This window comes from Triticum urartu, chromosome 5A, assembly GCF_056163025.1.
Source record: "Triticum urartu cultivar PI428250 chromosome 5A, HENAU_Tu73, whole genome shotgun sequence".
NCBI lineage: Eukaryota > Viridiplantae > Streptophyta > Magnoliopsida > Poales > Poaceae > Triticum > Triticum urartu.
Genome location: NC_141877.1, coordinates 159,991,857 through 160,063,945, shown reverse-complemented (window position 1 = coordinate 160,063,945; position 72,089 = coordinate 159,991,857). Strand labels below are relative to the sequence as shown.

At 46.6% G+C, this 72,089-nt stretch overlaps 2 protein-coding genes, 1 long non-coding RNA gene and 1 pseudogene across 3 annotated transcripts; 3 read left to right on the top strand and 1 right to left on the bottom strand.

Moving 5' to 3' along the window:
* Positions 1-30,806: 30,806 nt before the first annotated feature.
* On the bottom strand, positions 30,807-35,957 carry LOC125508293 (uncharacterized). The gene is made up of 2 exons (XR_007283349.2): positions 35,584-35,957; positions 30,807-31,483 (listed from the first exon to the last, which is right to left on the bottom strand). It is a non-coding gene; the product is annotated as an uncharacterized LOC125508293 (long non-coding RNA).
* LOC147970669 (uncharacterized) lies at positions 31,490-33,283 on the top strand (annotated as a pseudogene).
* Positions 33,389-35,577, top strand: LOC125508292 (uncharacterized). Its single transcript, XM_087525733.1, has 3 exons — positions 33,389-34,374; positions 34,477-34,564; positions 34,660-35,577. Exons 1-3 carry the CDS (start codon positions 34,325-34,327, stop codon positions 35,401-35,403), a joined length of 882 nt encoding a protein of 293 aa, XP_087381859.1. The 5' UTR covers positions 33,389-34,324; the 3' UTR covers positions 35,404-35,577.
* A 4,883-nt stretch (positions 35,958-40,840) lies between the features above and the next one.
* LOC147970668 (uncharacterized) lies at positions 40,841-42,062 on the top strand. The gene is made up of 4 exons (XM_087522688.1): positions 40,841-40,933; positions 41,037-41,144; positions 41,252-41,484; positions 41,834-42,062. The coding sequence occupies exons 1-4, from the start codon at positions 40,853-40,855 to the stop codon at positions 42,060-42,062; spliced, it is 651 nt and encodes a 216-aa protein (XP_087378814.1). The 5' UTR covers positions 40,841-40,852.
* Positions 42,063-72,089: the final 30,027 nt, after the last annotated feature.

Genomic DNA, 72,089 nt, shown 5'->3' with positions numbered 1-72,089 from the left:
ATGGTGGGGCCACTCCAGTGATGGCCCATGAATGACTTTAACGCACGGGGTAGAAACTGCCAATTTACTCTTATGACAGCGCGCTCTTATCCTTAGCCAGGTATGCAACATGCATCGCGCAAGGTTGGTAATGGAGGCGCGTGGCGCGGGAGAGTACCTTGGAAAGGGCCCGCCCGCCTTGAATTGGCAGAGGAGGGCGGTGATCACCCATGGATGGAGCGGCTGCCCTTCCCGCCCGGCCTATAAAAGGGAGGGGCGGAGGGGGGCAGAGCCATCCATCTTTGCTTTCTCCATCTTCTTCCTTTGTTCACCGCTGGTCATGTTAGAGAAGGAAGCCCGGGGCCAGCCCCCGGGCTCTGGTTCGGGGCATTTGTTGCCTCATGCTGGTGCTGATGCTTGGGGAGTGAGTCTGGTCCTTGGCGTAGCGAGTCTTTTGGTGTCTTCGGAGCTCGTCCGGGAGGAGGGGTCGGAGATCATTGGCAATCCCTCCACCGTCTCCCCCAGAGGTCTTGGGGCCAACGTCGATGATAGGTGCGCCTTCCTGCCTGCCAAGGTGGGGAGTAGTGCGCCTCCAACCCCTGGTCATCTTGGCCGCTTGCTGTTTCTCTGTTGCGGGCGCCAGACCGGGGCCTCGGCCTCTTCCAGGAGAAGTGTTGGCAGAGATGAAGCCTGGGGAGAAGTAGAAGACGGGAGGCATGCCATCCAGTAGGAGTACGACCATATCGACGTGTTCGTCTCGTACTAGTGACCTGCTGCCCGTCCGCCTGGCTCTTCCCCCCTTTTCTCGGCGCCATCATCACCGTTTCTTCCAGCTGCCGGGAAAAGCCTCATTCCCCTGGTACTTCTGCTTCCTTTCGGGGTCTTCTGGCCGGGCTCCGGTGCCTTCCTCTACTGGTGCCTACGCTGGAGCCCCTGGTCAGGTCCTGGAGGTGGTCACCAGGGGACTCCCGAGGTGTCGCACACGTCTTCCTCCTTTGTAGCCACGTCATTCCCCTGCTAAGGTGCTGCTCCTTCCTTCTTCTTCCCGTATCGCATTACCTGGTATAAGAGGGACATGGAGATGAATTTATGGGGAACTTATCTTTTTTCAATCTTAAACTTGTAGGCAATCGCCAAATTTCAATTCAAGTAATGTAATCTTTTCATCCATATTTGTGTTCTATAATGCTTGTACTTGTATCTGCATGTCAATGAAAGAGATAAACCTTTCCGAGAACCCATGCATTTATATGTCCATGCAGAGGTGGAGTTCCTCTTTACTGTAATTAAACGAGTCTTTCCGGTAGGCTATCCTGCCGGCACCCTTTTCGTCTGCTGGAGAACCATGTCTGTCGGGGAACAGACTGAGGTACCAGCCCCCCGCCCACTCCCTTTTTACCAAGGGCCACTGTGACCATCCATACTGAAGCAGCGTTCGAGCCAAGGATAGGAGCACCCTGGGTCCAAGAGAGCGGCGAGGTTTCGCTATGCACAAGTTATAGCTTACAGAACACTAATGGACAAGAGGTAAACTTATCTGTTTGGATTCCCGGGGATCACTGTGTCGTGCAATCTTCTTGTCCCTTGTCGGAGTCAAGTTCATGGCAAGAACCTGCAACTCCATGTAGATGAGAATGAATGCAGGATGCAATCCTATCTATATGCATATGCAAATGCTCATGAGATGCTTATGCAGTGATCTAGGTGTGCTCGTGCATGCATGCGATCTTGATCGCCTCCCCTCCACAGCGCTTCTTTATTTTCTCTTGCACGGGAACATTGCCCCGGCTCTGTACAAGGAGTTACATGCAACTGAGGCAAGGCATGTACTGCCCGGCAGGCTCGCACCTTACGGGTAGTACTTACAGAGATGCTCAATATTCCATGAGTTTTGCAACTGTGTGCCATCCCCGGTCTCCAGACGGACTGCGCCAGGTCTGGTGACTCATACCACCCAGTATGGGCCTTCCCACTTCGGTGATGATAAGTCTCCAACGTATCTATAATTTTTTATTCCTCCATGCTATGTTGTCTACTATTTTGGGCAATAATGGGCTTTATTATCCACTTTTATATTATTTTTGGGACTAACCTATTAACCGGAGGCCCAGCCCATAATTGCTGTTTTTTTGCCTATTTCAGTGTTTCGAAGAAAAGGAATATCAAACGTAGTCGAAACGGAACGAAATCAACTGGAGAATTTATTTTTGGAAGGAAAGCTACCGGATGGACTTGGACCCCACGTCAGGAGCCAAGGGAGGTGCTCACGAGGGTGGGGGCGCGCGCCCCCTAGGGCACCCCCCCTACCTCGTGGGGCCCCCGAAGCTCCACCGACGTACTTCCAACACCCATATATACTCACGTACCCTAAAACTTCCAGAACAGACAATAGAACGGGAGTTCCACCGCCAGAAGCCTCCGTAGCCACCGAAAGCCAATCTAGACCCATTCCGGCACCCTGCCGGAGGGGGCAATCCTTCTTCGGTGGCCACCTTCATCATCCCGATGCTCTCCATGACGAGGAGGGAGTAGTTCTCCTTCGGGGCTGAGGGTATGTACCAGTAGCTATGTGTTTGATCTCTCTCTTGTGTTCTTGATTTGGCACGATCTCGATGTATCGCGAGCTTTGCTATTATTGTTGGATCTTGTGTTTCTCCTCCCCCTCTACTCCCTTGTAATGGATTGAGTTTTCCCATTGAAGTAATCTTATCGGATTGAGTCTTTAAAGATTTGAGAACACTTGATGTATGTCTTGCCGTGCGTATCTGTGGTGACAATGGGATACCACGTGATTCACTTGATCTATGTTTTGGTGATCAACTTGCGGGTTCCGCCCCTGAACCTATGCATAGGGGTTGGCACACGTTTTCATCGTGATTCTCCGGTGGAAACTTTGGGGCACTCTTTGAGGTTCTATGTGTTGGTTGAATAGATGAATATGAGATTGTGTGATGCATATCATTTAATCATACCCACGGATACTTGAGGTGACATTGGAGTATCTAGGTGACATTAGGGTTTTGGTTGATTTGAGGTGTTATTCTAGTACGAGCTCTAGGGCTGTTTGTGATACTTATAGGAATAGCCCAACGGATTGATTGGAAAGAATAACTTTGAGGTGGTTTCGTACCCTACCATAATCTCTTCGTTCGTTCTCCGCTATTAGTGACTTTGGAGTGACTCTTTGTTGCATGTTGAGGGATAGTCATGTGATCCAATTATGATATTATTGTTGAGGGAACTTGCACTAGTGAAAGTATGAACCCTAGGCCTTATTTCCACACATTGCAATACTGTTTACGCTCACTTTTATCATTAGTTACCTTGCTGTTTTTATATTTTCAGATTACAAAAACCATTATCTACTACCCATATTGCACTTGTATCACCATCTCTTCGCCAAACTAGTGCACCTATACAATTTACCATTGTATTGGGTGTGTTGGGGACACAAGAGACTCTTTGTTATTTGGTTGCAGGGTTGCTTGAGAGAGACTATCTTCATCCTACGCCTCCTACAGATTGATAAACCTTAGGTCATCCACTTGAGGGAAATTTGCTACTATCCTACAAACCTCTGCACTTGTAGGCCCAACAACGTCTACAAGAAGAAGGTTGTGTAGTAGACATCAAGCTCTTTTCTAGCGCCGTTGCCGGGGAGGTGAGTGCTTGAAGGTATATCTTTAGATCTTGCAATCGAGTCTTTTAGTTTCTTGTTTTATCACTAGTTTAGTTTATAAAAGAAAACTTAAAAAATATGGAATTGAGTTTGTCTCATACGCTTCATCTTTTTAATATCTTTCGTGAGTATGATGGAAAGGATAATTGTGCTCAAGTGCTAGAAGAAGAAATCTATAAAATGTTTGGCACTAAATATTTGAATGATGAGCATGATTGCAATGTTGTTAGTATGAATTCTTTGAATATCCATGATACTAATGATGATTGCACTAGTTATGATGAAAATGTCTCCTATAAACATGTCAATTTTTGAGGAGTGCATTGGGTTTGTACGAACACACCAAATAGGGAAGATAGATATTGCAAGAGGCATAAGTACTTAGAAACTAAATTGTTGCAAGAAAGGTTAGATGAATGTGCTGAAAATTTAAATTATAGTGGCCATACTTGTGAGCTTTGTAATGAACATGATCATTTCAATACCCAATGCAAATTGTTTCATGATCGTATCGTGTCCAAAAATTGTGATGACTTGATTTCCCTTGCACATCATAATGAACTTAGTTTGCTTATGAGTTACGAAGAAATGAAACGTATAACTAATTATCTTCCAGAATTTGCCCATTATAAACTTCTTGGATTTGATCTAGAGGAAATTTATATGTATTGTGCGGTGAATTGTATTGAAAATCCTTATATTGCCAACTACATAAAGAAAAGAAAAGAAATAGAAGATGAAGAGAATACTAATGAAAGGGAAGAGACTTCCTAATATCCTCCTATTATTTGTTATGATGAATCAGGTAACGAGGAGGAGCCTCCTATTCAACCAATCTCATTAATAAGGAGCTCCAAAAAGAGGATTGAACCCACACACGATGTGGTGAAGAACAAGAAAAGAAAAAGGAAGAGAGGTAAAAAGATATCTCTCCCAAATAGTGCTGCTCCTATTACTATTGTGCCTCATGAAAATATGATTGTGGAAGATAATAATACTTCTTATGATCTTGAATATCTTTTTGGCACTTGCTTGGAAGAATATGATAATTTCTATACTATTGGTGCTATCCATACTATTAATGATGAGAGTGATTATGCCTATAATATGAAAAGGCCCAAGCTTGGGGATGCTATGTTTGATGAAGATGATGTTTTTGAGAATATATTTGCTGCAATTAATGTTTGTCCCACGCTTGGGGATGCTACGCTTAACGAAGGTGATATTTTTAGTATCCCAAGTTTTGATATGCAAATTTATAATGATAATAACATGCCTCCTACTTATAATAATTATTGTGATGATACATATGATATAAAAAGTAGTGAGGATTATATTTATAAAAATTGTCATGATTATGGTTACCCCTTTTCTGAACATTACTCTTTTAATGTGGAAACAATTTATAGTATTCGAGTCTCTTATGATACTCCCACTATTCCGAATGAGAAGAATTTTGCTTATGTGGACAGTAAAAAAAATTCTATGCTTATGCATCATGAAAATAATGCTTTAGGTGCTGGTTATATTGTTGAATTCATTCATGATTCTACTGAAAATTATTATGAGGGAGGAATATATGCTTGTAGGAATTGCAATAATATCAAGTTTCCTCTCTATGTGCTTAAAGTTTTGAAGTTATGCTTGTTTTACCTTCCTATGCAAGTTGATTCTTGTTCCCACAAGTTGTTTGCTCACAAAATCCCTATGCATAGGAAGTATGTTAGACTTAAATGTGCTAGTCATATTCTTCATGATGCTCTCTTTATGTTTCAATTCTTATCTTTTATGTGAGCATCACTGAAATCATCATGCCTAGCTAGAGGCGTTAAACGATAGCGCTTGTTGGGAGGCAACCCAACTTTATTTTTGTTCCTTTATTTTTGATCCTGCTTAGTAATAAATAATTTATCTAGCCTCTGTTTAGATGTGGTTTTATGCTTTTAATTAGTCTTTGTGCCAAGTAGAACCTTTGGGAAGACTTGGGGAAAGTCTTGTTGATCATGCTGTAAAAAAACAGAAACTTTAGCGCTCACGAGAATTGCTGCCATTTTTATTTAGAAAGTGATATTTAGTTAATTCTTTTTTAAGATGATTAATAGATAAATTCCTCAGGTCCAGAAATTTATTTTAGAACTTTATTAGTTCCAGAAGTATACGTTTGATTCAGATTACTACAGACTGTTCTGTTTTTGACAGATTCTATTTTTCGTGTATTGTTTACTTATTTTGATGAATCTATGGGTAGTAAAATAGTTTATGAACCATAGAGAAGTTGGAATACAGTAGGTATAACACCCATATAAATAAAGAATGAGTTCATTACAGTACCATGAAGTGGTCTTTTGTTTTCCTTCGCTAACGGAGCTCATGAGATTTTCTACTTTAAGTTTTGTGTTGTGAAGTTTTCCAGTTTTGGGTAAAGATTTGATGGATTATGGAACAAGGAGTGGCAAGAGCCTAAGCTTGGGGATGCCCATGGCACCCCCAATATAATCTAAGGACACCTAAAAGCCAAAGCTTGGGGATGCCCCGGAAGGCATCCCCTCTTTCGTCTACTTCTATCGGTAACTTTACTTGGAGCTATATTTTTATTTACCACATGATATGTGTTTTGCTTGGAGCGTCATTTTATTTTCTTTAGTTTTGCTTAATTTTTGAATAAAATATCAAGATATGAAAATATTAAATGTTAGAGATTCTTCACATAGTTGCATAATTATTCAACTACTCATTGATCTTCACTTATATCTTTCAGAGTACTTTGTCATTTGCTCTAGTGCTTCACTTATATCTTTTAGAGCACGGTGGTGGTTTTATTTTGTAGAAATTAATGAACTCTCATGCTTCACTTATATTATTTTGAGAGTCTTACATACCATGGTAATTTTCTTAAAATCCTAATATGCTAGGTATTCAAGATTAGTAAAATTTTCTTATGAGTGTTTTGAATACTAAGAGAAGTTTGATGCTTGATGATTGTTTTGAGATATGGAGGTAATAATATCAAAGTCGTGCTAGTTGAGTAGTTGTGAAATTGAGAAATGCTTGTGTTGAAGTTTGCAAGTCCCGTAGCATGCACGTATGGTAAACGTTATGTAACAAATTTGAAGCATGAGGTGTTATTTGATTGTCCTCCTTATGAGTGGCGGTCGGGGACGAGCAATGGTCTTTTCCTACCAATCTATCCCCCTAGGAGCATGCGCGTAGTACCGAGGTTTTTGCCAACTTGTAGAATTTTGCAGTAAGTATGTGAGTTCTTTATGACTAATGTTGAGTCCATGGATTATACGCACTCTCACCCTTCCATCCTTGCTAGCCTCTTCGGTATCGTGCATTGCCCTTTCTCACATTGAGAGTTGGCACAAACTTCGCCGGTGCATCCAAACCCCGTGATATGATACGCTCTATCACACATAAACCTCCTTATATCTTCCTCAAAACAGCCACCATACCTACCTATTATGGCATTTCCATAGCCATTCCGAGATATATTGTCATGCAACTTTCCACCATCCCGTTTATCATGACACATTCATCATTGTCATATTGCTTAGCATGATCATGTAGTTGACATAGTATTTGTGACAAAGCCACCATTCATAATTCTTTCATACATGTCACTCATGCATCATTGCACATCCTGGTACACCGCCGGAGGCATTCATATAGAGTCATATCTTGTTCTAAGTATCAAGTTGTAATTCTTGAGTTGTAAGTAAATAGAAGTGTGATGATCATCATTTTCTAGAGCATTGTCCCAAGTGAGGAATAAAAAAAAGAGAAAGGCCATAAAAAAGATAAGGCCCAAAGAAAAGAAGAGAAAGGCCAGAAAAAAAAGAGAAGGCCCAAACAAATGAAAAAAATTTAAAAAGAATGAAAATGAGAGAAAAAGAGAGAAGGGACAATGCTACTATCCTTTGCCACACTTGTGCTTCAAAGTAGCACCATAATCCTGATGATAGAGAGTCTCTCATGTTATCACTTTCATATACTAGTGGGAATTTTTCATTATAGAACTTGGCTTGTATATTCCAACAATGGGCCTCCTCAAGTGCCCTAGGTCTTCGTGAGCAAGAAAGTTGGATGCACACCCACTTAGTTTCTTTTGTTGAGCTTTCATACATTTATAGCTCTAGTGCATCTGTTGCATGGAAATCCCTACTCCTCGCATTAACATCAATCGATGGGCATCTCCATAGCCCATTGATTAGCCTCGTTGATGTGAGACTTTCTTCCTTTTTGTCTTCTCCACATAACCCCCTCATTATATTCTATCCCACCCATAGTGCTATATCCATGGTTCGCGCTCATGTATTGCGTGAAAGTTTATGAGTTTGAGATCACTAAAGTATGAAACAATTGCTTGGCTTGTCATCGGGGTTGTGCATGATGAGAGAATTCTTGTGTGATGAAAATGAAACATGACTAAACTATATGATTTTGTAGGGATGAACTTTCTTTGGCCATGTTATTTTGAGAAGACATAATTGCTTAGTTAGTATGCTTGAAGTATTATTATTTTTATGTCAATATGAACTTTTGTCTTGAATCTTTCGGATCTGAATATTCATACCACAATTAAGAAGAATTACATTAAAATTATGCCAAGTAGCACTCCGCATCAAAAGTTCTATTTTTATCATTTACCTACTCGAGGACGAGCAGGAATTAAGATTGGGGATGCTTGATACGTCTCCAACGTATCTATAATTTTTGATTGCTCCATGCTATATTATCTACTATTTTGGGCAATAATGGGCTTTATTATCCACTTTTATATTATTTTTGGGACTAACCTATTAACCGGAGGCCCAACCCAGAATTGATGTTTTTTGCTTATTTCAGTGTTTCGAAGAAAAGGAATATCAAACGGAGTCGAAACGGAACGAAATCAACTAGAGAAGTTATTTTTGGAAGGAAAGCTACCGGATGGTCTTGGAACCCACGTCAGGAGCCAAGGGAGGTGCTCACGAGGGTGGGGGCATGCCCCCTGCCTCGTGGGGCCCCCGAAGCTCCACCGACGTACTTCCTGCACCCATATATACTCAGGTACCCTAAAACTTCCAAAACAGACAATAGATCGGGAGTTCCGCTGCCAGAAGCCTCCGTAGCCACCGAAAGCACATCTAGACCCGTTTCGGCACCCTGTCGGAGGGGGCAATCCTTCTCTGGTGGCCATCTTCATCATCCCGGTGCTCTCCATGACGAGGAGGGAGTAGTTCTCCCTCCGGGCTGAGGGTATGTACCAGTAGCTATGTGTTAGATCTCTCTCTCTCTCTCTCTCGTGTTCTTGATTTGGCACGATCATGATGTATCGCGAGCTTTGCTATTATAGTTGGATCTTATGTTTCTCCTCCCCCTCTACTCCCTTGTAATGGATTGAGTTTTCCCCTTGAAGTAATCTTATTGGATTGAGTCTTTAAAGATTTGCGAACACTTGATGTATGTCTTGTCGTGCGTATCTGTGGTGACAATGGGATACCACGTGATTCACTTGATGTATGTTTTGGTGATCAACTTGCGGGTTCCGCCCATGAACCTATGCTTAGGGGTTGACACACATTTTCGTCGTGATTCTCCGGTAGAAACTTTGGGGCACTCTTTGAGGTTCTATGTGTTGGTTGAATAGATGAATCTGAGATTGTGTGATGCATATCGTATAATCATACCCACGGATACTCGAGGTGACATTGGAGTATCTAGGTGACATTAGGGTTTTGGTTGATTTGTATCTTAAGGTGTTATTCTAGTACAAACTCTAGGGCTGTTTATGACACTTATAGGAATAGCCCAACCGATTGATTGGAAAGAATAACTTTGAGGTGGTTTCGTACCATACCATAATCTCTTCGTTCGTTCTCCTCTATTAGTGACTTTGGAGTGACTCTTTGTTGCATGTTGAGGGATAGTTATGTGATCCAATTATGATATTATTGTTGAGGGAACTTGCACTAGCGAAAGTATGAACCCTAGGCCTTATTTCCACAATACCGTTTATGCTCACTTTTATCATTAGTTACCTTGCTGTTTTTATATTTTCAGATTACAAAAACCTTTATCTACTATCCATATTGCACTTGTATCACCATCTCTTCGCTGAACTACTACACCTATACAATTTACCATTGTATTGGGTGTGTTGGGGACACAAGAGACTCTTTGTTATTTGGTTGCATGGTTACTTGAGAGAGACCATCTTCATCCTACGCCTCCTACGGATTGATAAACCTTAGGTCATCCACTTGAGGGAAATTTGCTACTGTCCTACAAACCTCTGCACTTGGAGGCCCAACAACGTCTACAAGAAGAAGGTTGTGTAGTAGACATCAGGTGACAGCTTGTCTGTACCCTTGGCAGACTGAACGCGCCTAAGGACAAAGTCACCTTCCTCAAAACACCGGGCATGAACCCTGCGGCTATGATAGCGACACAGGGCTTGCTGGTAGCGTGTAGCACGCGTAGCAGCCCGGAGATGGTTCTCCTCGAGTAGCACATCATCGTCACGCCGGTGCTGATCGTGCGCTACTTAATCATGGGCAAGCACTCGAGGGGACCCATAAATGAGTTCCATGGGGATAACTGCTTCTGCTTCATAGACCAGGGAGAAGGGAGTCTGCCCGGTAGCTCGGTTAGGTGTCGTTCTGGGGGACCAGAGAACTACTGGCAGCTCCTCGATCCAGCGTCTGCCGTGCTTCTGCAGCGTATCGAAAGTTCGTGTCTTGAGTCCACAAAGCACCTCAGCGTTCTCCCTCTCAGCATTTCCATTACTTCGGGGGTGTGCCACAGAAGCGAATGAGATTTTGCATCCGAGGGCATGAACGTATTGCATGAAGGCGTGGCTCGTGAATTGGGCGCCGCTGTGAGTGATGATCCTTGCCGGAACTCCGAAACGACACACCAATCCTTTCAAGAACTTAATAGGTGACTGAGTAGTCACCTTTCTCACGACAGTCACTTCCAGCCACTTTGTAAACTTGTCGATGGTGACAAACAAGAATTCAAAGCCCCCGATTGCTCGGGGGAAGGGGCCGAGGATATCAAGCCCCCAGACCGAAAATGGCTATGATAGAGGGATTGTATGAAGAGCTTGGGCAAGTAGGTGTATTTTCTTGGAATGGAATTGACAGGCTTCACATTTCGTGACTAACTCAACCGCATCTTGGAGGGCTGTGGGCCAATAGAATCCTTGCCGGAATGCTTTCCCAACTAATGCCCATGATCCAATGTGGGATCCGCACATTCCTCTGTGAATCTCAGCCAGCAGTTCCTTTCCATCCTCCCGGAAAACACGCTTAAATTTCACACCGTTGGGCCTCCTTCTGTATAGAGTGTTATCGACAAACTGATACATACTGGTCCTCTAGGATACTCTTTCAGCTTCATCTTGGTTGCCAGGGAGTTCTCCGGTTTGGAGAAAGTGGAACGATGTGCCTTGCCCCAGTTGGAGCCTGAGGCTCGGCAACGAGGACTAGCGGCACCTCCTCTGCTGTGGGAGCACTAGCCTCGTACACGGGGTCCATAGGCCTGGCTGTATGGGGTGATCCGGCAGGCTGTGAGGAGTTGTTTCCGGCAGGGTCTCTGCCGGGACCGGATGGCTCTGCTGGGAGAAGCTTACTGTAGTCCAACTTTCTCCTCTTCCGGGCCATTGTGGCTGGTGATATGGAGGGTTGAGAGAGATGGAGAACAAAAGTTCCTGGTTCCACAGGAAGCTTCTGTGCAGCACACTTTGACAGGTGATCAGCTATGCTGTTTTCCGCACAAGGTACATGTTCTATTTGCAACCCGTCAAAGTGCTCCTCCAATCTCCTTACTTCCTCGACATATGCTTCCATTAATAGGCTTTGGTAATTGAGGGAGTCCTGGATTAGGGGGTGTTCGGGTAGCCGGACTATACCTTCAGCCGGACTCCTGGACTATGAAGATACAAGATTGAAGACTTCGTCCCGTGTCCGGATGGGACTTTCCTTGGCGTGGAAGTCAAGCTTGGCGATGCAGATATTCAAGATCTCCTACCATTGTAACCGACTCTGTGTAACCCTAACCCTATCCGGTGTCTATATAAACCGGAGGGTTGTAGTCCGTAGGCAATCAACTCCATACACAACAATCATACCATAGGCTGGCTTTTAGGGTTTAGCCTCCTTGATCTCATGGTAGATCTACTCTTGTACTACCCATATCATCAATATTAATCAAGCAGGAGTAGGGTATTACCTCCATCGAGAGGGCCGAACCTGGGTAAAACAAAGTGTCCCCTGTCTCCTGTTACCATCCGGCCTAGACGCACAGTTCGGGACCCCCTACCCGAGATCCGCCGGTTTTGACACCGACATTGGTGCTTTCATTGAGAGTTCCTCTGTGCCGTCACAATTAGGAAGGATGCCTCTTCCCGTCTTTGAAGACGGTGCCGTTGCTAAGGGAGCCTTGGCTGTTGGCCAGACCCTCCGGCTAGGTGGTTTCCTCATGACCACCTGTTCGGCTGTTGCGCCGACGGTGACCTCTCGGGTCATCAAAAGCAACCTACACATCAGCTCGAAGCTCGTCGAGCAGCTAGATCCAATGGAGCTCTCTTCCGTAAATGAGCTCTTGGATCGCATCGCCGCCCTGGGGGTCGCTACGGATTACGACCAGGTTGGGCTTAAACCCGATCTAAGAGAAATTAACTCTCCCCAAGTCACCCACCACGTTGCCGTGGTAGAGGTGCAGTGCGGCGACCCTTCATCTATTTTAAGGACTAGCTACGTCTGAATTCCCAACTCCTCCAAGCCGGATACCCGCGGAGGGGAGGATGTAACTCAAGACCTGAGCTTAGGATCAGGCAACGGGCTAGATTCGTTGGACAACATCCAAGAATCCGAACTTCAGAGTTCGGAAACTCTTCGGCCTCCGAATCTTGGATTGGGTGAGGTTTCAGATTCAACGACACCCGCCCACCCAAACATAAGCGATCTCTCCCAAATCAGGCAGAGGCCCGAGGAAATAGTACATCATTACTGGGCCAGATTCCTCCTGGTTATGAACAGGATAAAGGATTGCCGCGAGGAAGACGCAATCTCAATTTTCTGTAGTAATTGCACGGACGAGGGAATCCTTAACGCCGTAAGTCGTCGTGATATTATACGCTTCGTTGACTTGGCGTCCATAGTACAAAAATATTGTGCGATGGAAAGCGCCTGGAAAACCGATATAAAATTTTGGGATAATCCGGCCTTGAATAGTAATCCCGTCCGAACTAAGAGGGTGCATCATCATAGGACACCCGGGATAAACACCAAAAAGCCAAAACCCTCTACAGGGCATGGAACCGTACTGGAAAGGTGGCTTGATGGACCCTGTAGAATTCACAGTACAGAGGACGCCACACCAACTCACAGCCTCAGAGCATGTTGGATACTCCGGAAGGTGGCCAAAATTGGCGAGGACCTCTTAATCCTGGAGGCCGCAGAAAGCCAGCCCGAGGACACCAGTACCGTTCTCGCAGTCTTCGAGACTTTCGCATCAAACAATGTGCGAAAAAGAACACTCCGCAGCCTCGCCGAAGTCTATCAAGTTGCAACAATAAATCCATGGAGCGACACTGCTATTACCTTCAACGCAAGTGATGAACCTAAATTCCGAACAGCCCGAGCACCAGCCGCATTGGTCCTCAGTCCCATAGTGGATGGCTTTCGCCTCACCAAGGTGCTCATGGATGGTGGCAGTGGACTGAACCTCATTTATGAGGAAACCCTTCAAAAAATGGAAATAGACTGGAGCCGCGTCGAGCGAAGCAGCACAACCTTTAGAGGAATAATCCCCAGTCGGGAAGCGCGCTGCACAGGAAAAATCACACTAGATGTGGTGTTCGGCACGCCGGATAATTACAGGTCCGAAGAAGTCATGTTTCAAGTGGCCCCGTTTAAGAGCGGACATCACGCTTTACTGGGATGGGAAGCATTCACAATCTTCCAAGCAATACCCCATTACGGGTACATGAAGCTTAAGATGCCCGGGCCAAACGGAATTATCACTCTAGCTAGTGATCCGGACGTTGCACTCCGCGCCGAAAACAAGACGGCCGCATTAGCCCTTGAGGCACTATCCGAAGCCCTAGCGGCCGAGGAACTGACTGCGCTGCGCTCCATGGTTAACAGGGATGATGTGATACTCGATAAGAGATCCAAATCCACAGCCTTCAAGCCAGCTGACGAAATAGTCAAATTCCAGGTCCATCCAACGGACCCCAATAAAACAGCTTCCATCGGGGCACGACTAAGCCCTGATGTAGACGCCGCACTGCGAGAGTTCCTACAAGAGAACTGGGACATTTTCGCCTGGCACCCTTCAGACATGCCAGGGATCCCACGCAAGCTGGCCGAACATAGCTTAAATATCCTAAAAGGATTCAAACATGTCAAACAAGCCCTTCGGTGTTTTTCCGAACCCAAGAGACAGGCTATGGGAGAGGAGCTAGCGAAGCTATTGGAGGCCGGATTCATTAGAGACATAAAACATCCGGAGTGGCTAGCAAACTTGGTGATGGTACCAAAGAAGGACAAATCCTGGCGCATGTGTGTCGATTTTAAAGACCTTAACAAGGCTTGCCCAAAGGATCCCTTCCCCCTCCCCCGTATCGATCAAATTATCGATGGCACCGCAGGACACGACTCATTGTGTTTCCTCGACGCATACTCCGGTTACCATCAAATCAAGATGGCAGAATCAGACCAAGCTGCAACAGCATTCATCAGACCATACGGCCCATTCTGCTTCAACACAATGCCCTTTGGGCTGAAAAACGCCGGCGCAACATATCAGCGCATGATCCAGACATGTCTGGCAAATCAGATCGGCAAAACAGTGGAGGCGTATGTGGATGATGTGGTCGTCAAATCAAGACATGTCGAATCTCTAATAGACGACTTGAGGCTTACTTTCGATAACCTCCGAAAATACGACATCAAGCTCAAACCGGAAAAATGCGTCTTCGGCGTTCCAGCCGGAAAGCTCTTGGGCTTCATTGTATCCGGTAGAGGAATTGAAGCTAATCCAGCCAAGATCCGAGCTTTGTCACAATTGGATATCCCAAAGGACCTCAAACAAATACAAAAATTAACTGGATGCGTGGCGGCTTTAAGCCACTTCATCTCCCGCTTGGGAGAAAAGGCACTACCCCTCTATCGCCTCCTTCGGCGCACCAAACAATTCGAGTGGACGGAGGCCGCCATGGCCGGACTTGATGAAATAAAAGCCATATTGGCAACAAACCAAGTCCTGGCCGCGCCGAACACCGACGAACCAATGTTATTGCACATTGCAGCAACACATCAAGTTGTCAGCGCAGTGCTCGTTGTCGAGCGGGAAACGGACGGACACAAATTCCCCCTTCAAAGGCCGGTCTACTACATATCCATTGTCCTCACTCCATGCAAATCACGGTACCCGCATTATCAAAAGATTGCATATGCAGTATTCATGGCATCCCGGAAGCTACGACACTACTTTCAAGAGTGTTCCATAACAGTAGCCTCGGAAGTACCACTCAACGATATTATCAACAACCGTGACACAACGGGCCGGATTGCAAAATGGTCCATCGAGCTTCTCCCGTTCGATATAACCTATAAGCCACGGTGAGCTATTAAATCGCAAGTTTTGGCCGACTTCGTCACAGAATGGACGGAGGCCGAGCTCCCTAAAGAGTACGGCACATATTCAAACTGGATTATGCATTTCGACGGCTCCAAAATGTTGGCCGGACTGGGGGCTGGCGTCGTCCTGAAGTCCCCCATAGGAGACACAGTCCAATATGTGCTCCAGATCATGTACATGGATTCCTACAATGCAGCTGAATATGAGGCCCTCCTACATGGTCTCCGGATAGCAGTATCCATGGGTATCCAGCGCCTAGAGGTACGCGGGGATTCAAACCTCGCGATATCCCAAATAAATGGAGACTTCGACGCCAAGGACCCAAAAATGGCAGCTTACCGCAACGCCGTCCTAAAAATGTCAGCTCGGTTCGAAGGGCTGGAGTTTCACCATATAGCCCGAGAAAACAATCAAGCAGCGGACGTCCTTGCACGCATCGGAGCAAAACGCGATGCAGTCCCCCCCAACATCTTTTTGGAAAGATTGTTCAAGCCATCCGTAACATGGGAGGGGGAACCCGTAAATAACATCCCGGACCTAGCCGTACCACTCGACGCCGAACAATCTGACACAATTGGAGGCTCTGCCAATGAAATTACACCTTCAGCCCACGTAATAATGGCGGTCATCGCCCCATGGACAGAACCATTCCTAGACTACCTTACTAGGTAGGAACTCCCGGAGGACCAAAACGAAGCCCGCTGCATAGTGCGGCGATCTAAAGCCTATAGAGTCCATGAGGGAGAGCTTTATAAGAAAAGCACTACCAGAGTCCTTCAAAGGTGCATCTCCGAAGAGGAAGGGCGGAACCTTCTGGCTGAAATTGATGCCAGACTCAGTGGTCACCACGCCGCTGCTCGGTCCCTTGTTAGCAAGGCTTTCCGTACAGGCTTTTATTGGCCGACGGCCCGGGCAGACGTTCAGGACTTAGTCCAACGATGCGCTGGTTGCCAACTTTTTGCCAACCAAAGCCATATGCCACCCACCGCACTCCAAACTATACCCATCACCTGGCCTTTTGCGGTCTGGGGGCTTGACATGGTCGGACCCCTTAAAGGTGGGACCGATAGGAAAAAATACTTACTGGTCATGGTGGACAAATTCACCAAATGGATAGAAGCCAAGCCTGTTAAAACGGCCGAATCCGGACCTGTGATAGACTTCATATCCAGGGTGGTACACCGCTATGGCGTCCCCCACAGCATCATAACCGATAACGGTACAAACTTTACCGCCGACGAGGTAAAACTCTGGTGCAAAAACATGGGCATCAAGCTTGATTATGCTTCCATCTATCACCCACAAACCAACGACCAGGTCGAACATGCAAATGGTCTTATAATGAGCGGCATTAAACCCAGACTGGTGCGGTCCCTCAAGGAATCTAACACGCGCTGGGTAGAGGAGCTCGACTCCGTGCTATGGGGGCTGCGGACCACGCCAAATCGCACCACTGGATACACACCATTTTTATGGTGTACAGCGCAGAGGCAGTTCTGCCCTGCGACATAATTCATGACTCACCTAGAGTGCGCATGTACGAAGAAAGAGAAGTCGAGCTCGATCGGCAGGACAACTTGGACGCCCTGGAGGAGGAGCGCGGTGTGGCAAAAGCCCGTTCCGCATTTTATCAATAGTAGGCCCGAAGATATCAAAGCAGAGAAGTACGGGCCAAAAATTACAATGTTGGCGAACTAGTTCTACGCCTGCCGGATAAGAAAAAGAAAAACTCAAGCCCAAGTGGGAAGGTCCATTCATAATCGACCAAGTCCTGACTGGCGAGGTGTATCGCCTACGAGATGCGTCGGATAACCGACTCGAGCCAAACCCGTGGAACGCCACGCGTCTCCTAAGATTCTATGCCTAGCGCCGGACTCTGTGTTCGTCTCCTTCCTCTGTCCATTTTTTGCATTTTTCTGTCTTACATTTGTCTCCTTCCCCTCTTTTCTTTTATAGCCCTTAAAGGCTTATCTAGTGATGCGCCACTCGTGCTCATTAAACCTGGGGGCTTCTTTAACAGAAGCTTATTTATACGGGCTTCATGCCCAACACATGCGTCAAACTTCTGCATGTACCTTTTTCTTCACCATTATATGCATCGATATGACTTAAGTTTTGGCCAAGCTGGGTTGCCTGGCTCCTGTGCTTACCCCTACGTTCCCGATTGTTTGGCTAGGTGGTAAAGGGAGCACCTCTGCGATTGTTACTGCCGGGTCAGCCGGATGTGTACCTCAGACTGGGTGAAGCAGAAAGCTAGCGTTCTTAAGGGAATATTCGGTCGGTGAGATAAAAGATGATCTTTTTTATTTTTTTATATGTGCCCCCAGATGCTTTTTTCTGCGTCTTTTTACGCAGTCCGGACATGCACTTTAGAGAATGCCTCCCAGCAAAAGGAACCCCTAATGGAACTATTCTCTCTGGAAGATGTTTCTTACTAACCATGTAATATAACATAACTAGTTGGGCACTTGTCTGATAAAGCACTAATGAACCCTACGCCTGGTCTCCACGCATACCACAGTTCTTATATAACCGCTATGGTATTCGGACACACTCCAGACCTACAGGTCCCGAGGTCGAAGCGAAAAGGTCAGCAACGACAAACGATCTGCAATCCGGCTAGAAGGCATTACACATGTCAATTCAAAATTACATAGTCATTCTGACCGATTGTATTCCTCTTCTATACCATCTAACAGGCTGTCTAATTTACAGTCCTGCTGGGAATACTTCACGGCCAACTCTACTTGGCCGTATACTAAGCTCACAAGGATCTCCTTCCCGTCAGGCCCCACTGGTCCGACCTCGGCCATGTGGTTTGGGTCAGACTTCGTAAAACGGGTCTTCACCATGGCCCGAGCTTCCCTAGCGCCTTGTCGGCAGGCCGATATCTTCCACAACCGGAAGCACCGCCGAGCTCCCTTCAGCTTCTCCGCAAGCTCTCCAAGGCCCTCGGGCATGGAGTGGGCAGGCCATAAGGCTTGGGAAACACCTCGCATCGCCTGCCGAATTTGCTCGTGCGGTTGCATGAGTTCGGGAAGAAGGTCACCCGTAGAACCGGGCATCTCCTCTGCAGGACGACCTGTGAGCATACCTACAGACATTACTCTGTTAGTCGACTTCTTCGCCGAACTATTTTTTCAATGTTCATTCAAGCACTTACTAAAAATGCCGCGTCGAAGCCGCTGATTCTCCTTCGTGGAGTCCGACAGCTGGCCACGAACATCTTTAAGTTCGACGTCCAGCTTGGTGTTGGCATCCTGAAGATCATTCTTCTCTCGCCTCACCCTTTTCAACATACTCTCACTGGCCTTTAGCTGGCGTAAGAGTTGTTGTTTGTCCGGATCGAGTCCGGTGCCATCTGCAATATGATTTGTCAGATTTACACCCACACCACACAATACTAAACTTTCGAAGTGTATCTTACCTGAGGGGGTCTCTTTGGACTCCCCTGCTGCGGCTAGTGCGGCCTCTAGTTGGGCCTTGCACTTTTCCAGCTCCTGGGACACTACAGTATTCTTCTCTGCAAGAACCTGCATATTAAAAGATACTTAAATCAGTTGCTCTAACTGTTTCAAGTCTCAGGGGCTACTGGTATATATATATTTGACCAAAATTTTCTTACCCGTATGTCTTTTACATACTACTCTGTGGCTCTAGCTAAACCATTTTGAGCGGCATGGAGGTACGCATCTCCCGAATTAAAGGCATCTAAAGCCTCTTGGGAGAAACAAGCGTCGCGTAGAACTGTCCGGCGACGCCTGTGGTTCATGGCACTCTCCACTTCAGAATTTGTGGCAGACAGCCTGTCCTCATCCTCTGTCGGAGGAGCGTCCGGTACGCGCCTTGTGCTCACCTCCGCTTCCTGGCCAGCCGTTGGAGCCTGGCTGGTGGAGGCGCGATTGGCAACCTCTCCGGATGTAGCCCGGCAAGGTCTCTTCGTTCTGAAGATAGCACAAACGTTAATATGCCCTGACAGAATAACACCAGGGAAACAGAGGGTGCGCTATACCTTTGCGCCGGCATCTCAGTCCAGACTTCATTCCTTTTTGCCCCACGGGGCCCTGCGGCCCCTCGTTGGCTAGCCGCCGCAGGTTCGGCCTCCTGCCTTGGAAAACTCCCCTGCAAAACACGGTTGTCGTCAGAAACACCAGAATACGCGAGAGTGCAATCTCTCTCGAGGGAATGAGACTCCGGCTTCTGTCACCTGGGAGGCCGGGATTAACCCTGGGTAATCAGCCGTGATGGCTACCAATGTATTGTCCTTGCTTAGCTGATGGAACACCCCATCGATAAGCTCCACCGATATGTCCGGATCCTCTTCGGAGTCCGGATCGAGGGACCGTTCTGGGTCCTCGGGCTGTGGAGGGCGGCTGTTTATATCCTTTACCTCCTGTCGCAGTTCCTGCACTGAAGTTGTTAGACTACATATCTAACCGTGGGAGTATAGAACAAATGGGCAAGCGCAATTATTCACTTACCCAACTTGGAGGATCGTACATAGTAAATACGGCCTGCAGATTGACGCGGAGGAATTCCTCCTTTTCTCCCTTATACAAAGAGGATAAGATCTTTACTAAGGCGGCGGCTGAGTCCGGCCCCTTACGACCGTAATGTGTGGCGTCATCCTCCCCATTGAAATCCCACATGGGGTGGCCTCTATATTGAAGCGACTGCACCCCCCGCATAATGCATGCGGCCATGACTCCAATCATGGTTAGTCCGGAATGAGCCAACAGTCTTATCCGGCCCATCAGGTAAAGGACGTCTCTGTCACTTTCTCTTTGAGAGCTCCGCGGACGCCAGCTCAAGCGTTTCTTCAATGGAGCACTGTTGAACTCAGGGAGACCGACCCGGATAGGGTCCGGTAGCGGGACGTCATCTATGTAAAACCATTCCGAAGGCCAGTCCTCGGACGCCTTCTTTGGGGTTCTGGATAGGTATCCGGCCCCGGCGATGCGCCATACTTCGGCTCCGCCCACTTGATATATAGACCCCTTTTCAGAACGGGGCACCAGGCAGAATAACCTCTTCCACAACGCGAAATGAGCCTCAACGCCTAAAAATAGCTCGCAAAGGGCGACGAAACCCGCGATGTGCAATACGGAGGCGGGCGTGAGATTGTGCAGCTGGAGGCCGTAGAACTCCAGAAGCCCGCGGAGAAATGGGTGAATTGGAAATCCCAGTCCCCTTATTAGATAGGGGACGAGGCACACCCGCTCTCCTTTAGAAGGATTGGGGGTGCTCTCCGTTTGTTTTCCGCCATTATAGGTGGCGAGACCAGCTCGGACCGGGACCATGTATGCCTGAGGGAGGAATCCCTTGGCCTGAAGTGACGCTAACTTGCTATGCGGAATGGTGCAACTCTCCCAGTCCCCGGGTTTGGGACCGGAGGGGCGAGGGGAGGAGCTGCGACGGCTGGTCATGTTGGAATGGACCTTTGCTGGGAGCGCTCTGATGATAACTCGCGGAAAGGAGAAGATGTGGTTTGGACCTAAATCCCCATCCCGTTAAATAGGCGGCTCGTTTATACGGCTAGGGGTGTGGATGTAAAAACGCCCCAGCTTTTCGCATTTGTTTGAACACGTGGAAGACGGCCATTATTGGGCATGGAAGCCGAGGAGGACTACATTACAAAAATCGAACATTATTCCTACAGGTACACAAGATTTGGAGAAGAACCCGCCTTGCAATGCCAAACAAATCTGCGCGCCGGACTCGTCGTCATTGAAGCCTGGTTCGGGGGCTACTGAGGGAGTCCTGGATTAGGGGGTGTTCAGGTAGCCGGACTATACCTTCAGTCGGACTCCTGGACTATGAAGATACAAGATTGAAGACTTCGTCCCGTGTCCGGATGGGACTTTCCTTGGCGTGGAAGGCAAGCTTGGCGATGCGGATATTCAAGATCTCCTACCATTGTAACCGACTCTGTGTAACCCTAACCCTATCCGGTGTCTATATAAACCGGAGGGTTCTAGTCCGTAGGCAATCAACTCCATACACAACAATCATACCATAGGCTAGCTTCTAGGGTTTAGCCTCCTTGATCTCGTGGTAGATCTACTCTTGTACTACCCATATCATCAATATTAATCAAGCAGGAGTAGGGTATTACCTCCATCGAGAGGGCCCGAACCTGGGTAAAACAAAGTGTCCCCTGTCTCCTGTTACCATCCGGCCTAGACGCACAGTTCGGGACCCCCTACCCGAGATCCGCCGGTTTTGACACCGACAGTAATCCTTATTGACTTGTCTCACCACAAGATGTGAATCTCCTCGAATGATTAGCTTCTTAATTCCCAATTCTAACGCAATCTTGAGCATGGCAAGGAGCCCTTCACAATCAATTGTATTGTTGGTGGCTTCTTCCCAGGCAAAGTGCATCTCGACGACGTACTTCAAGTGCTCTCAAACTTCAAACCAAAGCTGGATAACTCCAAAGCGCATTCCACTGTTCTGTCAGTTGCCGCAGGGTTTCGGAGTATCCTTTGTTCAAGTGCTCACTGCTGTCCTGATCCTTCTCTAACTCTGATGTTCTCTGTTCAGTTTCCGCCTCATCCACCTCTCGCTGCGCTACCAAGGCTGCACTGACCACCTGGTTGGTTGCCGCCAACTATAACAAAAGTGGTTCTTGGGGTTTGGATGCAACCAAGGTGGGTACGGACGATAGGTAGGCTTTTAACTCTTGCAAAGCTGCATCTGCTTCCGAGGTCCACTTCATAGGCCCTGCCTTCTTCAATACTTTGAAGAACGGCAGTGCACGCTCGACAGACTTAGAGATGAATCTGCTCAGCACGGCAACGCATCCTGTCAAGCGCCTCACATCCTTAACTGTCCTTGGCACTTGGATCTGCTCAATGGCCTTGATCTTGTCGGGGTTGGCTTTGATCCCCCGATGGGACACGAAGAATCCAAGTAGCTTGCCGGAGGTAACACCAAATACACACTTCTCCGAATTAAGCTTCAGATTGATCTTGCGTATATTAGCAAATGTCTCTTCCAAATCCTGGATAAGGGTGGCCCAATCCTTGGTTTTGACCACGATATCATCCATATAGGCTTCCATATTTCTGTGTAACTGTGGCTCAAAACCGATCTGGACTGCCCTTGCGAAAGTGGACCCGACACTCTTTAGTCCGAACGGCATGCAGACAAAGCAGTATGTACCACACGGAGTGATGAACGATGTCTCCTCTTCATCTTCCTTGGACATGAAGATTTGATGATACCTAGAGTATGCATCCAGAAAGGAGAGAAAATCACATCCCAAAGTAGAATCCATGATCTAGTCGATGCGCGACATGGGAAATGGGTCCTTTGGGCAAGTCCTGTTGAGGTCTGTGAAATCAATGCAAAGCCCCCACTTCCCATTAGCCTTCCAGACCACTACTAGATTTGCTAACCATGTAGGATGCAGTACACCTCTAACCAAACCAGCTGCTTCCAATTTCTTGATCTCTTTGGCAATAAACTGTTGCCTCTCCAAGGCCTGCTTCTGTACTTTCTGCCTGACGGGTCGGGCATGTGGGAAGACAGCAAGGTGGTGCTCAGTTACCTCCCTGGGAACACTGGGGATATCAGATCGTTGCCAAGCAAACACATCGATATTAGCCTGTGGGAAGGCAACGGGCGCGCTTTCCTATTTGTCATTGAGAGTGGCGCTGATAGTGAAAGTACCAACAACGCTAGCTAGCCCTGCCAGGACCTTCTTCACTTGGGGTGCAGTAACCTTGGATGTCTTGTTGTTTGAACACTCCGACACATCGTCAATGGGTGCCGTGCACTCGAAGGGAGCACGCTTCCCGGACTCCTTGCCGGAGGTCCTACAAACCCTCTTCTTTCCTTTGCTTTCCTTGGCAAGAACTGTTGTTGCTGCTGCTTCTGCTGGAACTGCATCCCAATACATCTTGTCCACATAGATAATTGCATCCTTCTGATCAGATTGGATAGTGAGGACTCCCAGTGGCCCAGGCATTTTCAGGGTGTTGTAAGCATAGTGGGATGCTACCATAAACTTGGCCAGCGCCAGTCGTCCAAGAATCCCATTGTACGGTAGGGGGGATCAACCACATCAAATACAATCTTATCAGTCTGATAGTTCAGTTCTCCCCGAAACGTCACCGGCAACGTAATCTTCCCCTTAGGATGATTCCTGCCGGGATTAACTCCTTGAAACGTGCTGGTGGCCTCTAGCTCTTCTTCTCCTATCTAAAGCTTGCTGATAACTACAGGGAAATCAGATTCAACCCAGCCCCGCCGTCCACTAGCATCTTTGTGACCTTGAGGTTGCAAATTGTTGGGGAGACCAACAATGACAAGCACCCGACCGCAGTGGTGCGATCAGGGTGATCCTCTTCGTCAAAGATGATGGGTGTGTGGGACCATTTGAGCGGTTTTCGGGCCTCTGACGCTGGTTCCACTACATTGATCTCTCATGCCCATCACTTGAGTTGGCGATGAGAGGTGTGCAAAGACGCACCCCCATCAATGCATACGGAGTCAGTGGCCTTCTAAAATTCCTGCTCACTAGTTTCCTCTTCATCCCCTCCATCACTGGCATCATCACAAATTTCCTTCTCTTGGCCCCTGGCGGGTTTCCTTAGTTCCGAATGGGTCTACCGGGGCGATTTTCTTCACCACCCCAGCCCTTACCGCCAGCAGCATTCTGACCTTTCTCCTTATCATGCTTATCATACTCTGCCCTCTGCTTCTTGATGAGCTGCTCAACCTGATAACACTCCTAAAGGTCGTGGCGTTTGGTCCGGTGGATCTTGCAGTATGGCCCATCGCCTTTCCCAACTTTTTTGGCGGTGACGGCTTCCCGGCAGGTAGTGCATGCGCCATCTCCCTTGCTGGGGGCCTCAACCTTGGCCTTGTTGCTGGTACTAGGCGCGCCCGATCCTTTCACAGTCATTACTACCTTATCCCTTGGCTTCTTATTGCGCTTCTTGTCCTTCTTCTAGATGGCTGATTCATCCTCATCTTCTGAATCAACATTAATGCAATCTTTTTCTCCAGGCAACTTCCTTCCTTCTTCCATCCAGACACATTTGTCCACTAGTGTATATAGTTCTTTCACAGTCTTGGGCAACCGCACGTTCATTTTAGAATGAATGCGGCGGTTGCGCACATTGGACTGAAAGCTGCTATAACGGCTTCCGGATGGATATTTGGAATATTTCTATGCACTTTACTAAATCTGTGCAAGTACTTACGGAGGGTTTCTTCTTCCTTCTGCTGGAGAAGCTGCAGGTCACTAGGCCTGCCGAGCTCATGGTGGCCATCGATGAAGGCACCGATGAACCCATGGCACAGGTCTGCGCATGACGAAATGGAGTTCTCCGACAGGTGCATCAGCCAAGACCTCACATTGGACTTGAGGGCCAAAGGGAATTTGTTGGCGAACACCTTCTCATCTCTTCCCCTGGCAGCCTGAACAATGATGGTGTAGATGCTCAGGAACTCTGCCGGGTTCAGCCTCTCGTCATACTTTACAGGTATCTCTAGCTTGAACGTGCGATCGGACAGCCAACGGACTTGCTGCAGCTCTCGTGTGAAGGCAGGGTAGCCGACCTTGAAAAGTAGGTACCCGCCAACATCGAGCGCAGGCTCATCGACATTGAGGCCGTCATACCCGTCGTTCTGGTGGGGGTCGTTGCGGCGCCGTTCGGTGACGACGCGCGCGTCTCCCCGCCGCTTGTCTTCCGGGGTTCGACGATGGCTTGGACGTGGTTCATGTCTACTACACAACCTTCTTGTAGACGTTGTTGGGCCTCCAAGTGCAGAGGTTTGTAGGACAGTAGCAAATTTCCCTCAAGTGGATGACCTAAGGTTTATCAATCCATGGGAGGCATAGGATGAAGATGGTCTCTCTCAAGCAACCCTGCAACCAAATAACAAAGAATCTCTTGTGTCCCTAACACACCCAATACAATGTTAAATTGTATAGGTGCACTAGTTCGGCGAAGAGATGGTGATACAAGTGTAATATGGATGGTAGATATAGGTTTTTGTAATCTGAAAATATAGAAACAACAAGGTAACTAATGATAAAAATGAGCACAAACGGTATTGCAATGCTAGGAAACAAGGCCAAGGGTTCATACTTTCACTAGTGCAAGTCCTCTCAACAATAATAACATAATTGGATCATATAACTATCCCTCAACATGCAACAAAGAGTCACTCCAGAGTCACTAATAGCGGAGAACAAACGAAGAGATTATTGTAGGGTACGAAACTACCTCAAAGTTATTCTTTCTGATCGATCTATTCAAGAGTCTGTAGTAAAATAAGACGAAGCTATTCTTTCCATTCAATCTATCATAGAGTTCATACTAGAATAACACCTTAAGGCACAAATCAACCAAAACCCTAATGTCACCTAGATACTCCAATGTCACCTTAAGTATCCGTGGGTATGATTATACGATATGCATCACACAATCTCAGATTCATCTATTCAACAAACACAAAGAACTTCAAAGAGTGCCCCAAAGTTCACGAGGTCACGGAACTCGCAAATTGATCACCAAAACATACATCAAGTAGATCACGTGATATCCCATTGTCACCACAGATAAGCACATGCAAGACATACATCAAGTGTTCTCAAATCCTTAAAGACTCATTCCGATAAGATAACTTCGAAGGGAAAACTCAATTCATCACAAGAGAGTAGAGGGGGAGAAACATCATAAGATCCAACTATAATAGAAAGCTCGCGATACATCAAGATCGTGCCAAATCAAGAACATGAGAGAGGGAGACATCAAACACATAGCTACTGGTACATACCCTCAGCCCCGAGGGTGAACTACTCCCTCCTCGTCATGGAGAGCGCCGGGATGATGAAGATGGCCACCAGAGAGGGATTCCCCCTCTGGCAGGGTGCCAGAACGTGTCTAGATTGGTTTTCGGTGGCTACGGAGGCTTCTGGCGGCGGAACTGCCGATCTAGGTTATGTTTGGGGGTTTCCGTATATATAAGAGGTTTTGGCATCGAGAACAAGTCAGTGGGGTCTCTGGGCTGTCCACGAGGTGGGGAGGCGCGCCCAGGGGGTGGGCGCGCCCCCACCCTCGTGGGCAGCCCGTGACTCCTCCGGGCCAACTCTTTTACTCCATGGCCTTCTTCTGGTCCAAAAATAAGTTCTGTGAAGTTTCAGGTTAATTGGACTCCGTTTGATTTTCCTTTTCTATAGAACTCAAAAACAAGGAAAAACAAAAATTGGCACTGGGCTCTAGGTTAATAGGTTAGTCCCAAAAATCATATAAAATAGCATATAAATGCATATAAAACATCCAAGGTTGATAATATAATAGCATGGAACTGAAAGTGCGTTATATCGACTAGAGGGGGGTGAATAGGTGATTTTTATGAAATTATTCACTGAGGAATTTGCCGGTGAGGAAATTCCTTAGTGAAGAACTACTAGCAGCGGAATAAGTACTCAAAGGTAAACATAACAGAATACAAGCATAGTCATCATGATGAAATGAAGACAGGCACAAAGTACAGGAAGCATAATCACAGGATAACACAGGATGAAGACAAACAAACTGAAGAAATTGAACTAAGGAAATTGAGGAAGTCTTCAGTCAAGGTCTTCTAACACAGATATGAACAAACATACAGCACAGTTATGAGGAAATGAAAGAGTTGAGGAAATAGAACCAGTAAGCTTGGTGAAGACAATGATTTGGTAGACCAGTTCCAACTGTTGTCTTAGTTGTACGTCTGGTTGGATCGGCTGAGTATTTAAACTCGAGGACACACAGTCCCGGACACCCAGTCAAGGACACTTAGTCCAAGACACCCAGTCCTCACCGTATTCTCCTTGAACTAAGGTCACACAGACCTCGTCCAATCACTCGTGGTAAGTCTTCAGGCGACTTCCAAACCTTCACAAACTTGGTCACCCGGCGATCCACAATTCCTCTTGGATGCTCTAGACCATGAAGCCTAACCGTCTGGAAGAAGCACAGTCTTCAAAGGTAACAAGCATCGGATCCACTCAGGATCAATCTCTTCAGTGATGCTCAATCACTTGGGGTTTGTAGGTGTTTGGGTTTTTAGTTTTTCCTCACTTGATGATTTTCGCTCAAAGTCCTCGGATGATGGGTTGCTCTATATTGACAAGTGTCGGTTTCTTTCGGAGCAGCCTCTCTCAGCTAGTGGTTGTAGGGGGCAGCTATTTATAGCCTAGGGAGCAGCCCGACATGATAAGACATAAATGCCCTTCAATGATATGACCGTTAGGTGGATAGATATTTTGGAACAGCTGGCGCATAGCACAGTAACAGTCGGAATTTTGAGTAGGAAAATCCTCAGGGCTATCACGTTTCTCACTGTGTAGGCAATCCGCACTGGCGAATTCCTAACTCCTCAGTCAGGACAAATTCCTCAGAGAACAGAAGAACTTCGTCTCTGTCACTGAAGAAATTGACTAAACTATATGAGATTTCCAATGGCTTCACTCGAAGGGATTGGCAGGTGTAGGATTTTGAGTTGAGCATCACATGGAAATTTTTCCTTAGTATTTCCTCGACCCCCTTTAACAGTACGGTGTTTCCTATGACTCAAGAAAGAGAAAAACAAAACTATGAAAACGAAAGTCTTCAAGCTTCATATTCCTCACATGATTATCAAGTCTTCACGGACACACCAATTTCTTCACTTTCAAAGTCTTCATGAAAGTCTTCAGAAATACCAAAATCTTCAGTCGAAGATATTCATTTTTAGGGGTCGACTTTTCCTGTAAATATCAAACTCCTCATAGACTTATAGACCTGTGTACACTCACACACGCATTAGTCCCTTAACCTATAAGTCTTCAATACACCAAAATCACTAAGGGGCACTAGATGCACTTACAATCTCCCCCTTTTGGTGATTGATGACAATATAGTTTAAGTTTTCAACGGCAATAAACATATGAAGTGTAAATACTGATATTGAGGAATTTGATTGCAACATTTAGAAGAACTCCCCCTGAAGATGTGCATAGTGAGGAATTTGCTTTTGAAGCAATGCACACTTGAAGAGTTGAATCATGGAGATCTCCCCTATATCTTGTAATTCATACACGCATTTAACATATAATATGAAGAATTTGAAATGCATGATGAAATATGGTGCCTGATGAAATTCAGCATGCATACAATAATATTAACGAGGAATAAGCATGCAGAAAAGAGTATCAGAGCATAGTGCATCAAAAGTATCAGAGCACCACCATCGGGTTTAAGATTACAACTTGATCCAATAAAGTTTCAGAAGAACGAGAGTTGTAACTTAGCAAAAAAAGTTGTATATGGGCGATAAAATAGAACCGCTTGAAGACAAACTCAAATTTCTCCCCCTTTGTCATCAAATGACCAAAAGGATCGAAACTAAGGACTAACGCCCCTGAAGATAATCAAGTTGATGAAGGAGCGCTAGCGTTGTTGGGGTCGTTGGTTGATGTAGGGCCTGCCGCAGTGTCGTCTAAATCTTCATGTTCATCAGTGTCGCGCGATGACGAATATGAGCTGGCCACCAGAGAAGGAACCTTGACCTTCTTGAATTTCTTCGGTGGAGGTGCAGACCAGTCAAAATCTTCATTAAGACCCATGTTCTTCAGATCTTCTTCACCATACAGATGTGATAGGATTGCCCAGGTGCGACTGAAGACTTGATGGAGGTAGTAGTGGTTTTTCTTCACTGCATTGTGTGTGGCAGTCATGTTGTGAAGAAGTGAACCAAACTGACGCTTAACCCATTTGTGATTTCGATCCACCTTCTGGTGAAGACTAAGCAGAAGTTCACGGTCTGTCATCACGCGCGGAGCAGTGGCTTGAGGAGTGGACTTGGGAGCATTGGCAGAGTCATGTGTGGCAGAGTCATCATTGGTGGAGTAAGATGCAGCTTTGCGAAACTGACCATCCAATGGACGAATGCCTTCATCTATTACAGCTAGTGCCTTGCCCTTTCCATCAACTGAGGAATATGTCTGCTTGAGGACTTCAATTGGGGGCAAGTAGCTGAGATGATTCTGGAAATCAGCTATGTAGTTGAGTGAAGACCTTGTCCTGAGGAATCTCATGACCCAAGGTGCATAAGGCTTCAGCTCAAATGGAGACAGTGCAACATTTGCCATAGTCCTCATGAAGAAATCGTGATAGTTGACAGGAATGCCATGAACGATGTTGAATACCAGATTCTTCATGATGCCAACAATTTCCTCATCAGATGAGTCGTGCCCTTTGATAGGACTGATTGTCCTCGTAAGAATATGATAGACAGTTCTGGGCACGTACAGCAATTCCTTCATGAGGAATTTTGTTCGTGGTGCCTGACCTGGTTTCAAAGGCTTCATCAGCACTTGCATGTAATGATGTGTGAGCTCAGGTTCACTGTAGATGCAGCGAGCTTCTTCAAGGGGAGGACTGAGTGGTAGAGCACGAAGCAATTCAGAGACTGGTGCAGTGTTGTGAGTGTTTTCAGACATCCAATCTAGCACCCATGAATTCACATCTTCAGCATTTCCGGTGATGTGCAGCGTTGCATAGAATTGAAGAATCAGTTCTTCATTCCAAACGCAGATGTCAGAGCAGAAATTGAGCAGTCCAGCGTTGTGAAGAACACTGATGACTGGTGCGAAGCACGGCAGAGATTCCATATCCACGTGAGGAATATGCTCATGGTAGAAAATCTTCTCCTTGTTGAACAGCACTGAGGAATAGAAATTGGCTTGACTCACTACAACAAAATTGACATACTGTGACGAAAATCCTCATGACGATGGTAGACAACGTCACCGAAATGCCTAATGTGTGATGTTCTCGTAGGTGGCGTCACTAATTATCGCAAATCGGTGACGTTAGACGTCACTGGAATTCCTCGGCCTTTCAGCACACCTGGTTGCCAATTTCTGTGACGGTTTGTTATTTTGCATGACGAACTAGCTAGAGTCACCGAATACTACAAATGTGTGATGGTCATTTTTTGTCATGTAGCGTCTAGCAGTGGGACCCACCATAGCTAGTTCACGGGTTATTGAGAGGTAGGAGTGATGCGTCGGTTTTGGTAGTGGGACCCGCCATCATTTTTTCAATGCCTATTGAGCGTTGTAATTATTTTGTTCTATTCTAATATAAGTAGGTAGTGGCCATGGAAATATTTATGACTATTACATTCTTAAAAAGGGAAAACCTTGTTTTGTACTTTTTTAGATGGTTATTTTGTTCTTTCTAATATAAATATGTAGTGGCTCGACAAAAAAATTAATCGGGCATTAAAAAATATTCTACAGTGTCTATGCTGAAAACTTCAACTGGGAGCTCGTGAGCTAATTTTGTTTTGTTCTATCTCAAAAGTTAAAATGGAAATAGGAGAGTCGATGACATCTTACTTTTTTTTCTTATCTATAAACAGATTGGGCAAAAAAACTTGAATGGTGCGCTCGTGAGGTCATGTTGTTTGGTTCTATCTATAAAAACTTAAAATTAAAATAGGAGAGTCGATGCAAAAAGGATTGGTACAGGAGTTCGAACCGGCATTAGGAAAGAGTTCGGATGCTACACAAATCGTGCCATCATATTCTTGGACTATACGTTGCCATTAGGAAAGAGTTCGGACGCTATACAAATCCTGCTATAATATTCTTGGACTATACGCCTGGGCGTGTGTGACTATATCTGTAGGTTTTTTTTGAGGGAGACTATATATGTAGGTTAATTATTTCTTCCCAGGGCATATGTGATTCGATCTGATCGTCTTCTCGGCTCTAGTTTGCGGAGCTTCGCGGCGGGGAGAAGCAGGACGGTGATAGCCGAAGCACGACACAGATTGGTTCCGGCTGGCTGTTGCCAATTCCAAGTAAGTGCATCCACTCCCCTCTACCACCTCATGCGGATCCATCCGGCCAACATATTGTACGACGCGTTACAGCGCCGGTGCATCGCACCGGCTACCACACCGCGCCTCCGCCTCTCCCTCTTATCTTCCGCTCTTCCATCACAGGCATCGCATTTGCTCGTCGACGACGGGGACAACGTCGCTTGTCCCCAACCTGTCCCAACTGGCCACCGTCCCATCACCAACTATGCTCAGAGTTTGCAGTATATCCATCACCTGACGAAGGCGCAGAGTTTAGACTTGCCAGTGCTCCCGGCTTGGCCCCAACGCCCAAAGCATCAGTCCAGCCGACCCCTGCAAGGTAAAGGTAAATTGTGTGAACGATTGAACTGTTACTTCTGCTATTGTATTGTGTGTACGAATGTTAGATGTAGCATAGATAGATGCATGGTTTTGCAATGACAGTGAGCATATATATGTTTGTGTACAAGACATGCACAAGCCCGTGGCATTTGGAAACCAAGCATATATGTTGTACTTAGGAAAGACAATGTGAATGAGGTTTTGTTTTACTAAATTCATTGCCTGAGTAGATGTTCTCATCAATCTTGAAAGGGTTAAATTTGTGCCCGTTTTGTTGTTTCAGTTTAGTAGTGGGTTCACTAGTTGTGTTAGTAGTAGATATTGCTTCAATGCGGTGTAAGCATAATTTTGTTAATGGTAAACTATTTTGTTGTAGTGCAATGGATCGAAGCTGGATACAAGGAACGCATTTCACACCACCATACATGAAAGGTGTCGAAGAGTTTATGGGTTTTGTTCGCCAAAATTTCAGGGAAAATCAGGACATATTGAGCCCATGCAAGGACTGTCTGAATGTGGAACAACGCAGCCAGGCTGAAGTAGAGGAGCACATACTATGCAATGGTATGTCCGTTACATATACAAGGTGGGTCTTTCATGGTGAAGTGGTGAGTGATGATGAAGGTGATAATACAGAGGGTGCTGCATATCAATCAGATGATGATGATGACCGTGATGTAGCCAACGGAGGTGATGTTGCGTATATGGTAGATGATATGTTCATGTCTGGAAGGCAAGGCAAGGATAAGCCTAACCTCTTTTCCAAGCTAATGGATGAAGCGAAGAAAGATCTTTATGAAGGATGTAGTGATTTCACACGGCTGTCGTTCATTATTAAGCTCCTCCATATCAAATCATACAACCGGATTACAAATAGAGCATTTAATCAGTTTGTTGAGCTGATTAGTGTGGCGTTTCCACATGCTTATATACCTAAATCATACACTGAAGCTAAGAATGTTCTTAGTGAAGTCGGGCTGGGTTACGAGACAATTCATGTTTGCAAGTTTGATTGTGCATTGTTTTTGGGCCAACATGCCAACAAGAGCCATTGTCCTGAATGCGGGACATCAAGATGGAAAGATGAGGTGGGGAGGAAAAAGATACCTCACAAGGTACTTAGGTACTTTCCTATCATCCCAAGGCTTCAAAGATTTTTTGTGTCAAAGGAACAATCAGCAGATGCAAGGTGGCATAAGGAGAAGAGGGTTGCTGAGGCAAATGTTATGAGACACCCTGCCGATGGTGAAGCATGGAAGCACTTTGATAGTGAGTTCGGTTGGTTTGCTAAGGATGCCCGTAATATGAAGCTTGGTATTGCCACGGATGGATTCAACCCCTTTGGAAACATGACGAGTTCATATAGTATGTGGCCTGTTTTTATCATCCCCTACAACTTCCCACCCTGGATGTGCATGGACCAATCTAATTTCATGATGTCTTTGCTTATTCCTGGAAGAAAAGCACCTGGAAAGGAGTTCCATGTATTTATGCAGCCGCTGATTGCAGATATGATGAAGCTTTGGGTAACTTGTGTCGAAACATATGATGCATTGACGGGGGAACCATTTAATTTGCATGCGGCATTCTTGTGGTCGATTCATGATTACCCTGGACTGGCCACTTTATCGGGCCGTAGCACAAGAGGTTATCATGCATGTGTGCACTGTGATGTGGAGCCTTGCTCTGAGCCATTGAAAAATAAAATTGGGTTTGTTGGGCACCGAAGATTTCTGCCTACTAATCATCCTTACAGAAGAAGCAAACTTTTCAATGGGAAGACTGAGAATAGAGGGAAACCTCGGAAGTTCACAAACAAAGAAGTGGTGGACAGGTTAGAAAAACTTGTTTTCAAACCAGGCAAGTATCCATGAAATAAGAGGAAGCGCCCTGAAAAAGGTGAACCAAACTGGAGTCAAAAGGTGAGCCTGTATGATCTGCCATACTGGTCGAAACTGAAATTAGCATACAACCTTGATGTGATGCACATTGAGAAGAACATATGTGAGAATATACTTGGGGTTCTACTAGAGAGTGATGGAAAGAATAAGGATACAGTAAGTGCAAGAGTGGATCTGCAAAAACTTGGAATAAGGACAGACCTGCATATGAAACCTGATGGGAAGGGTGGATTTACAAAGCCAAAAGCAGAGTATAATCTTAAGAGGGAAAATAAGAAAAGATTCTGCGAGTAATGTGAAATTCCCAGATGGATATGCTAGTAATTTAGCAAGATGCGTGGATCTTGAATCATGTAAAGTGCATGGGTTGAAGACCCATGACTGCCACATACTTCTGCAACAAGTAATGCCAGCTGCGCTAAGAGGACTTGTCAGAAATGATATATATGAAGCCATTGCTGAATTGGGTAACTTTTTCAGGCAGTTGTGCTCAAAAACTCTTAGACTTGATGTGCTTCATCAGATGAAGGAAGATATTCCTATAATTCTATGCAAGCTTGAGAAAATTTTTCCACCTGCCTTCTTTGATGTAATGGTCCATTTAGCTGTTCACCTACCTGAATAGGCAATTCTGAGGGGGCCCGTGCATTATGGCTGAATTTATCCAGTAGAAAGAAGGCTTGGGTACCTAAAGGGAACTGTTCGTAATAGAGCAAAGCCAGAAGGGTCGATTGCAGAGGGCTATATCGTGGATGAGTGCTTAACCTTTTGCTCCAGATATTTGATTAATATTGAGACAAGGTTTAACAAGGAAGATAGGAACAAGGATGGGAAGCGGAGTGTTTCTTGTGATGAATTGGAAGTTTTTTCAGTTGCTGCAAAAGGTTTTGGGTCATCCAAACTCCATTGTTATCCAACTGAGTACGACCAAATGGTTTGGTATGTGCTTACCAATTGTCCTGAAGTAGAGGAGTACATGGAGTAAGTTCACTTGTCAAGTTGTCATCATCATTAATAGTAAAGTATGTGATGGGCTCTTAGCGAAAATTAATTATAATGATATTTTTTGCTTTATTGTTGTAGGGTTTGTCGAGAAGAAATACGAAGGAGAGGTGTCATTAACATTGAGCACACACTTAAGAAAGAATTCCCTACATGGTTCGAAAAGCATGTAAGTTATCTGTTTATGTCTTTGTTATGTCCATCTTGCATTTTTTTTATGTTAATAACTGACCATGTAACTACTGTGTGCGCATCTTGTGACAGATATATACTTTAGGAGAACAACATGTTTTGGCGGATTTGTACTCACTAGCATGTGGGCCAAACCAGCGGACAGTGGTATACTCTGCCTGCAATGTGAATGGTGTTCGGTATCACACCTTTGATCGTGAAAAGAAAAGAAAAACTCAAAATTCAGGAATCATGGTGAAGGCAATTGTCAATAATGTAGAGACTCAGTACTATGGTGTTCTCAAAGAAGTTCTGGAGTTGCGGTACCCCAAAAACAAGCATGGAGAAAGGTCGATCTTTTTGTTTCGTGGTGATTGGTTTGATCTCCGTGGCAAGGCGACCGGCATGAAAGATGATGGTTACTTCAAAAGTCTTAATGTTAAGGCGCTTCGATACAAGAAGGATCCTTTCATCTTGGCTTCTCAAGCAGAACAAGTGTTTTACATGGAAGACACAAAATATGGGAAGGACTGGAATGTGGTGCAGACTTTCAGTCATAGACATTTGTACGATGTCCCTGAACTGGAGACAGGCGAGCTCAATGCTACAAATGCATACCAGGAAGAAATGCCCTCGACAACTTCCACTATGAAGAATATTGATAAGTTGTTGGACACTTATAGCCGTGATGATGAAGAAGGCACACCTGTTCATGCTAGTATTGTTTACGATCTTCTGAAGGATGACAACAACTATGATGAAGATAGTGCTACTGACGATGATGGACAGGAAGATGGTGCATTGAGTGAGAACGAGCATTCAAGTGATGATGAGTAGATCATATAATGCCTATTTGTATTTTACCAAAGTTTATAACTCTTTTATGTTCATGTTCACGCAATACAGTACAGACCATGGTTCGGATTTGACACATATACGTGGCCAATAAATCTACTCTGTTCCACCCTACTGAAATATATACTGTAGAAACTAGGAGGCGATCGATCAAGCACTCACCCTGCAGCAATCTCGCGGGTCCCCTTTGCACGCGCCTCTTGCAGAACCACCGGGACGCGACCTTTCTCCTCTCGCGTGACCCATCGCGACTCCTCCCCTCCGCCGCGTGCATCCTCAACAGCAGAGGGGGAAGGGGCTGCCGAAGTGCTTCGGACAGCACACTGTTGCAGAGCCGCCGTCGGCAAAGCAAGCGCCTGTGCAGCGGGGCTAGGGCGCTCCCGCCCAAGCGGTGCTCGAGCCACCGGCGGCAAGGTGCGGCAGCGGGTCGTTTGGCGCTGATTTGGGGATTCTTTTTGTGGTCAACGGCACGGAGGAGACGAGGTGATAGCTAGCAGCCTAGCACAAGAGCAGAAGCAGCGAGATGAGTGTGAGCGTTTTTTTAAAGCATATACACCACAATGACATAAGCATTATATCTGTATTCACAACAGCATCTACAACCGGGCACCTCAAATCCGTCTCATACGTCCAAATAGGCCGCCCGGTCACTGACCGGTCGTGATTTTCTAACTCAGACGGCCTCCTTAAATGGGCCTCAAACGACCGGACTGACCAGCACCCCGCATATCTAGTCCAAATATGGGGCGTCCGGGCGCGCCCGGGCACGTCCGCCACGTACGACTGATGAAGAGGTCCCACGCGGACTCGCCCGGAAATCTGGCGGTCTGACGGACGCCTCCTCCGTCCGTCGTGGTGTGAACGCCGCATGACGCCGCTCTAGCTCGCCGCCGAAAGAAAATCCACCTATTTGACCATACCGGAGTACCGAAACCCTAGCCCATCCAACCCCCTCTCTTTGGGCCGCCAGTCCGAGCCCATCCACCTCCCCCCTCTCCGCGCCGCCAGAGCCGGAGTAGGAGGAGTTGCAGCCGGGGGAAGAAGAGGAGGAGGATGAGGAGCTAGCTCCGATGGAGGTGGAGGAGGCGGAGCAGCCGGAGCTGCAGCTATCGGGCTTCAACATGGTGCAGGCGGAGGCGGAGTTCACCGTCGCCCAGTACAACGAGATGGCGGAGCAGCAGGCCATCTTGGAGTCCATCCAGGATGAGGGCTATGTGAAGGCCAACCGAGCGTTCCTCAGGCAGGAGCAGGCGGCGTCCGACGCGCTCTTCACCAAACTCGACGCAGAGATAGAGACGAAGGAGGCTGGAGCGGAGCAGCCGAAGGAGGCAGAGCTGTAGCTACCACCAATGCTGCTGGAGCCGGACATGGAGGTCGTTAACATATTCGAGGATGAGTAACTAGGTGATCGACGTAGTACATAGGTTTATTTTGTTTATATGTCTTTGTATGAATTTAAGAATCAAGTATGAGATGTCCAGATACAACAAGTGAAATTTAAGGCGTGCTCGGTCACTGCCCGCGGACGCGTCTGGGCGTGTCCGCGGGCGTTTGAGGGGACATATTTGATATATCTAGATGTATATATGCTCTTAGAGCATCTACAGCCCGACCCAAATCTGCCCCAAACTTTCGGGCGGCCTTCCCGATCACTACATGGACGCATTTTTACCACCTAACTGAGCAACGCGAATCAGGCCCAAACGCCCAGACACGTCTGCGGGCGTTTGGAGGTGGATTTTGCGAGTTGTGGTCGTAGATGATCTAAGAGGTCGACATTAGGCATCTCTTGACTTGCCCAAAAATTTGGTCGGTACCCATGCTGGTGTTAAATCAAAAACACCTGTGTTGTTGGATTACGTCTTCCCTGCCTCGACCGAAACAAAGTCAACGAAAGAAAAACCACATACACCGCCATCGATTTAGTCGGTGTAAGAGTAGGACGGGTGATGACAGAGGATGAACCCTAGATCATTTACGCTGGAAGTTACCAATTTTATTTACACAAGTAGTTAAAATAATCACTCATTGCATTTTGTTTTTGCCATATCAAATACTAGGACCCCTCTGTACAGCTTTTGACATATTTATTTAGAATTCTCCTAAAAAATGGAAAACACCACATCATAATGTTCATGTAAGATTTGCTTTTTTCTTAATCATTTGCTACTTATTTCGAATTAAATGAATTACATAATATTAAGTGGATATAAAATTCTGAAAATAAACCATCTTCTCACAAAAAACTTTTTTCCCTCCACCCACGCAGTATTTTCCCTACACTTCTCTATTTTTTATCCCGCATCCACCCTGTGTCCCCACCCGTCAAAGACCCAGCCAAAGTTTATCATTTTATCTCGCCCGCGAAGAGGCACCGCTAAAAGCCACCGCCCACCCGGGCATTTTTTCCTCAGATTCAATCGACTCTCCAATCCCACAACTGCGGCGATCAGGGCCGGCAGATTGGGGGTGGCCGCCCCGCCGACAGAGCACGGATCCACCACATTGACCATCCCCACGAGCACTCCGCTCTACTCCCCCCTGATTGCGGCGACAGGCGACGGCGGATTGGAAGAGGCTGCCCGACCGGCCGAGCTTGGATCCGCTGCATCAACCGGCGACATCTGATTGGAGGAGGCCGCCCACCCGGCTCTCTTTCTCCACCGATTGGAGCGACCGGCAACGGCTCACCGTAATTTCCTCATCCCGCCCTCCTCATCCCGCAAGCTCTAGAAGTAAGGGATCACTAGGGAAGGGATTTGGGGGGACAAAGCACACACACCTGTGAGATTTCTTTACATCTCTGAATAGAACGACAGTGTAGCAAATCCAGTAACCCTGTAAGATTTAATCAGTCTTTATTCAGTTGTTGTGAGATTTATTATCATACAACGATCATGTGGCTTCCATGCTTGTGGTTCTGCTACCCCATAAATAGTTCTTTACTAGAAGTGGTTTGCGACACCAAGTAAAACTTCGACCCATCAAGGGCTTTGGTTTTCAAATCCAAGTCCCAAAATGATAGCTGCTCACGGAAAAACTTGACTTCCTAAGCATTTTCTCTTTCTTCTGATTCTGATATTTTAAACTTGAGGGCATTCATGCCGTGCTGCTCTTGCTGAACATCTAGACAACAGAATTGAATGCTTATTGAAAGCCCATTGCCTTAGTGCAAGGCTGCTAGCCGTTTCAAGTAGTTCAGAAATATTGTACTGCATCCTGAGTATTTAGAAGCTTTTTTTGGACCGCTCCAGCTACCCGAACAAGCCGAGGCCCATGCCACCGTGCCACTGACGAAAAAGGCCCACAAACAGCCACCTCACACAGACGCTCCTAGGCAATTTTGCCCCAGGGAGCTTAGTGATGTAAGGGATTTGAATTCTGTATAAAGACTGAGTCTCCACTTGTTCTTGTTCAAAACTGAATAAAGATAGAATCTGCACTTGTTCAAAACTGAATAAAGACAGAGTGTGCACTTGTTCAAAACTGAATGAAGACAGAGTCTGAACTTATTCAGAATGAATAAAGACAGAGTCTGCACTTGTTCTTGTTTAACTAAATTCTGGATGCTACATACATCCATGTATGTTATTTATTTCGAACTGTTCTACAACCCTCAAAAGCATCATACAGTAATTTACTTTTAAGGTCCATTTCCAAACATGTTTAAGCAGATTTCAGTCATCTAGTGATGATAATGTAGGCTGGTAGGTGTTTTGGCAATTCATTAAGTTCACTCTTTGTCATCTTTTCCAGCTTCAGTTACTAACATCATGCCACCAGTTCTGGAGAGTGATATGCATAGCAGGGAATATCTTGCGGAACAGAAACGCAAGGATGAGGCGTATTTGAAGGAAAGGGATGCAAGGATTGCGGAACGCAAGGCTGCAGAGCGGCAGTCTGTTAAAGACATACAAAGCTTAGCTCGTAGCCTTGTATACCCTAGTGCCTCTAATGCGCAACCGACACAAAATGCACGAGGTGCTGATGATCGTAGTGACTCAGAGTATGAACCAGATGCTGAAGAGGAGGCCCATATAGAGGAAGAGGATTTGAGAGATGAAGTGGAGGTCGTTATTGCGAAGTCCAAAGCAATGGTAATATATCATGCAGACTTACATCTTAAATAATATGTAAAATGTGGATTCACTGGCTTTAATTTCGCCTTGGTTGTATCATGTGTATGTCACTATGCACTATAAGTATCACAAATAGTTGATTCAAAAGATTTATTCACATTTTCTGTCTCTCCACTTTTCCTAATTAATATAGATGATGATATCTCTGTTCACTGCATTCCTATTTGAACCTATGCTGACATTGCACAGTTAGTGTTGAATAACTGCCTTGTTGACTCACTTGTTTGATCCAGGCACCTGAAGGTTCTACCATGCCAAAAACGAAAAAGCGTGTCAGATCCAAAAATAGTGCAGCTGCTACCTCAAGAATAACAAGATCTAGAGCTACTGCAACAACTGAGTCAATTGAAGCTACAAACCATCAAGAACAGTCTGCACCAAATCCAACAAACACATCACCTCACCTAACTTCTAAGGATAGCAACTCGCTTGACGCTGATTCAGGGGTACAAGGTTCTCAAGACATGATAGGCACATCTGGACAATCAGATAACATGATTACATTACAAGGCCAAGGTATATGCGACATCATCACTTTACCCCTTCTATTTTTCACTTGAAATTGTAACCTTCTAATTTATCTGCCATCTTGTAATGTAGATGAATTAGCATGCTCCACTGGTCCAACTGATCCACGACCGTCAAGGAGAGGTCATGGACGTAGACCAACCATGGGGCATGGGCTTCAGGAGTATGCAAGCAGAAATGGAGGGAGGAAAATGCGTATTGATTTTACAGCAGGGAAAGTGAGACCTACAGACCCAGTCCAAGGATCAAAGCTTTCTTCTGAGTGTGGTATCCACATCAGGAGCAGAATGCATGTTGCTAGGCACTGGAATGACTATGCCAAAAGCCCACTCAAACATGTTATTCCCCATGCTATTAAAGATATCGTGGTGGGATAGTTTCCTTCAATTTTCATACACGTGTTCACATATTGCATAGTAAATTTAGTGATAAATCCTATATATGATTGGTATTTCAGCTTAACTTTGAGATGGAAAAGGATGACAAGGTTGGGAATGATGTATGCACAAAAGTAATCCAGAAGGGTGTTCGACAACAACGCTACAGGCTAAAGAAGAAATACTTCAATGGTTATACTTCTCAGGAAGCATTATCAAAAAGCCAGCGAACATTACTCATGAGAATTGGACCAGCCTTGTCAATAAATGGTCCAATGAAAGAAACAAGGTTTGTAACAAGATATGCGACCAACAATAGTTTTTGCACTCACATCTACTATATCATATGTAATACTTATATTCATTTTTTTATAGAAAATATGTCAAATGAATAAGGAAAACCGAGAAGCTGTCAAGCATCACCAAAAGACTGGATCTATGTCTTATGTTGCCTATTTCAGCAAACTTGTAAGAATTCCAAATATCTTACTTGTAGTCCTATGCCTATTGCATTTGGCCAATATATATGTGGTACAGTACTAGTAACATTACAATTTCATATATCTTGTAGAAAAAAGACAAGTACAATAATCAGGACCCAAGTCCTATTGAGTTTTTCAAAGACACCCATACAAACAGCAAGACTGGTAGCATGAGCGAGCCGGCGCTTCTAGCTCATGTAAGATTCCTCTATTGTTTCTGACTTGAAATAGACTCTCATATTGATCAAGTGTAATCTACCATATGAACATTGCCTTAGCATCAACGTTTTTCTTTATACTATAGAATGCGATGGAAAAGAAAAGGGAAACACAATCAGAAGGTGAGCAGCCAGTATCCGATACAGCGATTGTGGCTGAAGTTCTAAAGGAAGAAAGCGCCCATAGCACCTTCCTTTCCAGCATGGGGTATGCATCAAGATCCAGGAGCTCTGGGAGCTCTGCTTCATCAGCCCAGATCCGAGTTTTAGAAGAAAGAATTGAACAGAAGGATAGAGAGGCAAAAGATGCAAATGACAGGTAATTATCTTATTTCCCTTTCTGTTCTTGTTGGTTACTTTTGCTTGCTTCTGTGTGCACATTGCACTCATTGTAGTGAACAAAAGTTCAACTAAGGAGTGCTTCTTTTAACCTGTGTTGTTGACTTGATAACCTTTTGGTGATGCTTCCTGTAATCAAGTTGTTGGTTTTGCATATTTTAAAACATTGTAAGTTATTCTTGGGTTTACTGTTTCATTGGCCCATGGGCATGCTTGCCTTGACATTTAATAATGTACTTCTCTATTTCAAATTGGTACCCTTGTACCTTGTTTTCTTGTCTGTTTTAATCTCATTACGATGCAATGTTGTTGTGTTTTGTCATTCATAGGCATCGGGAGGAATTAGCCACAAGACTTCAAGCACAAGAGAGAGCATTTCAAGAGATACAAAAGAAGCAGCAAGAAGAATTGGAAGCTCTAAAGAAGAGCCAGCAAGAGAAGAATGAAGCCTGGGCAAAGAAGCAAAAGGAGACGGATAATCTACTTGATTTTCTCTTGAGGGCTCAAGCAACTCAACAAGCAACTCAACAGTCCCAGTCCAAACCAGATGGTTCATGAATGCCATCCTTACATTGGAATCATCAGGAGAACATTTGTGGTCCTTAGTTAATATTAGTTTTCATCTTGTCTATTGTCTCATCTTGTCTAATGTCTTGTGAAACTTGAGTCAGTTTTTTACTGTCATTTTTGTTTACAGAATGATTTGGCTGAGACAATTTCATATATAATATGATTTGATTTTCATATCAACTTATGATGTGATTGTACTCTTTAACTTTTTTATATAATCTGATGTGGTGTGATGTGAATTAAATACTTATTTCATTGTAATTTAGATTCGAAAGAAAGTAAATATATTTTGATGACGTCATCTTCATCCATAATAAAAGTAATGGCACTAGTAGTGGGATAGCCGCTCGGGTGTTGATGTGGCATAAAGTTAGTGACGTTGCCTCGTCACCGAATATGGTACGATATGGCATATTTTCTCCTAACACGTGACATTAATTGACCGTCATGGAAATAGCAAGTCGATGACATTCTATACAACGTCAAAGGTCCCTATTTCGATGACGTTTTTGCGCGTGCGCCGTCACTAGGAGTAATCTATGACGGGGAATCCGTGACGATGCTTGTGACGCCCATAAAATGTCACCGAGGGGTAATTTGTGACGTTATTAGCTATTCGATGACATTTTTTAGCTCGTCATGGTAGGCCCGATCTCTTGTAGTGACTAGCAATCTAGAAACGCCTCTTCCTAATGCGAGCAGAGTCATATGGGTTGTAATCTTCGAAGAATACGTGATCGCCGAAGAAATCATCAGCCTTGAACATTTGCTTGCATGAGAATGGATCCTTTGGCTTTGGCAGAGGAGTGTCAGTGAGTTGCATCATGACCTCAGGAATCTCAATCGCAGGTTCTTTAGGCTGAGGAATTTCTGGTTCTTCCTCAGTGGCAGTCTGCGTAGTTGGTTGTTCAGCAGCAGCAGTTTCTTCAGCTCTAGTGGCTGGAATTTCCTCATGGACAGATGCAGTGGGATGAGTTTCTTCAGAGCCCATGTGAACAGTTTGTGTGGGAGGACTGAGGAATTTGCTGTAGAGGGGTGAACATTGGAGAGTTTGGATGCTGACTTTCCCAGAATTCATCACTGATTATGGGTGTGGAGCAGCCAATGTCCACATCTTCATCTTCCATTTCTTCAATGCCAGCCTCTTCAGCTGTGAACTGAGGCATAGGCGAGGAGATGATAGGTGTTGAAGGGATCGCATCCACTTTAATTTCTTCATCCAATGTTTCAGACGAAGCAGCAGAAGGAGTTTCTTCATCGGATCCGCTGGGGATAACATATTCTTCATCAAAAGGAACAAGGTCCTTTGATGGCCTGGTTGAGATGGGAACAACATCAATCGGATGTGCAAATGAGCTTGTCATAGGCTTCATTTTCTTCGGAGCTGAAGAATCTGAAGCAGCTGATGCTTTCCTTTTCTTCACAGCACCACGCTCTGCAGCCTTGGTCTTCTTCACATTTGATGCAGATGGAAGGATTGGAGTTGAAGTTGGTGCAGGAGCAGCTGAGGAGTCTGGTTGATTTTCTTCAGGCACAACTGATGCAGTTGCCCTAAGTTCTTCAGTTTCTTCAGGCACACCACTAGTGGGTGCCCTGGCAATTTCTTCAGTGGCTGGAATGAGGTCATCAGCCCTGGAACTCACATTTTCTTTAGCAACCTGATTGTCATCAGCGGTGGTGGCATGTTCTTCAGTCGGCTGAGCAGATGCTTCAGCCTGAGGAATTTCCTGTTGCGTTGGGGCAACAACATTTGAAGTGAACTGTTTAGTTATCTTTACAAATCTAACTTTGGCTCCTTGCCAATCAGCATAGTAGGCTTGGAAGTCATCGCTGAGGGTTTTGATTTCAGATTGGATTTTTACAAGTTCATTAGTGGTCATAGTGACAACGTTGTTCTTCAGGTATTTCTCCTTTCTGTACTGGGCCTTCTTGATCTGCCTGGCCTGATCATATTTCCATTTCTCCTATTGGATGAACTGAGTCAGCATGTGATTTTGACCAGGCGTCAGCTTGAAGTCAGGCATAGGAGTATTTGGGTCCTTGTGCCAGAGATCAATGTAGTCGAGGATCAGCTTGGGATCCAAAAGCAGTGGCACAGGTGTGCCTTTGGCTCTAGCGGCCCTAACTTGTCTGTCTCTGATGATTTCTGCAAGTTCATCATCATCAGCTTCATCTTCTTCAGGTGGCACTTGGAAAGCGACTTGCTTCTTTTGAAGACTTGGGCGAGGACCTCGTCCAGCAGTTGCCTTGGTCTTCATCAGAGTGGGGCCAGATGAAGAATTTGGTGCAGCTGAGGAGCTTGCTGAGACACCAGAGGCAATGGAGATGCATGTAGTCCTTTGACATGAGGCCAGATGCGCAGGTGCTGAGGACTTTGTCGGAACAGCTGAGGACTTTGGAGGAGGTGCTGAGGATTTTGAAGGAGAAGCTTGAGGGATTGGTCGTGAGGACCTTGAAGAGTCTGGCCATGAAGGCGCAGCTGAGGAACTTGGCCGTGAGGGTACTGTTGGTGAAGCACTTGTCTTACGAGCAGGCTTCTTAGGCATGGATTTCCTCGGCTTGACAGAGGCCTCAGCAGGGGCGGCAGCAGCCACAGCAGAGTCTTCATTGAATTTCCTTACTGCTTCTCTGGCTTTCTTGGCCAACTTGCCTTGGCGCTTGGCCCATTCATCAGGATAGTCCTCACCGCGCTTGAGGCTGGTGGGATCTGCTACTTGGCCAGGTGCCAATGGAGCTCTTGGGCATGGAGGATTGAGTGCGAATTTCTTCATGTACTTAGGAGTGACATATCTGTACTCCCTCCATTCTCTTGCCCATCTCCTCTCTATCCTCTATTTGCGCACTTTGCGCTCATTCTTGGTTTCCTCAGTAGGTGTGCAGTACCCAGCATATATGTCATCAGGGATCTCAAACGATGTATTTACCTCAGGCCTCTTTCCTCCCTTCTGTGGCCTTTTACCATCAGCCATTTTCTTCAGTTGAGGAATTTGAACAATCGAATTCTCTGAAGAAGTATGCAACTTTTCTTCGAGGAACGCTGCAAATGAGTTAAATTGATGAGAACCTAGTGATTCGGCAGCTGAGATGTGTACCTGTGAATAGAGTATAGTTGCGAGGAATTTGGAGAGGTCATATGCGTTCTCAGAAGGTTTTTCAAAAAGAACAAGTTTGAGGAATTTGACCAGATGAGTCTTGAAGATTTTCACTAAGCGTTCTTTGTCTTAGGTTCCAAAGTTGTATAGATCGAAGATCCACACAATTGAGGAATCTTGAAGAAAAATGATGCTTAGAGAAACGAACCAGAAACAGATGACATGTGAGGTGTTTAGTGTGTGAAGATTTGAAGAATAAAACACCTTTGAAGGTTTTATAGAGAAACTTCGAATCAAAGAGGGCAGTAAAAGTAATTTTTAATTACCCTGAATGAAGAACACAACGAACAGTGAGGTGAAATAGTGGAGTTCGTCGGTGTAGATCTTCCACGCCCTAACTTGGCAGAGGAAGACGTCTATGGCGGTGGCGGTAGGGTTTGGGAAGCTCGAGTGGGAGAGAGAGATCGAGCAGAGTAAAGGAAGTGAGGAAGGGATGAGGGGGTATTTATAGTAGCAGTGAAAAACTGTTCGCCCGAGGATTTGGGACAAACGTGCCCCTGACCCTTCTCCTTCGCACGACATGTGTCACCCACGTACTATGTAGTGGAGATCGTGTAAGATCGTGGGTGAATTAAAAAAATTATCGTGGGATGCGGAAAGATTTGAGCGGCAAAACCGAAAATTTGGATAAGATTAGTTTTAAAGTTCCGTTCTCAATTTCTTCAGCTGATAAGGACACAGTGAAGATTTTGAACGAGTTTCAAATAGAACGCACATGAAGAATTTGTGAACAGATTGGGTTGAGTATAGCATAGAGGGGAAGGGTCCGATCACATTCACTTAGCAGAAAACCAACTTGATGAAATAGCAATAAGTGAATGTTGTAGAGGACATAAACTCATATATATATATAGCCAATGAAGAAAAACAACGGAACCATTGAAGACTATGCAAAGTTGAAGAATATGAATAATTTGAGGAATTTCAACTTTTGGTGGTGGCGTGACCCACCGTATAAGAATATGATTTCAGACAGTGCGTACAATTATCGTAGGGTTTTGAGAATCAAATTCTTCATTAATTTCTTCACACTAAGAGCGTTATTCTTCATTGATTGAAGTAAAACGTTTCTTCATGTGTTGCACATCTAAGTCATCAATTTTGCATAAGTGTTAGGATGAGTGTCCTTTTCAAAGAACATTTGAAGATTCTAGGATATTTAGCTCACACCGCAACTTGCTAAATCTCTTCTCATCCAAGGGCTTTGTGAAGATATCGGCTAGCTGTGCTTCAGTCTTCACATGCTCAATAGAAATGTCGCCCTTCAACACATGATCCCGAAGAAAATGATGACGAATCTGAATGTGCTTTGTCTTCGAGTGCTGAACTGGGTTGTGAGCAATCTTGATGGCACTCTCATTGTCATAGAAGAGAGGTACATTCTTCATGTTGACGCCGTAGTCCTTGAGAGTTTGCTTCATCCATAGCAATTGGGCACAACAAGAACCAGCAGCAATGTACTAAGCTTCAGCAGTAGATAGTGATATGCAGTTCTGTTTCTTCGAGGACCAATAGACCAAAGATCGTCCGAGGAAATGACATGTACCAGATGTTGACTTGCGATCCACACGATCACCAACATAGTCAGAGTCAGAATATCCAACAAGGTCAAAAGCCGAGCCCTTGGGGTACCATAATCCAAGTGTTGGTGTGTGAGCTAGATATCGAAGAATATGCTTCACAGCCTTATGGTGTGATTTCTTCGGTGCAGCTTGAAATCGGGCACACATGCAAACACTAAGCATTATTTCTGGCCTAGATGCACGTAAGTATAATAAGGAACCTATCATGGAGCGGTATACCTTATGATTGAAGTCAATACCATTTTCATCAGTGCATAGATGGCCATTTCTGGGCATAGGAATTTTAACGCCTTTGCAATCTTGCATGCCGAATTTCCTCAGTACATCCTTGAGGTATTTCTCCTGAGATATGAATATGCCATTGTGTTGTTGACGAATTTGAAGACCTAAGAAGAATTTCAACTCTCCCATACTAGACATTTGATATTCTTCACTCATCACATAGGCAAATTCATCACTATAATGTTGGTCAGTACAGCCAAAGATAATATCATCAACATATACTTGACACACAAACAATTCACCATCATAAGATTTAGTGAAAAGAGTAGGGTCGAGTGAACCGGGTTTGAAGCCTTTCTTCATGAAGAGTTCCTTCAAAGTATCATACCAAGCCCGTGGGGCCTGCTTGAGGCCATAGAGGGCCTTGTTGAGTCTGAAGACTTTGTCAGGATTCTTTGGATCTTCAAAACCTGGGGGTTGAGCAACATATACTTCTTCCTCAAGCTTACCATTGAGGAATGCACTTTTCACATCCATTTGATATAGAGTGATATCATGATGGTTAGCATAAGCAAGTAATATGCGAATAGCCTCAAGTCTAGCAACAGGTGCAAAAGTTTCATCGAAATCAATTCCTTCAACCTATGTGTAGCCTTGAGCTACAAGTCGTGCCTTATTCCTCACAACAAGGCCATTTTCATCTTGCTTGTTGCGGTAGATCCACTTTGTGCCGATGATATTGTGCTTGCGAGGATCTGGACGTTTGACCAGTTCCCAGACATTGTTGAGCTCGAACTGATGTAATTCTTCTTGCATGGCCTGAATCCACTCAGGCTCCAGAAATGCTTCATCTACCTTAGTGGGCTCTGTAATAGAGACAAAAGCATACTGCCCACAAAAGTTAGACAAATGTGAAGCTTTTGAGCGTGTGAGAGGACCTGGCGCTTTGATGTCATTGATGATCTTTTCAACTTGCACTTCTTTTGCAATGCGAGGATGAGCTGGTTGTCGTTGAAGAGTTTGATCAGCGTTTTCTTCAGCACTATTTTCTTCGGGTGCATTAGCTCGATATTCTTCATGTTCTGGAATGAATTCTTCAGCAGATTCTTCAGTAGGAATGACACCCTCAGTAGCCTTGAACTTGATAGTTTCCTCAGGTGCTGGTTCATCTATCACAGTAGGTAGGTGCTCTCTTTGCGAGCCATTAGTTTCATCGAACCGCACATCTACAGTTTCAACAACTTTGTGAAGAACGTTGTTGAAGACTCTGTAGGTGTGCGAGTCCTTTCTGTAACCAAGCATAAAACCTTCATGTGCTTTCGGTGCAAATTTTGAGTTGTGATGAGGATCTCTAATCTAACATTTAGCACCGAAGACTTTGAAATAACTTACATTGGGTTTCTTATCAGTGAGGAGTTCATAGGCAGTCTTTTTGAAGAATTTGTGAAGATATACTCTGTTGATGATGTGGCACGCAGTATCAATTGCCTCAGTCCAGAAACGATGAGGCGTTTTGTATTCATCAAGCATAGTGCAAGCCATCTCAGCAAGAGTCTTGTTCTTGCGCTCCACGACGCTGTTCTACTGAGGAGTGTAAGGAGCAGATAACTCATGAGTAATACCAAGTTCATCAAGATAGTCATCGAGACCAGAATTATTGAACTCAGTGCCATTGTCACTTCTGATGTGCTTGATCTTCACACCAAAGTTGGTTGAATCCCTTGAGGAAAATCGTTTGAAGACTTCCTGCACTTCATGTTTCTAAGTAACAAGGTGTACCCATGTGTAACGAGAATAATCATCAACAATAACAAAGCCATATTGAGATGCTTCAATTGAGATAGCAGAATAATGATTAGGACCAAAGAGATCCATGTGAAGCAATTCAAATGGGCGAGTGGTGGTCATGATAGTCTTCGCTGGATGCTTGGCCTTGGTCATCTTCCTAGCTTCACAGGCTCCGCATAGGTGATCCTTGAGGAATTTGACATTCTCGATGCCAATGACATGCTTCTTCTTCGCAAGCGTGTGCAAATTCCTCATGCCTGCATGACCAAGTCGTCGATGCCAGAGCCAGCCTTCTGAAGCTTTTGCAAGTAAGCACACGGCTGGTTGTGGTCCTGTAGAGAAATCAACAATATACATGTCTCCTCTCCTAAAGCCTTCGTAGACTTTGGAATTGTCAGCTTCCATAACCACAACACAACGGTACTTGCCAAAGACAACAACCATATCAAGATCACAAAGCATTAAGACAGACATAAGGTTGTATCCTAAGGACTCAACAAGCATAACTTTGTCCATGTGTCGATCCTTTGTAATCGCAACCTTACCTAGACCCAATACCTGACTTTTTCCTTTGTCAGCAAAGATGATATGCTTCAGATGCGACGGTGATAATGGAGCATCCATCAATAGATTCTTGTCACGAGTCATGTGGTTTGTACATCCACTATCGAGGACCCACTCAGTGGCTTTGGGTTGATCATCCTGCAGATGAATTAGTGCAGCTTACAAACTCATATACTTCATCAGTGAAGAATATGACATCAATTCATCAGATCAATTTCATCAAGTAAAAGAACTGATAAAGCAATATGAGGACGTGAGAAATGAAAGTTCATTTCTTCATGATTAGCCTGCATCCTTTCAGGCATGCTCAGGTCTCCAGCAAATTCTTTAGACGATTACGTGTGTCTGGAGACCTGGCCCTGCAGAAGAGATTAGTTCTTTTTCTTTACCACCCACATCTGAAGGGGTGGCAAAGAGTTCATCATTCTGCGAGCTCCATACGAGAAGGATGGCATAGAAGCCAGTCCATTTTGTTTCACATAAGAGGGGTTAGAGTAAGCATAAGAGTAAGCAGAGAAATTCTTTGAGGACTTATGGACATAATGATTTGAAGAATAATGCACATATCCATAATCCTTAGATCTTCCCTGCGAAACAGACGGGTTAGCACGATGATGTTCATATGAGGACTTTGATCCATATGAAGAATTTGGTCCATATGAAGAATTTGATCTGGGGTTCCTATTCTTCACAGGTGGCGTCATGATGACATTCACCTGAAGATTTTCAAGGCATCTTTTGGGAACCCAGATTTTCTTCACAGGGGAGCCGTTCCTGCAGTTAGTGCCAACATATCTAGCAAATACTTCACCATTCTGATTTTTGAATAGCTTATAGTTGGAGTCAATTGACTCATCATCAGAATGAGGAGATTTACATGCAAATCCAGATAAGTTAGATGGATCAACTGGAGGTCCCTTTGCAGCAACCCATGTAGTTTTGGGGTACTGCTTAGGCTTCCAATATGTACCATCAGCATTGAGTTTCCTCTCAAAGGCGACACCCTCTTTCCTAGGGTTCCTGTTGAGGATTTGCTTTTTAAGCACATCACAAAGAGCCTGATGCCCTTTGAGGCTTTTGTACATGCTTGTCGTGTACAATTCCTTCAGCCCTGCATCGTCAGTGATACTAGCAATGTCCTCAGATGAGGAATTAGTGATAGCAGAGGCATGTGAAGAATTTGAAACATTAGCAGCATTTGAACATTCAGGTGAAGAATTAGCAGATTCACGTTTAATGCACTTCAAGCATGGAGGAACAAATTCTTCCTGAGATGCGCTGATTTGTTGAGCAAGTAATGAATCGCGCTCCTTCTGAAGATCTTCATAACTCACTCTTACCTTCTCAAGGTCTTGCTTTCTTTGAATAAATTCATAAGAAAGCTTCTCATGATCTGATAAGAGAGTGTTATGTTGATCTTGAAGGGTGTCATACTTAGTATGAAGTCTCTGAAGACTTTCAGTCAAAGCTTTTGACTGATCCATTTCCTCACCCAACATATCATCGCTCTTGTTTAGCATATAGTGAGATTTTTCCAAAGCTCTTTGTTGTTTAGTAGCAAGGGAAGCAAGTTTGACATAGCTGGGTCCAAATTCATCACCAGATTCATCATCACTGGACTCGGATAGGTAGTATTCAGTTACCTCAGCATCTTTTGCCATAAGGCATGATGCAGAAGATGATGATTCTTGTTCGAATGTCATCATTTTGAGAGATTCCTTGAAGTCCTCAAACCAAGGATCATGAAAAGTTCGATGACCTTCATAGACCTTGGAGAGACGGTCCCAGATGAGCTTCGCATGATCGAGATGCATGATATTCCTGAACTGATTTTGTGACAGGCTAGAGCAGATGACATCCTTCGCCGTGAGGTTGAGAAGAGTATACTTGCGAATGTCATCAGCATCCGCCATCTTGCACATATCAGTCAGGCCAATCTCAGTGACGGTCCACAACTCGCGGTTCATAGCCATGATGCGTTTCTTCATCATGGCCTTCCACTTGGGATACTCGTGACCGTCAAAGATGGGGCATGCCACCTTCGTCATACCTGTGGTCGACATAACTAATACTCCAGGCGGTTAAACCAAAATCACACAGAACAAGGGAGTACCTTGCTCTGATACCAATTGAAAGTGCGTTGTATCGACTAGAGGGGGGTGAATAGGCGATTTTTATGAAATTCTTCACTGAGGAATTTGCCGGTGAGGAAATTCCTTAGCGAAGAACTACTAGCAGCGGAATAAGTACTCAAAGGTAAACATAACAGAATACAATCATAGTCATCATGATGAAATGAAGACAGGCACAGAGTACAGGAAGCATAATCACAGGATAACACAGGATGAAGACAAACAGACTGAAGAAGTTGAACTGAGGAAATTGAGAAAGTCTTCAGTCAAGGTCTTCTAACACAGATATGAACAAACATACATCACAGTTATGAGGAAACGAAAGAGTTGAGGAAATAGAACCAGTAAGCTTGGTGAAGACAATGATTTGGTAGACTAGTTCCAACTGCTGTCTCAGTTGTACGTCTGGTTGGAGCGGTTGAGTATTTAAACTCAAGGACACACAGTCCCGGACACCCAGTCAAGGACACTTAGTCCAAGACACCCAGTCCTCACCATATTCTCCTTGAACTAAGGTCACACAGACCTCGTCCAATCACTCGTGGTAAGTCTTCAGACGACTTCCAAACCTTCACAAACTTGGTCACCTGGCGATCCACAATTCCTCTTGGATGCTCTAGACCATGACGCCTAACCGTCTGGAAGAAGCACAGTCTTCAAAGGTAACAAGCATCGGATCCACTCAGGATCAATCTCTTCAGTGATGCTCAATCACTTGGGGTATGTAGGTGTTTGGGTTTTGGGTTTTTGGTTTTTCCTCACTTGATGATTTTCGCTCAAAGTCCTCGGAGGATGGGTTGCTCTATATTGACAAGTGTCGGTTTCTTTCGGAGCAGCCTCTCTCAGCTAGTGGTTGTAGGGGGCGGCTATTTATAGCCTAGGGAGCAACCCGACATGATAAGACATAAATGCCCTTCAATGATATGACCTTTAGGTGGATAGATATTTTGGAACAGCTGGCGCATAGCACAGCAATGGTCAAAATTTTGAGTAGGAAAATCCTCAGGGCTATCATGTTCCTCACTGTGTAGGAAATCCGCACTGGCGAATGTCGGATTTCGGGTTCCGGCAGACCCTTAAGGTTCGAACACTGGGGTGCACGCGGAGATTACGCCTTCTACCTCTCCGTCTCGCAAAGATCTAGACTACTAAAAGAACTGCACAAGAGACACAAGGTTTATATTGGTTCGGGCCACCGTTGTGGTGTAATACCCTACTCCAGTGTGTGGTGGGTGGATTGCCTCTTGGAGCTGATGATGATTAGCAATACAAAGAAGAACAGCCTCGCGAGCGTCTGTTCTTGGATGGGGCGATGAACTTCTGGGAGGAGTTCAGCCACCTTTCTCTTTCTCTCTCTCTCTCACTCACTGCCTTACTCTTATTCGCCCCCCTTGCTATGTGGGTGGCTGGTTCTATTTATAGAGGCCCTGGTCCTCTTCCCAAATATCGAGCGGGAAGGGAGCCAACAATGGCGGGCTAATTTGAAGGGGGACAGCAAGTATCAACTATCCTGACAAAAGCAGTCTTCGCCTGCGCAAAGCTCTGGTGATGACGCCGTCTTGGGCTCCACGGTGACCTCCGTCTCGTAGTCCTCCTGGTCTTGGTCTCGTTGCACCGAAACAGCAACCTTTGCCTAATGCCTCGGTACTCTGCGGCTGCACTTGCGCCCTTTGCACCAAAGAGGAAAGGAGGACGCTGCGCGGGCTGGCACCCGCCTGGCGCCCTGAGTCATCACTGCTTGCGTCACGGGCACCTCGCGAGGTACCCTGCCTTGATTTCTCCGCCTCCTCGTGAGCCAGCCTGATGAGGCCGCGCCTGAGGAAGTTCCACGTCGTCCGCCCCGCGAGGCTTGGCCCCTCGCGAGGGTCTTGAGTCTTGTGTCGATGAAGATGGGCCGTGCCAGGCCCCCCTTTGAGCCATGCCGCAGGCCGCAGGCAGGCAAGTCTGGGGACCCCCGTTCCCAGAACACCGACAGTAGCCCTCGGGCCTAAGGCGCGTCCGGACTTGGCCGTGCCAAGAGGCGAAAGGGCAAGGGCGAAGCGCCGCGGGCCCTAACAGCCTGCGGCCTTGGGCGCCGCGTGGTGGTTGATGGGACGTGGGCGTCTCCGCTTCCCCACGTCGCCTTGGTAATCGCGCGAGTTGGACAAGTCCCTGCATGCAAATCGTGTCATGATTACCTGTGATCGTGGAGGCCGGCGGTTTGCCTTCGCCGGCTATAAGTACGGAACTGCGCGTGCCCTTCCAGTCCATCCCTCCTTGCTTCTCCTTCTTCCCGATCCTTGCTCCGTCTTGCCGCGATGGCTCCGATTCGCCGGTTCTCTGCAGCGGAGAAGGGAAAGGCTCCTCGAGAGGGACCAGACCCGCTCCCGCCGAAGAAACGGCTCGCCTTCTGCGGCCGGGACGAGGAGGACTGTCAGGTGGTGTCGAGGCCTCGGTGTGAGCGGGCTCCGCCGAGGTTCCCGCTTCCCTTGTATGCCCATGTCGAGGGCCTCGAAGGGGTCGATGCCGATCCCCGCGGTTAGCGCCGTCGTGGGCGCTGATGGGTCACGAAGGCTTGGGTTGTTCCTCCTGGGGTCCACGCCGAGGGCTCCTCCCAAGAGTTCGTGCTCCATCTCGCCATTCCTCTCCAGTCTTGGATCCGCCTGCCTCCCTTCTTCGCCTCCATCATCCCGCGGGGAGTGCCCTTGGAGCTCCGGCTGCAGCACACCGACTGCAGCGCCCTCGTGACCGAGGCAGAGGTCGCGGTCATTGCCCCGGGCGAGGTCTACATGACTCGTGGCTGGAGAGAGATCGCCCGGGTTTGCAGGGTAAGGGGCGTCTTTGTGGTCCACTTGGAGTATGATGGTGCTTCGGTGATGTTCTTCAAGGTCTTCGACGTGGATGGGCGCCGGCTGGAGTGTTGCCATGGGAGAGGTGGCCAAGACCTCGCCATGGTGAAGGCTAGGCCTGTCGACCGCTCCCTTGGCGGCTCTGCAGGCGACGGAGGCGCCGGGGGATCCAGCGAGATCTTCGTGACTCCGGAGACGAGTGACGACAGCTACAAGCCCACGAGCCGGCGCCGCTCCTGGAGCAGGGCGGGCTCGTCTGGCCGTCGCCGACTCTGATCTGGATGGGGTTGGCGCCGGTGCTCGACGGCCCACTGTTGATGATGGCATCTTTTGCAGGAGCGTGTTTAGTTAGCATCCCTTAGGATCCGTTCCCTGCGAGGAATCAAAATGCGCCCCATGGGGGCTTGTAAGGTGCCTGTAATCCTGTTTGTTAATACATAACCCTTGCTGTAGAGCTGTGCGAGTTGCTGATTCCGTCTTAGCTCAGTTCTCCCTTTCGAACCTCGCGAGGGCTTGGTGCTCTGCGTCGACAGGTCCCAGTCCCAAGGCGGCGTCAGCCGTTGCTGGTACGCCAGGTCATGATGCCGTGGTCAAGGCCAGGAGGTGAGCGACCCGGGGTCCGGTAAGAGCCCCTGAGTCGCGATGCTCAGGAGGTCCCCTTTGGCGCCCAAGCAGCCGTCGCTCGGCGAGAAAGGAGAGCGGCGTCGCTGACACGGAATTGCATTAGGTGCGGGGGTAGTGCTACGATAGCCGGTGCTTTCGGGTGGTGACTTATCTCGAGAGCCGGGGATTACTCCTGGTGTGTCGTCGGGTCCGCGCGTCGGCAGGAGCGGAATCGCTCGGCGAGGTCCTCGCGCGCCCCTTCTCCCCCGCCTTTGCTCCCCTTTATGCTCTACGTCCTCGGGTCCCGGCCCTCGAGCTAGTCTCAGCCGTCGCTGGTATGCCAGGTCGCGATGCCGTGGTCAAGGCCAGAGGGTGAGGGCTGGAGAGCCAGTAGGAGCCCTGAGTCGCGATGCTCAGGCACCCCCCTTTAACGTGCAAGCGGTTCGCGTGGACGAGAGTGAAAGGAACGCCGCGAGGGCCTTGCCCGGTGCAACTCCCTTAGGGGATCCTGTAAACTCATCACAGAAGGAAGAAAAGGTTGCCATGACAACTATCAGTCTACCGTTAGTTGCTTCCGAGGGGAGGTGAGGCACTGGAGGCTTGACGAGGTGGCGCCATGCGGGGCTGCCGCGGCCAGAGCTCAGCCATTCAGGTTTGTCAGCGTTGCAGGGACGGACCCATGCGCAAACGTCGCGCCGTTGTGGGAGCAATTCCGTCAGTTGGTGTCAGTTGAGCAGGCAACTAGACCAAACACGTTAGCCGCGAAGGAGAGGATTCATTCAAATAAACGCTGGAAAGATAGACATCGCTGGGTCGGGCCCGAGCGACTTGGGGATGATGCAGCCCGAGGGGCGCCCCCATCAAAGCAGGCTAACGACTGGAAATAAAAGGGATACATACCGCAGGGACGGACCCACACGGCCTGGGGACGATGCAGCCCTGGGAGGGCGCTCCCAGCTGGAAATGAAACTTGTAAGATGTCACCTGCGGGTGTCGAGGGCGAAGGGGTGTTGGTGCAGCAAACTCGGTAGGCTGCGGAAGCCGATCCTCACGAGCCCCCAGGCCCAGGGGCCTCGGGAGGCTCCGGAGGCACTGGTAGCTCTTCGCGAATCATCTCTATCTCCGCCAAGGCTGTGGAACGCCTATCTTCTTGAGCCTCCATGATGCCCCTCGTGAGGCGCTGGCACGTAGCAACCACGCTCGGCAAGCCGTAAGGCATGCGAACGTAGCTGTGGGCGGGCCCCCGCAGCGCCCCACTCGCGAGGGCCAGAGGCGCTCCATTGTAGCGACTTGGTTGAGCCCTGGTACGTCGATGCAGACGCGCAGCCTACCATCCCCGCCTGGATGGGGAGCCACAGCCGGTAGACGGCGGCAGCCTCTCATGATTCTTGATTCCTGTAGTTCTTGAATGGCCTTGTCGATGAACTCCTGCGGGTCTGACCTTCCTTGCCCTGCTCCTTCTTGAGGGAAACGTGCTTCATAACACGCCTCCATGTGGTGCCCAAGCGGCTCCCTCATGACCTTGGCCAGGTCGGTGGCCCTCCAGGGGAGAGCCCCCGAGCCCTTCCTGAGGAGGGCACCGGGCGCGCTTTCCTATGTGATGGAAGGAGGTTCCCCCCTGGGCAGATGCGGGCCCTGAGGGGCCCGCCTCCCGAGGGGCTGGTCCGGACGATGTCTTCTTCTTCCTGGGGGTGGTCTCGGGAAGCCTCCTGCTTCCGTGATCCGGGTCTTCCAGTGTCGCGGCCTGAAAGGCTCGCTCCAGGGAACACACTGCATCCTTCTCTTCACAGGGCACCGTGATGACTCCGCCACTTCCTGGCATCTTGAGGACGTTGTAGCCATGGTGAGTCACGGCCATGAACTTGGCCAGCGCTGGGTACCCGAGGATGGCGTTGTACGGCAGGCGGATGTGGGCGACGTCAAAGTCGATGAGCTCGGTGCGGTAGTTGTCGCGTGCCCCGAAGGTTACAGGGAGGCGGACCTGCCCAATCGGGACCATGGAGTCGTCGGTGACTCCGGAGAAGGGCTTGGTTGGCTGAAGCTGGTCGTAAGGCACTTGGAGATTGTTGAACGTTTCCACGGACAGGACGTTGAGCCCTGCCCCACCGTCGATGAGGGTCCTGGTGACCAGTACATTGCTGATGACTGGGGAGCAAAGCATCGGGAGGACTACGGCTGTGGCCGCACACTTGAGTTGATCCGCTGAGCTGAATGTGATGGCGCATGCCGACCACCTGAGAGGGCGCGTTGCTTCAAGCCTAGGGAGGACTGCATTCACTTCGCGGGCAAACTGCTTGAAGATGCATTGTGTAGCTAGGGCTTGAGCTCCGCCCAGGATGCAGGCGATTGCGCGTGGCTCCTGGAAGCCCCCAGCCCCTTCGTCTCGATGGCGGTCCTCGTTTCTCCTTGGCTGAGGCGGCAGTGGAGGGAGGCCTGCGTTACCCCGTGGGCGATCCTCACGAGGCTGATCCCTCCAGTCCCCCTCGCGAGGCAGGTCTCACCAGCGATCCTCGCGAGGTTGATCGCGCCACCCTTGGCGCGGGCCGCGGTCTTCCCAGCGTCCTGCATTTCTTCCTCCTCCTCGGCCGTAGCCCCGATCGGCGCATTCGGGACGACGGCCGATCCTTCCTTCTTGCACGGCGTGGAGTTCTTGGCATTCGTTGGTGTTGTGGGTGTGGAGGTCGTGGTACACACAGTACCGGCCGCCCCGGGAGGACTCAGACAGATCTTTGCCCCGCTTGGTGTCTGGTTCTGCCGCGAGCACGGCAGCCCCCTTGCGCTTCACGTCCTTGGCCTTGGGCTTCTTCTCTTCTGGGTCTGCGGCAGGCAGCTCGAGGAGGGAGAGGCGTCCTTCCTCAGCCCTGGCGCACTTGGTCGCCAAGTTGAACAGCTCCAGGGAGGTGCACAGGTCTTCATGCATCGCCAACTCCTCCTTCATCTTGACGTTGCGCACACCATCGGAGAAGGCCGAGATGATGGCCTCCTCGGACACCATGGGGATCTTGAGGCATGCGCTGTTGAAGCGCTGGATGTACTTTTGCAGGGTCTCTCCGGGTTGTTGCTTGATGTGGCGCATGTCGCTCACGGCGGGTGGCCGGTCGCGAGTACCATGGAAGTTGGCGATGAAGCGGGTGCGCATCTGGTCCCAGGAAGAGATCGTGCCTGGAGCCAGATTCAGGAGCCAGGTGCGAGCTCCTTCCTTGAGCGCCATGGGGAACCAGCTCGCCATGACCTTCTCGTCCCCGCTGGCAGCTTCGATGCCTAGCTCATAGAGCTGGAGGAACTCTGCAGGGTCAGTCGTGCCGTCGTAATGAGGAGGCAGGTCTGGCTTGAACTTTCCGGGCCACGCGACGCTACGTAGCTCGATGGTGTAGGCACGGCAGCCTGTGGTGGCCACGAAAGGCTTCGGCTGGTGGAGAGCTCGGTCTTGAGGGTCCCCACACGCTGCATCTAGGAGCAGCGCGGGGTCTTGGTGTGGCGGAGCCGGAGCAGGGTTGCGGCGTGCCGGAGCAGGGAGTGCCCGGGCAGCTCCTTGCGAGCGAGGGACTTCTTGGCAGCTCCGTTCTTGTTGCGCTGGCACCTGACGGAGCGGGTTCCGCCCAGGGGCCACGCGCCTTGGAGCCATGGCGTCTTCTTGGAGAGGAGGCGGCTGGTACGCCTCCGGAGCTTCGTTGCCCGCGTGGGGCGGGGTGTGGCGCAGCGGAACGGACGGCGCATGAGAGCCCCCTGTGGCGCGGACAAGCTCGGCGACGCGGTCGAGCCACTCTTCGTAGACGTCATCAACGGGATGGTAGCGCAGGAGCTCGTTTGCCGCGAGGAGCGCAGCTCGAGCCTCCAATGGGGCGCGGAGCGCGCGGGACAAAGAACCAGCTGGTGCGAGCGATGGAGTAGCGGTGCGGCCGTCTTGCCGCACGGATGGATGCTGAGACGACGCTTGCTGCTCGCCCCCCGCCGGGCCGGTGGCGGCGTTGATGGCGGGCGACGCGGGAAGCGATGGCGGCCCGGTGCTCGGCGCGGGCCCGACGAGCGTCGGACATGGATGCGACGGTAGGAGGAGAACTAGGCAGTGGAAAATGAATTCCGGCGCACCCCTACCTGGCGCGCCAAATGTCGGATTTCGGGTTCCGGCAGACCCTTAAGGTTCGAACACTGGGGTGCACGCGGAGATTACGCCTTCTACCTCTCCGTCTCGCAAAGATCTAGACTACTGAAAGAACTGCACAAGAGACACAAGGTTTATACTGGTTCGGGCCACCGTTGTGGTGTAATACCCTACTCCAGTGTGTGGTGGGTGGATTGCCTCTTGGGGCTGATGATGATGAGCAATACAAAGAAGAACAGCCTCGCGAGGGTCTGTTCTTGGATGGGGCGATGAACTGCTGGGAGGAGTTCAGCCACCTTTCTCTCTCTCTCTCTCACTCACTGCCTTACTCTTATTCGCCCCCTTGCTATGTGGGTGGCTGGTTCTATTTATAGAGGCCCTGGTCCTCTTCCCAAATATCCAGCGGGAAGGGAGCCAACAATGGAGGGCTAATTTGAAGGGGGGCAACAAGTATCAACTATCCTGACAAAAGCAGTCTTCGCCTGCGCAAAGCTCTAGTGATGACGCCGTCTTGGGCTCCACGGTGACCTCCGTCTCGTAGTCCTCCTGGTCTTGGTCTCGTTGCACCGAAACGGCAACCTTTGCCTGATGCCTCGGTACTCCGCGGCTGCGCTTGCGCCCTTTGCACCAAAGAGGAAAGGAGGACGCTGCACGGGCTGGCACCCGCCTGGCGCCCTGAGTCGTCATGGCTTGCGTCATGGGCACCTCGCGAGGTACACCGCCTTGATTTCTCCGCCTCCTCGTGAGCCAGCCTGACGAGGCCGCGCCTAAGGAAGTTCCACGTCGTCCGCCCCGCGAGGCTTGGCCCCTCGCGAGGGTCTTGAGTCTTGTGTCGATGAAGATGGGTCGTGCCGGGCCCCCCTTTGAGCCACGCCGCAGGCCGCAGGCAGGCAAGTCTGGGGACCCCCGTTCCCAGAACGCCGACAGCGAATTCCTAACTCCTCAATCAGGACAAATTCCTCAGAGACCAGAAGAACTTCGTCTCTGTCACTGATGAAATTGACTGAACTGTATGAGATTTCCAATGGCTTCACTCGAAGGGATTGGTAGGTGTAGGATTTTGAGTTGAGCATCACATGGAAATTTTTCCTTAGTATTTCCTCGACCCCCTTTAACAGTACGGTGTTTCCTATGACTCAAGAAAGAGAAAAACAAAACTATGAAAACGAAAGTCTTCAAGCTTCATATTCCTCGCATGATTATCAAGTCTTCACGGACACACCAATTTCTTCACTTTCAAAGTCTTCATGAAAGTCTTCAGAAATACAAAAATCTTGAGTCGAAGATATTCATTTTTAGGGGTCGACTTTTCCTGTAAATATCAAACTCCTCATAGACTTATAGACCTGTGTACAGTCACACACGCATTAGTCCCTTAACCTAGAAGTCTTCAATACACCAAAATCACTAAGGGGCACTAGATGCACTTACAGGAACAATAAAAAATTATAGATATGTTGGAGACGTATCAAGCATCCCCAAGCTTAATTCATGCTCGTCCTCGAGTAGGTAAATGATAAAAACAAAATTTTTGATGTGGAATGCTACCTAACATATTTATCAATGTAATCTTCTTTATTGTGGCAAGAATATTCAGATCCATAAGATTCAAGACAAAAGTTTAATATTGACATAAAAATAATAATACTTCAAGCATACTAACTAAGCAATTATGTCTTCTCAAAGTAACATGGCCAAAGAAAGCTTATCCCTACAAAATCATATAGTTTGGCTATGCTTCGTTTTCGTCACACAAAAATGCTCTCAGTATGCACAACCCCGATGACAAGCCAAGCAATTGTTTCATAATTTAGTAATCTCAAACTTTTTTCAACTTTCACGCAATACATGAGCATGAGCCATGGACATAGCACTATGGGTGGAATAGAATATAATGATGGGGGTTGTGTGGAGAAGACAAAAAAGGAGAAAATCTCATATTGACGCGGCTAATCAACAGGCTATGAAGATGCCCATCAATTGATGTCAATGCGAGCAGTAGGGATTGCCATGCAACAGATGCACTAGAGCTATAAATGTATGAGAGCTCAACAAAAGAAACTAAGTGGGTGTACATCCAACTTGCTTGCTCGCTAAGACCTAGGGCATTTGAGGAAGCCCATTGTTGGAATATACAAGCCAAGTTCTATAATGAAAAATTCCCACTAGTTTATGAAAGTGACAAAACAAGAGACTCTCTATCATAAAGATCATGGTGCTACTTTGAAGCACAAGTGTGGAAAAAGGATAGTAGCATTGTCCCCTTTTATTTCTTTTTTTATTTGGCCCCCTTTTTTTATTTGGCCTTTCTTATTTTTTTATTTGGCCTTTCCCTTTTTTTGCCTTTATTTTTTTTCCTTTTTTTCCAGGACAATGCTCTATTAATGACGATCATCACACTTCTATTTATTTAAAACTCAAAGATTACAACTCGATACTAGAACAAAATATGCCTTGCGGTGTACCGGGATGGGCAATGAATCAGGAGTGACATGTATGATAAATTATGCATGGTGGCTTTGCCATAAATATCATGTCAACTACATGATCCCGCAAGGCAATATGCCAATTATGATGTGTGTCATGATGAACGGAACAGTGGAAAGTTGCATGGCAATATATCTCGGAATGGCTATGGAAATGCCATAATAGGTAGGTATGGTGGCTGTTTTGAGCAAGATATAAGGATGTTTATGTGTGAAAGTGCGTATCATATCATGCGGTTTGGATGCACCGGTGAAGTTTGCACCAACTCTCGAGGTGAGAAAGGGCAATGTACGGTACCGAAGAGGCTAGCAATGATGGAAGGGCGAGAGTGCGTATAATCCATGGACTCAACATTAGTCATAAAGAGCTCATATACTTATTGAAAAAATCTACAAGTCATCAAAAACCAAGCACTACGTGCATGCTCCTAGGGGGATAGATTGGTAGGAAAAGACCATCGCTCGTCCCCGGCCGCCACTCATAAGGAAGACAATCAAAGAACACCTCATGTTTCAAATTTGTCACACAACGGTTACTATACGTGTATGCTACGGGACTTGCAAACCTCAACACAAGTATTTCTCAAATTCACAATTACTCAACTAGCACAACTCTAATATCACCATCTTTATATCTCAAAACAATCATCAAGTATCAAACTTCTCATAGTATTCAATGAATTCTATATGAAAGTTTTTATTATATCCCTCTTGGATGCCTATCATATTAGGACTAAATTCATAACAAAAGCAAATTACCATGCTGTTATAAAGACTCTCAAAATAATATAAGTGAGGCATGAGAGTTCATCTATTTATTCAAAATAAAACCACCGTCGTGCTCTAAAAAGATATAAGTGAAGCACTAGAGCAAATGACAAACTACTCCGAAAGATATAAGTAAAGATCAATGAGTAGTCGAATAATTATGTAACTATGTGAAGACTCTCTAACATTTAATAATTTCATATATTGGTATTTTATTAAAACAGTAAGCAAAACAAAATAAAATAAATTGACGCTCCAAGCAAAACACATATCATGTGGTGAATAAAAATATAGCCTCAAGTAAAGTTACCGATGAACGAAGACGAAAGAGGGGATGCCATCCGGGGCATCCCCAAGCTTAGGCTCTTGGTTTTCCTTGAATATTACCTTGGGGTGCCATGGGCATCCCCAATCTTAGGCTCTTGCCACTCCTTATTCCATAATCCATCGAATCTTTACCCAAAACTTGAAAACTTCACAACACAAAACTTAACAGAAAACTCGTAAGCTCCGTTAGTATAAGAAAATAAATCACCACTTAGGTACTGTTGTGAACTCATTCTAAATTCATATTGGTGTAATATCTACTGTATTCCAACTTATCTATGGTTCATAGCCTCCGATACTACTCATAGATTCATCAAAATATGCAAACAACACAATGAAAACAGAATCTATCAAAAACAGAAAAGTCTGTAGTAATCTGTATCATTCGAATACTTATTTACTCCAAAAATTCTGAAATAAATTGGTGGACCTGAGGAATATTTCTATTAATCATCTGCAAAAAGAATCAACCTAATCGCACTCTTCAGTAAAAAATGGCAGCTAATCTCGTGAGCGCAAAAGTTTCTGTTTTTTACAGCAAGATCGCAAAGACTTCACCCAAGTCTTCCCAAAGGTTCTACTTGGCACAAACACTAATTAAAAAATAAAACCACATCTAAACAGAGGCTAGATCAATTATTTATTACTAAACAGGAGCAAAAAGCAAAGAACAAAAATAAAATTGGGTTGCCTCCCAACAAGCGCTATCGTTTAACGCCCCTAGCTAGGGATGATGATTTCAATGATGCTCACATAAAAGATAAGAATTATAAATTAAAGAGAGAATCATGAAGAATATGACTAGCACATTTAATTCTAACCTACTTCCTATGCATAGGGTTTGTGAGCAAACAACTTATGGGAACAATAATCAACTAGCTTAGGAAGGCAAAACAAGCATAACTTTAAAACCTTAAGCACATAGAGAGGAAACTTGATATTATTGCAATTCCTACAAGCATATATTCCTCCCTCATAATAATTTTAAGTAGCATAATGAATGAATTCAACAATATATCTATCACATAAAGCATTATTTTCATGATGCATAAGCATATAAATTTTATTACTCTTCACATAAGCAAATTTATTGTCATGGATAATAGTGGGAGAAAACTCAACAAAATAACTATCATGTGAGGCATAATCCAATTGAAAATTAAAATCAATATGAAAAGTTTCATGGTTATCATTATTCTTTATAGCATACATGTCATCACAATAATCATCATAGATAGCAACTTTGTCCACATAATCAATTGGAACCTCTTCCGAAACAATGGATTCATCACTAAATAAAGTCATGACCTCTCCAAATCCACTTTCACAATTATCACAATATGATTCAACACCCTCCAAAATAGTGGGATCATTAATTCCTAAAGTTGATGCTCTTTCAAACCCACTTTCATCAATATAATCATCATAAATAGGAGGCATGCTATCATCAAAATAAATTTGCTCATCAAAACTTGGGGGACAAAAAAATATCATCTTCATCAAACATAGCATCCCCAAGCTTGTGGCTTTGCATATCATTGGCATCATGGGTATTCAAAGAATTCATACTAACAACATTGCAATCATGCTCATCATCTAAAGATTTAGTGCCAAACATTTTAATACATTCTTCTTCTAACACTTTGGCACAATTATCGGAATCCATATTTTCACGAAAGATATTAAAAAGATGAAGCATATGAGGCAACCTTAATTCCATTTTATTGTAGTTTTGTTCTATAGACTAAACTAGTGATAAAACAAGAAACAAAAAGATTCGATTGCAAGATCTAAAGATATACCTTCAAGCGCTAACCTCCCCGACAACAGTGCCAAAAAAGAGCTTGATGTCTACTACACAACCTTCTTCTTGTAGACGTTCTTGGGTCTCCAAGTGCAGAGGTTTGTAGGACAGTAGAAAATTTCCCTCAAGTGGATGTTATCAATCCGTGGGAAGCGTTGGTTGAAGATGGTCTCTCTCAAGCAACCCTGCAACCAAATAACAAAGAGTCTCTTGTGTCCCCAACACACCCAATACAATGGTAAATTGTATAGGTGCACTAGTTCAGCGAAGAGATGGTAATACAAGTGCAATATGGATGGTACATATAGGTTTTTGTAATCTGAAAATATAAAAAATGCAAGGTAACTAATGATAAAAGTGAGCACAAATGGTATTGCAATCCTAGGAAATAAGGCCTAGGGTCCATACTAGTGCAAGTCCTCTCAACAATAATAACATAATTGGATCATATAACTATCCCTCAACATGCAACAAAGAGTCACTCCAAAGTCACTAATAGCGGAGAACAAACGAAGAGATTATTGTAGGGTACGAAACCACCTCAAAGCTATTCTTTCTGATCGATCTATTCAAGAGTCCGTAGCAAAATAACACGAAGCTATTCTTTCTGTTCAATCTATCATAGAGTTCGTACTAGAATAACACCTTAAGACACAAATCAACCAAAACCCTAATGTCACCTAGATACTCCAATGACACCTCAAGTATCCGTGGGTATGATTATACGATATGCGTCACACAATCTCAGATTCATCTATTCAACCAACACAAAGAACTTCAAAGAGTGCCCCAAAGTTTCTACCGGAGAGTCAAGACGAAAACGTGTGCCAACCCCTATGCATAAGTTCACGAGGTCACGAAACTCGCAAGTTGATCACCAAACCATACATCAAGTAGATCACGTGATATCCCATTGTCACCACAAATAAGCACATGCAAGACATACATCAAGTGTTCTCAAATCCTTAAAGACTCAATCCGACAAGATAACTTCAAAGGGAAAACTCAATTCATCACAAGAGACTAGAGGGGGAGAAACATCATAAGATCCAACTATAATAGAAAAGCTCGCGATACATCAAGATCGTGCTGAATCAAGAACACGAGAGAGAGAGAGAGAGAGAGATCAAACACATAGCTACTGGTACATACCCTCAGCCCTGAGGGTGAACTACTCCCTCCTCGTCATGGAGAGCACCGGGATGATGAAGATGTCCACCGGAGAGGGATTCCCCCCTTCCGCAGGGTGCCGGAACGGGTCTAGATTGGTTTTCAGTGGCTATGGAGGCTTATGGCGGCGGAACTCCCGATCTAGGTTATGTTCTGGGGGTTTCTGTATATATAAGAGGTTTTGGCGTCGAGAAAAAGTCAGGGGGGTCTCCGGGTTGTCCACGAGGTAGGGAGGCACGCCCAGGGGGTGTGGGCGCGCCCCCACCCTCGTGGGCAGCCCGGGACAGTTCTGGCCCAACTCTTTTACTCCATGGCCTTCTTCTGGTCCAAAAATAAGTTTCGTGAAGTTTCAGATCAATTGGACTCTGTTTGATTTTCCTTTTTTGTAAAACTCAAAAACAAGGAAAAAATAGAAACTGGCACTGGGCTCTAGGTTAATAGGTTAGTCCAAAAAATCATATAAAATAGCATATAAAACATCCAAGGTTGATAATATAATAGCTTGGAACAATCAAAAATTATAGATACGTTGGAGACGTATCAGTGCTCGATGGTCAGAAGAGGTCATCGAGACGTCGTCGGGGTCCTGAATCTGCTGCGCCCATGCCGACTGCCATGGTGGGGACTGAACCATGGGGACGGCCCCCTCTGTACGACCAGTGGTGTGGGCGGTGGCTATTGCTTGGGGAGGTTACAGTGGGCAAGCTCTTCATGAGCCCCCAGCTTCGGCGAAACTGAGCAGGCTTTGGATGGTCGCACGCCACTCATCCATCTACTCGGCTGCTGGCGGGAACTTGAGTAATAGCTGTGCTCGCGCCATATGCTCTATGATCGTGCTTGGCATGGATGTCGATGACATCGACCGCACCGTCGCTTGGCTCCTGATGGCGCCAACAGCGGCGACGGTGGCGGCGTCGCGCCCACGCTGCTGTGGGACGCCCACCAGGGCAGCGGGGATGCGCGGCGGTGGTGCTCGAAGATCAGTGGTTCGGTTGAGCATAGTGGTCTGGCTGGCTCGTCCGGGAGGAGGCGCGTGCGCCGCGGTTGCTCCCGTGGTGGGGGCGACCTTAGGGCGATGGCTCGCCCCGGACCGAGCGCCGTTGTTGTGGCTGTGCTCATCGGTGGGAGGAGGGGGCGCGAACGGAGTGACCACCTCACCCGGACATTGTAGAATCTGACCGTCAAGACGTTGTTGATGTTGTTCTCTTCCGGTAACTCCAGCCCCCGTGTCGGCCGCGAATGAGGTGGTAATGGCGCCACCTGCTCCAACCATGTCCCCAGCAGTGTCCACGTCCTCGCGCGCCTCCGTGTCCCCCATGACGTTAGAGGCCGCAGGTGGATGGATGGGCCAAGGTACCAGATTTATTCTTGGGCGCCATGGTCTATGGCACTATCGAGGATGAAGATGGTGATGGAGATGACGCGCAGCGTAGACTTTCAGGTTCGCGCAAGCGCTCCCCCTACCTGGCGCGCCAAAGATGTCGCAAGATATCCTCGGCCACCTATGGGACCGGGTGACCCCTTGCTAGTTCTGCAGGGGGACGTCACGTTGCACAAAGAGCAGACCAGCGTACGACAACACAACAGAGAGCACACAAGCAATTTTCCCATGTTCGGGCCGCCGCGAGGCTTAAGACCCTCCTCCTGCTTTGGTGGATTGATGGTGGAATGAACGTGGTGGTGCGTAGTACACATGCCTGGCAGGGTTTGCCTTGGGGCCACAACGACTACGCACGTATGGTGGCTTGGGTTCCTCAACTTTCCAAACCTTCCTACGAGTGCCATGGGCTTCCTTTTATAGATTAAGGGGTCACCACAATGGCAAAGTAGTCATTATACACTGATATGATAGCAAACAGTTCTATCATACCTAACTCTATGGGCTGACAGGGTGCATTAAATGCACCTTGTAGTGTCACATCACTGGTCGCTCGACAAGGCTTGCCGGGCTAACTTGCTAGCTCCGCGCCTGTTCCGTTTACAAGTCGCAAGACGGGTGTCATCTATAGGCTTCCTCTGTAGGAAATGGCTGCCATGTGGGGAATGGCTTCCACTTAATCATCTTGCGGCTTGACACCGCACTGATTGATGACATGGGTCATGCTTGAGTGGTTGGTGGGGTGGTTCTGCCACCGCGAGCCCCGGCAGGCCTTGCTGGGGTGCATCGGTTGCCTGTTTCTTTCGGTGGCCTTGCCCCTTGCCGGGCTCGCCTGCCCGGCAAGGGAGGCCCTTCTCTTGCCGGTATCTTTCTCTCCTGGCTTGATCTTGGTCTATCTAGACTGTGTGTTGGTTCTTCAAATCCCTTGGTCCTTCAACCCTTGTCTTGGGTAGGTGTTTCAATCTTGATCTTGTGCCTGTACACAGTTTGGGCAATAGACCCAAGGTTTATTGCACTGACAACTTTATTTTTTTAATGGCATGCCGTTAAGTTTTTAAGCACGACTAACTGGTACTGTATGCAGAGAAAATATAAACTAATCTAACACTACTCCACCTCTAGTACTAGTATCAAAAAAGATATATAGGCTGGAGCATCAGCGCTTGCTTGTTAAGGGCTGCCCACTTGCTCCTCACACTATCACCCTCTCTCCAGATCTAAAAAAGACGGCGGTGCCCCTCTCTCTCCCTCCTCACCGCTGGTCATAGATCCGCTGGGGAAGAAAAGGACGTGTAGCGTTGACGCACTCGTCGTCGGTGAGCAAGGTCATGCACTGATGACAAGGCCGTCCTCTTAGACCTAGCGTCCGTGCGGGATGGCCTCCGTCCCCAACCTCGCTGCTTTAGTGTGTGCGGAAGACGACGACCATGAGTGAAGCCACTTCCCGCTGACCCTCAGGCATGCTACCTCTCTTCGAACCATACCCTTGTTCTATTGTCCCATCTGCCATATCGCTGCATGTGGAACTTTTTCCACTCCACCATCTCCCCAATATGCTATTCTCTGCTCTACTGGTCACGCAGACGAAAACCTTAATTTGCACTATTAAAGGAAACCCTACTTCATGTAGACTAATCCATGTCTGGGTTGAATAAGGAAAGGAAGGGAGAAAGTAGCGTCGAAGAGACTAGGTTTCGAACCCGCATCTAGGTTGAAAAGGGGGAAATCAGTAGCTAAGGAATGAGTCTCTTGTCTCTTGGTTGAAAAGGGTAGAAAGGCATGACAACGCAATAGAGAATGACCAGGTCGATCGGTTTGTTGTCCTCACATAGGAAAAAGGTGGCTAAAGAGAACAAAAATGGGACATAATCCACATATGCTCCGTGGATATTTGTTGCTCTGGGCGCTCGCAACTAGGCCGACTACATGGAGGCCGGCGCCCGGCAAATAGCCCTGGAGTCTGTCGGGCATGCACGCATTCGCGACGCTGGATTTTACTACCAGCTCGTCAAGTGGGTTTCCTGCTTATAAGCCGAAGCTTTGGTGGACCACGCCGGCATGGAAAGGGCCAACTCGTGCGAGCAATGCACCCTATCGCACCTCTGGCAAGTACGAGGGGAGGAGGAGGACGTTGGTGCCGGTGTTTAGCGTGTTCCGCACTTGGCTGGCGGCATCGTCTAGTTAGCTAAGAGTAAGTTATTACTTGTACACTACTAGAGTATTAGTGGGAGTAGATAGTTAACATGGCTATGATGGTTGTCAACGTAGAAGTTCAGTACTCTATATCTGGATCAAACATGTTACATCGCTCTGAATGTTGAACTTCCCGTTTGAACTTATGGAATGGGTTGTTATATTTTTAAATGGGCTGTATTTGTCCACCATGGGTTTAGAGGCTGACTTGTGGGCTTACTAGGTTGACGCGTACACAATCAGGAGATGATTGTACGTGGAGAGGATGACAGCAGGGACCCACCAGGGTCATGGCAGTACACAAGCAAGTACCTCCTTATTTCAAGCCAAAAAAAGGTTCCTCCTAATGGATTTCTGACATTTGGGTCCCATGCCATTGTCAACGTAGTCAATAAACGAGAGAATTGCACAATGAGCGGCTCACACCAGGGACCCAATAGCTCACCCAGTTTTTTTTGTTCTTTTGCAGAATACCCAACCAAGGCCTACTTGCTTTGTCAGCCCTGTTGGGCTGCAAATCTTTCAAGACAAGGAGAGTTTCATTCGGCTTGCCCAGAAAATGGGCTATCAGTAAAGAGAAATGGGCTGTACTCTTTTAAAACACATCAAACGGACAATTAGTTTCAATTTTTTTCATTTCAAGATTTTAAATTCCATTGATTTTTATGCGTGGATAATTATTTGGATTTTATATTGATATAAATTTATTTTTCAAATTAGTTTGAATGTGACTCAAAATTTCGGGATTAAAAACAATTGGGACTGCACCGAAATATGCAAAATTTCATATAATTTTTTAACCATGGCGACAATATGGGCTGTAATGCTAACAAAAATAATATGGGCTCCAAAAAAATCCTTAAGAATTAGCAAATAGGCTGTAAATTATTAGAAATAATGACAGATGGGCTGTATGCTGTTTTCCACACATTTGAGGCTGACTTGTGCGCCTACTATAGGTTGACGCGTACGCTTTCCTAAAAAAGGTTGACACACACGCAATGTCGTGTCAACTTAGTCAACACACGAGAGCAGTCACTCTTGGATGTCCATCCAATGGCAGTCGTACTTCTTCAATCTCTGCTCTCCTGGCTCCAGGCGGTCAAACAAGCACCGGCGGGACTGCCTGCTCCCTCCTCTCGTGGCCGGCTATGCTGCCGCGCAGGCCTCACCGCCCCACCGTACTCCTATCGCTGGCCTAGCCATCCCTCTACTCACACATACCTCCTGTTATTCTCAAGTGACGGCAGCCTCACACTGCAGCTGAAGCAGTAAACCCTCGCACTACCCTCCACATGGGAAACAACTGTTGAGTCTTCCCCGGCTCCTGGTCATTCCCTTCCTAGGCCTCGCTGTCGTCCCCGCCTTGGTGCTCTCGACGCGGCGTGGTCAACGTGGTCAAGGAACGACTTCCATTGAAAGAGGACTATACGTGGAGAGGCTGATAGCTGGGTCCATGGCCGTAGCAAGGAAGTGTCTCCTTATTACACTCAAAATAATGATTCCTCCACCTAACAGTGGGGACCCAACGGAAGGGCCTCTGTATTTGACAAAAAAACATCCCCTTGTTGACAGCTCAGACCCACCAGCTATATCTTTGAACGCAAGGAAGTGTCTCCTTATTACACACAAAAAATTTAATACCCCAGTTGCTAGGTGGGACCTACCATATTTGAAGGATGACTTGTGGGCCTACTAAGTTGACGCGGAAGCCGGGTTTTGTCAACTTAGTCAATATAAATGATTCTAGCTGCGGTGACTATACGATGTCCTGATGCTGGTTGAAGCTACGTCGGTATTTCCCCAAAGAGGAAGGGATGATGTAGCACAGCAGTGGTAGGTATTTCCCTCAGATGTGAAACCAAGGTTATCGAAACAGTAGGAGAACCAAGCAACACAACGTAAACAGCACCTTCATGCAAATAACAAATCCTCGCAACTCGACATGTTAAAGGGGTTGTCAATCCCTTCCGGGTATGGCGCCTCAAGATAGGCAAACGGACATGACATAAATTGTAGTAGATTGATAGATCGAACGCCAAACAAAATAAATAAGAATAAATTGCAGCAAGGTATTTTTGTATTTTTAGTTTAATAGATCTGAAAATAAAAGCAAAGGAAAATAGATCGCAAAGGCAAATAATATGAGAAAGCGACCCAGGGGCCGTAGGTTTCACTAGTGGCTTCTCTCGAGAAAAATAGCAAACGGTGGGTGAACAAATTACTGTTGGGCAATTGATAGAATTTCAAATAATCACGACGATATCCATGCAATGATCATTACATAGGCATTACGTCCAAGATTAGTAGACCGACTCCTGCCTGTATCTACTACTATTACTCCACACATCGACCGCTATCCAACATGCATCTAGTGTATTAAGTTCATGGAGAAACGGAGTAATGCAATAAGAACGATGACATGATGTAGACAAGATCTATCTATGTAGAGATAGACCGCATCGTTTTATCCTTAGTAGCAACGATACATACCTGTCGGTTCCCTTTCTGTCACTGGGATCAAGCATCGTAAGATCGAACCCACTACAAAGCACCTCTTCCCATTGCAAGATAAATAGATCAAGTTGGCCAAACAAAACCCAAATATCGGAGAAGATATACGAGGCTATAAGAGATATTGCATAAAAGAGATCAAAGAAACTCAAATAATTTCATGGATATAAAAGATAGATATGATCATAAACTCAAAGTTCATCAATCCCAACAAACACACCGCAAAAGAGTTACATCACATGGATCTCCAAGAGACCATTTATTCAGAATTTAGAGAGAGAGAGGGAGAGGAAGACATCTAGCTACTAACTACGGATCCAAAGGTCTAGAAAGAACTACTCACGCATCACCGGAGAGGCACCAATGGAGGTGGTGAACCCCATCCGAGATGGTGTCTAGAT

Excerpts from the sequence above, each read along its gene's own strand:
- LOC125508292 (XM_087525733.1), top strand. The coding sequence starts at position 34,325 with ATGGTTTGGTATGTGCTTACCAATTGTCCTGAAGTAGAGGAGTACATG. Across the intron at positions 34,375-34,476 it reads GAAGTAGAGGAGTACATGGA|GGTTTGTCGAGAAGAAATAC; the intron begins GTAAGTTCACTT and ends TTATTGTTGTAG. Across the intron at positions 34,565-34,659 it reads CTACATGGTTCGAAAAGCAT|ATATATACTTTAGGAGAACA; the intron begins GTAAGTTATCTG and ends ATCTTGTGACAG.
- LOC147970668 (XM_087522688.1), top strand. The coding sequence starts at position 40,853 with ATGAATAAGGAAAACCGAGAAGCTGTCAAGCATCACCAAAAGACTGGA. Across the intron at positions 40,934-41,036 it reads TTGCCTATTTCAGCAAACTT|AAAAAAGACAAGTACAATAA; the intron begins GTAAGAATTCCA and ends TATATCTTGTAG. Across the intron at positions 41,145-41,251 it reads AGCCGGCGCTTCTAGCTCAT|AATGCGATGGAAAAGAAAAG; the intron begins GTAAGATTCCTC and ends TTTATACTATAG.